General features: G+C 31.8%; 8 protein-coding genes and 1 long non-coding RNA gene across 13 annotated transcripts in view; 5 read left to right on the forward strand and 4 right to left on the reverse strand.

The window, feature by feature from the left end:
• The window catches only part of LOC111700395 (CUGBP Elav-like family member 3), a 23500-nt gene extending 14906 nt beyond the window's left edge, over positions 1-8594 (forward strand). For 3 of the 4 annotated variants that reach the window (XM_023471283.1, XM_023471280.1, XM_023471282.1), the window contains 6 exons: positions 4096-4211; positions 4467-4545; positions 4835-4963; positions 5959-6051; positions 6972-7018; positions 7361-7450. In XM_023471283.1, coding sequence (XP_023327051.1) covers positions 4096-4211; positions 4467-4545; positions 4835-4963; positions 5959-6051; positions 6972-7018; positions 7361-7441 — 545 coding nt within the window. In that variant the 3' untranslated portion in view covers positions 7442-7450. Of the gene's footprint in view, positions 1-4095; positions 4212-4466; positions 4546-4834; positions 4964-5958; positions 6052-6971; positions 7019-7360; positions 7451-8068 lie in introns of those variants that run through there. The other variant, XM_023471281.1, reaches the window with a different exon arrangement.
• A 20651-nt stretch (positions 8595-29245) lies between these two features.
• Positions 29246-34140, forward strand: LOC111700394 (heme-binding protein 2). The gene is made up of 8 exons (XM_023471279.1): positions 29246-29304; positions 29608-29688; positions 30770-30860; positions 31201-31312; positions 31494-31543; positions 32073-32158; positions 33073-33127; positions 34045-34140. The coding sequence occupies exons 2-8, from the start codon at positions 29609-29611 to the stop codon at positions 34138-34140; spliced, it is 570 nt and encodes a 189-aa protein (XP_023327047.1). The 5' UTR covers positions 29246-29304; position 29608.
• A 1368-nt stretch (positions 34141-35508) lies between these two features.
• LOC111700400 (uncharacterized) lies at positions 35509-38513 on the reverse strand. Its single transcript, XM_023471287.1, has 6 exons — positions 38416-38513; positions 38046-38250; positions 37427-37529; positions 36891-37001; positions 36456-36515; positions 35509-36145 (listed from the first exon to the last, which is right to left on the reverse strand). Exons 1-6 carry the CDS (start codon positions 38425-38427, stop codon positions 36088-36090), a joined length of 549 nt encoding a protein of 182 aa, XP_023327055.1. The 5' UTR covers positions 38428-38513; the 3' UTR covers positions 35509-36087.
• A 1925-nt stretch (positions 38514-40438) lies between these two features.
• On the reverse strand, positions 40439-43132 carry LOC111700402 (phytanoyl-CoA dioxygenase, peroxisomal). Its single transcript, XM_023471289.1, has 7 exons — positions 43026-43132; positions 42498-42645; positions 42282-42359; positions 41816-42204; positions 41380-41672; positions 41003-41087; positions 40439-40906 (listed from the first exon to the last, which is right to left on the reverse strand). Exons 1-7 carry the CDS (start codon positions 43047-43049, stop codon positions 40802-40804), a joined length of 1122 nt encoding a protein of 373 aa, XP_023327057.1. The 5' UTR covers positions 43050-43132; the 3' UTR covers positions 40439-40801.
• Positions 43133-43817: 685 nt separating this feature from the next.
• LOC111700403 (uncharacterized) lies at positions 43818-47201 on the forward strand. Of its 2 annotated transcripts, none has more exons than XR_002764987.1 (2): positions 43818-44373; positions 46982-47201. It is a non-coding gene; the product is annotated as an uncharacterized LOC111700403 (long non-coding RNA). The 2 variants fall into 2 exon arrangements; XR_002764988.1 differs by having other exon boundaries at positions 46993-47201.
• Positions 46865-54756, reverse strand: LOC111700401 (zinc finger protein 142). Its single transcript, XM_023471288.1, has 13 exons — positions 54645-54756; positions 53351-53396; positions 52791-52965; positions 52357-52433; positions 52208-52319; positions 51976-52083; positions 51445-51594; positions 51173-51277; positions 50735-50845; positions 49248-49566; positions 48959-49058; positions 47741-47905; positions 46865-47131 (listed from the first exon to the last, which is right to left on the reverse strand). Exons 1-13 carry the CDS (start codon positions 54737-54739, stop codon positions 46943-46945), a joined length of 1752 nt encoding a protein of 583 aa, XP_023327056.1. The 5' UTR covers positions 54740-54756; the 3' UTR covers positions 46865-46942.
• A 1544-nt stretch (positions 54757-56300) lies between these two features.
• Positions 56301-59939, reverse strand: LOC111700399 (uncharacterized). Its single transcript, XM_023471285.1, has 6 exons — positions 59773-59939; positions 59131-59178; positions 58664-58694; positions 57777-57850; positions 56911-56935; positions 56301-56398 (listed from the first exon to the last, which is right to left on the reverse strand). Exons 1-6 carry the CDS (start codon positions 59883-59885, stop codon positions 56309-56311), a joined length of 381 nt encoding a protein of 126 aa, XP_023327053.1. The 5' UTR covers positions 59886-59939; the 3' UTR covers positions 56301-56308.
• A 7997-nt stretch (positions 59940-67936) lies between these two features.
• LOC111700388 (protein SET) lies at positions 67937-69568 on the forward strand. Its single transcript, XM_023471273.1, has 3 exons — positions 67937-68102; positions 68773-68902; positions 69079-69568. The coding sequence occupies exons 1-3, from the start codon at positions 68019-68021 to the stop codon at positions 69165-69167; spliced, it is 303 nt and encodes a 100-aa protein (XP_023327041.1). The 5' UTR covers positions 67937-68018; the 3' UTR covers positions 69168-69568.
• Positions 68567-71012, forward strand: part of LOC111700386 (phosphatidylinositol 4,5-bisphosphate 3-kinase catalytic subunit alpha isoform) — a 44085-nt gene continuing 41639 nt past the window's right edge. The window contains exon 1 of the mRNA XM_023471272.1: positions 68567-68578. The gene's annotated coding sequence lies outside the window, so the exon portion shown is untranslated. The remainder of the gene's footprint in view (positions 68579-71012) is intronic.

Consider the following 71012-nt stretch of genomic DNA (forward strand, 5'->3'; position numbering starts at 1 on the left):
TCTGCTGCCAGGTCAAATTTCTCTCATGAGAATAATCAAGCACCGTGCTCTGCAATCTGATAACATCGATGAGAATTTTCCCAATTACTTCATGAAAACTTAAGTTAAAAACTAGTGCTTTATATTACTGAATGGTACAAAAGAGTATAAGTTAGCCATTGAGGTAAAATATTGATACGACCATTTGTTATAATTTACATCAATATTCATTCCTGAAGTGGTCTGCCTTTTATGCAGGCTTTCAAAGCTACTGGAGATATAAAGTTTTAGATATTACAACCAACATTTTTAATAGAAATATCCATTTTTCGAAAACTTTCATCCTTTTTTTTGGGATACTACACACTAGGATTTAAAAACTATCGGCGATCAGAGATCGTCTGTCAATTATTATTTGCATTCTTTGACTGTATTTAGAAGCTAAGGATAAAATAACCTGGCTTTTCTGTAGGTTTCTTTTAAAATCTATGAATACTTGGTAGAAAAGGACCTCTTGTGTTTTTCTTTCTTATCCTGGGGAAAAGTAACAATTTCTAATCTCTCCTTTATTAAGACCAGGAGACCACCCCACACACCCGTATCAAATTCAAATCTTAGACATTATATATTTTCTTTCAAGTTCATTTGTTATTCAACTTAAATTTACTATTTTTGGGAGAAAATTTGGCCACTTTAAAAATAAGCTTAATGTCAATTTAAAAAGTTTAATTGAAATCAAATATAATTTTCTTGATTTGCTGATCCCTTTATCTTTGCAATCTGATGGTGTGAATAAATTTGTCATTGCAGACTTTGGCTTTTTCATCTAACAGAATTCTATTGCTTAAAATATCATCAGGATGCAGAGATATCAGGATAAAAAAGAGTAAATTTTTCTTCCTCATAATTCTAAATCTTTTTCATATTGTAGATTGTAATTTTCCACAAATAACTTACTGCAACCTTTTTGGAAAGAAATGAGTTTTTGTCGCAAACTCTAATTTTGTAATACCTATATCTCTGGATCCCGAAGTCGTAAACCTTAGATATTTCAAACTATGAAATCTGTTAGATCACATAGCCTAACTTTGAAATATTAAAGGTTTCCATCATTAGGTTGCAAAGATATAGGAATTACAAAATTTGAGTTTGTGGCAAAAACTCAATTCCTTCAATCATTTTTCTATTTATTTATAAATGAGAATACAGACTACAGTATAAGACCGAATTTATGTAATCCACACTATTTTCCATTTTTCAACATATTTCAATTTATTTTGCGAAAAGTTGGTTTAAATCTAAAATACTTCATGATAAAACTTTTATAATAAAAACCCCTCGAAACCACAGGCATTGAATATTAATGCAGAATCCCATCTAGAATAAAAATGCTTATTTTTATGAAAAGCAATACTTCTTTAAGGACCGATATTCTTTAAAACGATGTGTTTAAAAACCTATAAACCATTTTATATTCAACTGTTGAACAGAAAAGTTTTTATTATACCTGTTTAAAATAAAAACGTTTCAGCATTTTGAAATAATTTTTGTTGTATTTATTAGTCAATCAAATTACAATTTTTTTATTTTTAAATGACAAAAAAAGATGAGTTTAACACACAATAGGGGCTGAGCCACCCCCCCCCCCTTCCACCACTGGTTACAAAATTTTAAAGATTTGTTTTTGTTTTGATAAGATGGTCTTTGTTTATTGTTTCTATGCTATAATTGTACAAATTAATTACGGAAATGGTGTTACTTGTTCTTTATATATATATATATATACTTTTTATAGAATAGAGGATTTCTGGGACGACATAAGGAAATAAATGAGGGGGGGGGTGGACTCCAAGAATTTGATTGGAAGTGAAAAGGAGAGATTGGACGTGAGAAGAAGAGGTTGGAAGTGAAAAAGAAAGGTTGGAAGTGAATAGTAGAGGTTGGAAGTGAAGAGGAGAAATTTGAAGTGAAAAAAAAGATGTTGGAAGTGAAAAAGAGAGGTCGGAAGTGAAGAGATGAGGTTGGAAGTGAAGAGGAGAGGTTTGAAGTGAAGAGGAGAGGTTTGAAGTGAAGAGAAGAGGTTGGAAGTGAAGAGGAGAGGTTGGAAGTGAAGAGGAGAGGTTGGAAGTGAAGAGAAGAGGTTGGAAGTGAAGAGGAGAGGTTGGAAGTGAAGAGGAGAGGTTGGAAGTGAAGAGGAGAGGTTGGAAGTGAAGAGGAGAGGTTGGAAGTGAAGAGAAGAGGTTGTAAGTGAAGAGGAGAGGTTGGAAGTGAAGAAAAGATGTTGGAAGTGAAGAGAAGAGGTTGAAAATGAAAAAGAGTGGTTGGAAGTGAAGAGGAGAGGTTAGAAGTGGAGAGAAGAGGTTGGAAGTGAAAAGAAGAGGTTGGAAGTGAAGAGGAGAGGTTGGAAGTGAAGAGGAGAGGTTGGAAGTGAAGAGAAGAGGTTGGAAGTGAAGAGAAGAGATTGGAAGGGAAGAGAAGAGGTTGGAAGTGAAGAGGAGAGGTTGGAAGTGAAGTTGAGAGGTTGGAAGTGAAGAGGAGAGAAGAGGGGGACGGAAAGAGAGGGGTGGGGGATGATTGAGACTCAATCCATCTTTGTCCCAGTATTGTTATTGTCTAGAAGAGACTAATTTCCTTTTCTTTCCTCACTATTCACTAGAACTGCAGTATACAGCACTATACACTTTATACATTATCCCATTATATATTTATACAATTCATCGATTCATGCTATGGAAGCTGACCTAAAGAAAATTGATCTAGAGGGTATCCGAGCCAACTATCTATCTAGTATTAACTGCCCTTCTATAATTACGTCTTAGGCCATACAACCCGGCCGAATTTACCTCACCAAAGGTATGGTAAGGCCAGAGCCCAAAACTTAAGACAGGGTATCGTTATGAAAACCAATTTTAAAACCCGGGTTTCACAAATGGGGTTAGGCCTTTTTGTGCAAATCAATATTTTGGCAATGACATATTATTTTTTTCAGTTTGTTTTTATTCTCCATTATTTTCGAATCTCTTAAATCAAAATCTACACAAATGTTAAGACCCCAAAAAGAAAACTCGGGAGTTTCGTTCAACGATACTCTTTTAAATTTCGGGCTCAGAAGAGAATTTTGTACTTAGAATACAATTCCGTATTATACAATGAACTCATTTCCGGTGGCTGTACAATTGTATATTAGTTGTTTCTGAAAAAACGCAACTGAAACTGGAAACATGAAATTGAACCCAGTATTCAAACCTTATTTGTAGTCCATAGTTATAGTTATACTCGTACATATAAGATAAGATGGAGCGATGTAAATTAATTCATTATTTTAAAACATTCATTAAAAACCCTCTCCTACTCCCAACCCAAAACCTGGGCTACTCCCCCCTCCCATCCCACTCATGTCGAAACTGTTAATTATTGTTTCGACATAAGCCTAGTTAAGTTGAATGTAAACAGACCGATAAACCATTTTTTTTAGCCACTCAAACCGAGTTCGTAGTGTATTCCAGAATAACTTTGTGTTCAGTAAATAAATTCTCTTATGGCTCAGCCTTGACCTCATCTTCCTTATTCATCCATTAATTAAGCTTTTAATCCATTAATCAATCAATAAAGCTATACATCAATAAGTTAATTGAGCTTTTAATCAAACCTTCAATTAAGCTCTCAATTAATTCATCAATTAAGATATCAATTAAACCGCACTTAAGCTCTCAATAAATCCATTAATTAAGCTCTCAATCAATCAATAAATAAAGATCTGAATCACTCAATTAATAAGCTCCCAATCGATCAAAATTAAACTCTCAACCAATCAATTAATTAAGCTATCAATAGATCAATTCTATTAAACTTTCAACCAATCCATAAATTAAGTTTCCATTAAATTAGTTTAATTAAGCTCTCCAATCAAGCCATTAATCATGCTCTTAAGCAATTGATCAATTAATCAATCAATCTACCACTCAATCAATCGATCTAGCAATATACGAAGCAATATAGTTTTACCATTTTCTTGGGAAAATTTAATTAAGAGCTTTTTCATGGGAAATCAATCAAATAGTTAAAACTTTTCAGATTCTGAAAATAAAATTCAAAACTAAGATTTCATAATTTTAGGATATCCTTGCAGTTCATTACTTCCTCAACTGTCTTCAGTTCAGCAAATACAAGGACTCCAGAGCCATCTAGGGGGACTCCCAGCACTTACACATTCCCAACTACAGAGCCTACAGGTAGATAGATACATGAATACAAGGACTCCAGAGCCATCTAGGGGGACTCCCAGCACTTACACATTCCTAACTACAGAGCCTACAGGTAAATACATATATAAACACCAGCACTTCAGAGCCATCTAGCGGGACTCTCAGCACTTAAATGTTAAAGGGGTATTTAAGAGTCCAGACTCCATAATCATCTAGTGATTCAGGTTTTTTTTGTGTAGTTCTCTAAATAGGGAACAATCCCTTTAATAAAACTTTTATAAGGATATGATTGTTACTTCCCTCCCATCTGACGTGAGACTCCTCTCTTCTATTCCTGTCACATCCAGCGGATCTGCATCAAGTAAGATTACGGACACATTTTTCATTTTACAAGTCAGAAAGTTAGATACACATTTCAAATAGTCTTTTCAAATATTTCTATACAATTGTACAACTGTACAACTGTTCAACTGTACAACTGTACAACTGTACAACTGTACAACTGTACAACTGTACAACTGGACACCTGGACAACTGGACAACTGGACAACTGGACAACTGGACAACTGGACAACTGGACAACTGGACAACTGGACAACTGGACAACTGTACAACTGTACAACTGTACAACTGCACATGTATTATTATAGATGAGGTTGGTGGTGGAAAGATAGAGTTAGTATCTAAGAACCCTGAGTCTAGGAGCCTGGAGTTAAAGACTCATGAAGGTCCTGATGGAGCAAACCTTTTTATCTATCATCTTCCACCAGAATTTACAGGAGAGAACATGTTTTTTGTGCCTATTTTTATGTTCATTTTATGTTCATTTTTATGTCCATTTCAAGCTCATGTTCATGTTCGAATGCATTTTTATGTGCAAGTTTATTTTCATGTTCATAATCACGATTATGGTCACATTCATTTCCATATTCATAATCGATTCGATGTTCATGTTCATGGTAATGTTCATGTTCATAACATGAGGCAAATTTCTTGGCCACATCCATACCAATATCATGACTGGAAAAGCAATTACAAAGAAATTTTAATCTCTAATAACGTGCACTTTGGAAATCGAGACATAACTCTGAAAACAATTACTCCATAACAGGGGCGACGAGGGGTGGCGCGCCCCCCCCGCCCCCCTCTACGCGTGCCCCCCTGAGAGGCTGATGGGGGGCATCCATGGGGGAGGCTCTTTTAATATTACATCTGCTTGCATTTCCCTTCCTCAGGTCAGGCACAGTGAGTATTCCCCTCTTTTTCCAAGAAAATTTCCAAATATTTAATTTTCCACTTTTAGCCTTTACCGATATCCAGCAAAAAATGCACTATATAGCTTCTCAACGTTTACTGCAAAAAGATCATTTTTAAACATTGAAACAATAGTTTTAAACAAAATTTCTTCATTTCTTTGCTTTTCAAATAAATGCTTTTCTTATGTAATCAGAGTCCGAATTTAATGAATTTGAACCGCGTCTCAAATCCGCCCAAACCGGTTTCAATTGAGCGCCGGCTTAAATCTTGAAACATTGAATATAATTTTAAGTGTAACCAGCCATATTTGAGCCGCGTCTCAAATTTAAACCGCTGTTCAAATTCTTTTAATTCAAATTAAATCAACGCTTTGGTGGATTTTAATAATTAAAATAATTGTTTATATTGTTATAGACGGAAATATTCAGTATTAATATCTTTTACATATTTATATAAATAACCTTCTCTATAATTGAACTTTTAAACTTTATTTTTGAAACATGTTTTAAAAAATCAGATTCGGATCTACTTGACACATTCCAGCCCTTTGGTACTGTCATATCAGCAAAAGTGTTTGTTGACAAACAGACAAACCTCTCGAAATGCTTTGGTAAGAATTTTAAGTCACAAAAAAATGTTTAAATATTTTGTTTAGTAAATCTAAGTTTAAATCCAAGAAAATCCTGTTGCAGAAAATGTATCTAAAGAAAAGTTCATTTATTTCCATGCTCTGACATTATATAGAACAGACTACACAGAAAGGACACGTGAGAGATTGCTTTTATTTGAGAATATTTTGAATTTAACTTGGACCTAAATTGAACTTCTGCATGATTAATAATTAATATTTCAAACGCTGGATGGGAATATTGCACATAAAAAACTATATTTTCATTTTGTTCCCGTAAAATATCATTGTGTTCCAACTTTGGAAAAAAAATATTTTCCGTATCCATAACAAACAAAAATCTTGCTTTAGCTATTTCTATCATCCTGATCTTGAACTTATTATTTTGATGGTCATTTTACTCTACATATAGTATAAATTTTGTTCAAACCTATATTAACTTCTATCAAAAAGATTTTAAACATTATAAAGACACCTTTTTTATTCGTACCAAATTTTCGGTAACTTTCGGTAGGTCTAACACAACGGTAGAATTTCTTCTAAAAGTTTGTAAAACGTTTTCGTCACACAACACTAAGCTTGTGGGGTAGGTCAAATATACATGATATGCCGGGTACTGTAAAAAATCAAAGTTGAAGCCAACCGACATAGATAGAGTCGGAGCGGTACTTGCCGCTGGTTACTAAGGCCGGTACAAGGGGTCGGTCCCGTTCGAATTCAAATTGAGCCTAGTCCACCGTGTCATGAAGAATAAGTAAAAAGACTGCTGCTCTCGTCCTTTCTGTGTGATCTGTGAGTCTAGAAAGTATCAAGACTGCGAGATAATTAAATTTAATTTTTCTAAATATTTAGGGTTTAATGGAACTCAACTGAAATGTGTTGAAAATAATTCATTTTTTTAGGTTTTGTATCATTTACAACCAGTGATAGTGCGCATAGTGCAATTCAGGTAGTTTTATCAAAACCTTTTTTAAAGGACCTTCAGACCTAATTGCATGATCCTTTGTAGTGTGCCATGTCCGATTCACAACGATGCCCTTTGAACCTTTATCTGATCAAAGATGAAGTATAGACAATGAAAAAAAGTAAAAGTTGTCATGATTGAACATTTTTCAAAATAGAAAACAATATTATCTTCTTTTAACACATTTTAAAACTTGAAAGGTTTTAAGTGTACACACTTGTGATGAGGATATCTCATTCAGTAAATAGAGGGTCACTTGAAATTATGTCCACAGTTCCTTTAACTTTCATATATTTTAATAATTATTTTTAATATATTTCTTTTCAGGCTATGAACGGGTTTCAAGTTGGCACTAAAAGATTAAAAGTTCAATTAAAGAGATCTAAGGACTTGGGAAAACCATATTAAATACTGAAGTAGGTAATGGATATTAAACACATGCATTTTACATCTAAAGGTTGCAATCTCTCTGGCAAAAATGAAAATTTCTTCTTTAAACTACAGCTAAACGCAAGTGCTTTATATTTCTAAAAAGTAAATAAGAGTTAAAGTTACACAACGTGAAAGGTAAATTAATGATTTATGTGTCGCATCTGTATTTCAGCGATCTCTAAAATTATGTGAAAGACATCGAAATATTATTTTATTGAAATATATGTACAGTCACGCACCTCTGCCCCTTTAGTAAAAGTAAATTCAACCTATATGAGGCATTAAGTCTGACCACGTCAACCTTGTTGCACCGGCTGTTCTTGTCCATAGAGCTGGGTACAGTACTAACTGGGACCGGAAAGGTTGACTCGGCTCGGAAATTCAAATGTACTACGGCTGCCAAAGATCAATGACAAAGGAAACTAGGGTTCAGTTTTAATTCTTTGATTTCCAACTGATTGTAGATTTTTCCGTGCAAGAGCTTAAACTGCACGGGAAGGGGGGGGGTTTAAATGTGAACAATGATAATTATGGGCCCCCCTTCCCCCCCCCCCCCCTCCGTGTACAATCTAATTTATTGATTTTCATATTATGTTTGTTTAGGATAAAAGTGACAAAATTGCATTTGCAGCGACTGAAAGAGAAAATATAGACAGCGAAATAGATTTCTCTTTTTAATATTTAATAATCATGAAAATAAGCAGAAAACATTTCTAATCTTTCATGTTGATTAAACTGACCAGAATATCGAATTAAACAGGGTATTATTATATTGAACATAGATCGGAGATGTTAAGATTCATAAATATTTTAAATATTCTTACATTTCAATGGAAATATGTAAGATAATAGAATTTAACATTTGATTTTTTGATTGTTATCTTAAACTTGATTATCTTATTTTAAGATAATACCTTTCATATTTGCCTTCTTTCTCTACTTCCATAATTACTATTCTTAATTTTGAAGGATAAACTTTTTAATTAATCTTCAAAATCTGAAGTTTTTATTTTTTTATCAATTTTTACGGTTATCAATCACCTAACATTGAAATTGAAAGATTTGTCAAAATAATGCTTAAGAACTCTTAAATTCAGACGATCTTAAAAAATAAAAAAGGTCTGTTCTTTATTCTTTTTTATTAAACCAAACCAAATCCAAATTTGGAATGTTTTTTAAAGAAAGAATTAAAGCACAAGATTAAATTTTTAACTGAATTTGAATTTATTCATTTCATTTCAGTTAAAAAAAAAATTTCAATACCAATGTTTTAAAAAAATTTGTTCAGTCAGAAGAAGTTTTCAATTTTTTCTTTTGATAATAAGTTTCGATTTGTATAAATAATTTCATCATTTCTGTTTTATAAATATTGATTCTTGTACTGATTCCAAATATTGTTTACACAACTGTCAAATATTGTACTTGTACGCCAAATATTGTACACTAATTTCTGTACATAAAATACTTTACACCAAAGAAATTTTATCATCTTATTTTATATACAATGCATATCAAATATTTAATGAAATTCAATAACAGGGAAACCGTTTTTTTTCAAAAATATTCTTGTTTTTAATCCTTTTTTACAAATTATTATCAAAAATCATGAAGGATAAAAAATGCTCGATTTTACATTTTTGTTTAATTTCTAATTCTAGCTGTAACCACAGACTAATCAAGTAATGGAAGCGTTATAATTTAACCTTTTTATCGACTCATTCTTACAATCTAGTGCCATAATGTAAAAATTAAATCGGATGTCGCCTTTCAAAGTTTCTGCTCTTTCTGTTACGTAGAAGTCGGCGTTTATATCAATACAATGATGGCGACTTTTCTATCTAAGTTTTAATTCTTAACAAGTTCTTTTTAAAAAATAAGTTTTCAGGAATGTGGTAAGTGTATCCATGCTGTTTGAAAGCTTGTTAGAAATGAAAAGTCGTCTTCATTTCATTGAAAAATCGTCTTCATTATATTGAAAAATCGTCTTCATTACATTGAAAAATCGTCTTCATTTATAGAAACATCGTCTTCATTTCATTGAAAACTCGTCTTCATTGTATTGATATAAACGACGATGACTGTATGGTTCCCAAGGAAAATGCACTTAGAACAATCAAATCTTTGTTTATGAATAAAAGTGTACCGAATATTCTGAAAGAAATATGCTCTAACAAATAAATAATTCGAAAATGTATTTTTGATATTTTTTTCTTTGAACTCCAACTAATTTTCAAATGGGCGAACAGGACACTTTCTGTAAACAAAGATTTATTGGTTCCTTGTGTACTTTCCTTGATGGTTCCTATCTTTCTAATTGTCTACAGTTATATGCTGTGATACTGTGCCACTGATTCATCAATAATTTATGAATAAATAAATGACTTAATCTATATTTAATGGAGTTTTGAGAAAACTAAACCATTGGGAGAGAGGTGCATGGGATAGGCTGGGATAGATGAATGGATAGATGATGTAGATTCATTTATATATATAGTTTGAAAAATAACTAGATGGATAGGTAGATATATAGATGGATAAAAAGAGAGATAAATGGATAGTTAGATGGATAGATAGATATATAGATAGATAGATAGATAGATATTTGATAGCTAGATAGATAGATATATGTATATAGATATATTGATAGATAGAGAGTTCGATAGAGAGAATTTAAAGAGATGGGATTGATGAAAAGACATATTTATAAAGACTGACAAAGTTTAGACATTCATAATAAATTGATTGATTGATTGATTAGTTGATAGATAGATAGATAGATAGATGGACAGATAGATATATTTACAGATACATTTAAATATTTAAGAGAACAGATGACAAGCTTTCCTCTTTTTTATTTTCACTATGGAGAGCGCATATATAAAATACATGAATAAACATACCCCCCCCCCCTCCCCCTCTCAAACACTCAGAGTTTCTATTATTTGTATCACAATTACTTGGAAACTTGGAAACAGATTACAATCAACTATCTATTCAAATTCATTCGTCAAGAGGTTTTCAATTTCTTTGTCATTTACTTTGTCCTTTTCCTTATCCTGTTTCTTTTCCTTATCCTTGTCCTTTCCTCAATCTTTATTCCTTATTCTTTTCTCTAACCTTGTACTTTTCCTTTTCCTTCTCCTTTTCTCTATCCTCTTCTCTTTCCTTGTACTTTTCCTTACCCTGTTTCTTTTACTTTTCATTGTCCTTTTCCTTATCCTTGTCCTTTTCCTTATCCTTGTCCTTTTCCTTATCCTTGTCCTTTTCCTTATCCTTGTCGTTTTCCTTGTCCTTGTCCTTTTCTTATCCTTGCCCTATTCCTTATCCTTGCCCTTTTCTTTATCCATGTCCTTTTCCTCATTATTGTCCTTTTCCTTATCCTTGTCCTATTCCTTTTCCTTTTCCTTTTTCTTGTCCTTTTCCTTGTCCGTTTCCTTGTCCTTTTCCTGTTCCTTATCCTTGTTATTTTCCTTATCCTTTTCCTTTTCTTAATCCTTGTTTTTTTCCCTTATCCTTGTCCTTTTTCCATAACCTTATCCTTGTCCTTCATGATACCTTCATGATACTGTCATAATACCTAAATGGTACCTTCATATAATACCTTCATGATACCTTCATGATACCTTCATGATACCTCCATGATACCTCCCTGTTACTTCCATGATACCTCCCTGTTACTTCCATGATACCTCCCTGTTACTTTTATGATACCTCCCTGTTACTTTCATGATACCTCCCTGTTACTTCCAGGTACCTGCATGATACCTCCCGCTGTTACCTCCATGATACATTCATGATATCTCCATGTTACCTCCATAATACCTTCATGATATTCAAGCTCTTACCTCCATAATACCTTCATGATACCTACCTCTTACCTCCATAATACCTTCATGATACCTACCTGTTACCTCCATTATACCTTTATGATACTTCCCTGTTACCTCCATTATACTATCATGTAAAGATTTATTCCCCAACGTAATATTTCATAATCTTTATAATAATCCTCCAGTGTACTTGGTTCAATATATCTTCATTTTCTTTACTCTCTCTGTCTCATCGGCTACCGTAATTACTCAACACCTCCCTCCCGTTACAGCTCTGCTAATTCCCCCCCCCCCCCCCCTCCTCTACCCCTTCAACTGTTCTTATTCCTTCCCAGGATGCCCTTGACCTCATGATTCCATGACATCATGGTTCCCTTGACCTTGGTTTCCTTGACCTTGGTTCCTTTGACCTTGGTTCCCTTGAACTTGATTCCCCTGACCTTGGTTCCCTTGACCTTGGTTTCCTTGACCTTGGTTTCTTTGCCCTTGGTTCCCTTGATCTTGGTTCCCTTAACCTTAGATTCCTTGACCTTGGTTCCCTTGACCTTGGTTCCCTTGACCGTGGTTCCTTGACCTTGGTTTCTTTGCCCTTGGTTCCCTTGATCTTGGTTCCCTTAACCTTAGATTCCTTGACCTTGGTTCCCTTGACCTTGGTTCCCTTGACCGTGGTTCCCTTGACCTTGGATTCCTTGACCTTGGTTTCTTTGCCCTTGGTTCCCTTGATCTTGGTTCCCTTGACCTTGGTTCCCTTGACCTTGGTTTCCTTGACCTTGGTTTCTTTGCCCTTGGTTTCCTTGACCTTGGTTCCCTTGCCCTTGGTTCCCTTGACCTTGGTTCCCTTGACCTTGGTTTCCTTGACCTTGGTTTCTTTGCCCTTGATGCCCTTGATTTTGTTTCCCTTGACCTTGGTTCCCTTGACCTTGGCTCCCTTGACCTTGGTTCCCTTGACCTTGGTTTCCTTGACCTTGGTTCCCTTGACCTTGGTTCCCTTGATCTTGGTTTCCTTGACCTTGGTTCCCTTGACCATGGTTCCCTGGACCTTAGTTCCCTTGACATTGGTTCCCTTGAAATTGGTTCCCTTGACTTTGATTCCCTCGACCTTGGTTTCCTTGACCTTGGTTCCCTTGCCATTGGTTTCCTTGACCTTGGTTTCCTTGACCTTGGTTCCCTTGAAATTGGTTCCCTTGACCTTGGTTTCCTTGACCTTGGTTTCCTTGACCTTGGTTCCTTTGACTTTGGTTCCTTTGACCTTGATTTCCTTGACGTTGGTTCCCTTGCCCTTGGTTTCCTGGACCTTGGTTTCCTTGACCTTGGTTTCCTTGACCTTGGTTTCCTTGACCTTGGTTTCCTTGCCCTTGGTTCCCTTGACCTTGGTTCCCTTGACCTTGGTTCACTTGACCTTGACTTCCTTGACCTTGGTTTCCTTGACCTTGGTTCCCTTGACCTTGGTTTCCTTGACCTTGGTTTCCTTGAACTTGGTTCCCTTGACCTTGGTTTCCTTGATCTTGGTTCCCTTGACCTTGGTTTTCTTGACTTTGGTTTCCTTGACCTTGGTTCCCTTGAACTTGGTTACCTTGACCTTGGTTTCCTTGACCTTGGTTCCCTTGACCTTGGTTTCCTTGACCTTGGTTTCCTTGACCTTGGTTCCCTTGACCTTGGTTCCCTTGACCTTGGTTACCTTGACCTTGACTTCCTTGACCTTGGTTCCCTTGACTTCCTTGAACTTTGATTCCGTTTAATTTTGTTTTAAAAGTAATTCCACAGAAAAGTGAATTGTAGTTTTATAATGAATTAAATTGTGTATAATTCTAGTGAACACATGCAACATAACATTCAGTTATCAGATTATTATAATATATAAACCTGACATTAATTAGCTTGAAACATGAAATCCAGCATGTATATTTTTGAGATGTCATTTAATTTAAATATCTGTAAACAATACTTCAGTTTGAACAAAACAAAAACAATATCATTGATATATTTCAATCTAAAAATATATTTTTTAGCAAAATTTGAAAAATGTTTGATAATGATAATATAACACTAGTTCAAAATAACTTTGAACTAACCAAATACATTTTAAAATTATTACAGTTTGTTTAAAACTTAGTTATATTGAAACTTAGATGGCGATAGAAAATCTTCACATTTCTGAATTGTTTTGACCTGATATGTTGAATATTTAATTGCGGTAATTCGATATTACGACCAAAATGTGAAAAGGATGATTTTCTGCTGCAAAGTGTTTGGGTGATTTCAGTATTTTTTTTTTTTGATAACTTTTTGAAAATATGCAAAAATATTAAATCTTTAAACTTGAATTTAACTGTTTCTGATATGAATTTTATGCCAGAGGAGGGGTAATGGGGGGAAATGGGGATCCAGGGGGGAAGAGGGATTATTTAAATTTTGTTCCTGGTTCTTTTCTTTCATTTTGTTTTATATTCTCTTCAAATCTAATCATTGAATAAAGGAATATGAATATGTTTTATTTTTCAAATAGTTTTAAAATGCTTTTTTATTTTTTGTTTTAAACCCGATCAAATTTTTGATAAAACCTAAGGAAATAAAACTTGTAGCTAGCATGGCAACCTTTAAACTAAATGATACAAAGTACTGGTTCTCTATCTGTAAAATGAACAGGTTCAAAGTAGATTTTTTTTACATCATCATCAGTCCTTTAGAAGAGGAAGCAAATTTTGGAACTACAGGGTTAACCACAAAGGATGAGACTGCAGAGACGACTGTATGGATGTTATTCTGTCTGTTTCCTTATATTTATGATTCCCTACATCTGCAAACTTGTTTCTTTCTTTGCTCAATCATTAAAAAAACATTTAAAGAATTGTCTTAGACAGAAGGAATAACTTAACCATTACACACACATATTCTAGGAGTTTCAGGTCGGTTTTACAGCCTTATCATTTGTGGGTAATCTTGCTCAACAGATCAGAAAATAGCCACCAAAATCACTGCAAGCATTAGGTTTATACTTTTATGGATATTGCATTTCATAAATGTCAAAGTAAACTTTTTATAAAGAGTTGTTTATTTTTAAAGAATATGTAGTTGTAGTAAGTAAGTAATTATTTATTTATACAATATAGCAAAAACAAACAAAATCAAGTGATTCAGTTGGATTTGAAAAGTCCTAGTGTCCGACTCTCTATTTCCAATATATTAGCAACATCAGACGCATCATGCGCTTAATTAGACAGAAGGAGGAGGTCAAATTTATGCAACATCACGGGTACGCCTTTGTAACCTCATAGCTCCTCTTGTTTTAATTTTTCGCAAAAACGTGAAAAAAGTAAATTTGCTTGCTACAAACTAGAAATTAAAACAGTTTTCTGCTCCATAGCTCTTCGATCAATCAGATTAATATAAATGTTTTAATCTAATGTGAAAGAATCCCAATTTCTGTGCACCCCAATGTCGTAGACCTTTGATATTTTAAACTTTAAATTCTATTAGATCAAATAATCTAAGTTTGAAATATCAAAGGTTTACAACAGCAGGCTGCAAAAAAATATAGGGATAAGACAATTTGAGCTTGTGGCAAAAACTCAATTCCTTTTGACGTAAACAAGCCGCAATTTCAAATCAAATCAAAATATTTTTATATAAGCAGAAACATAGTATTTGATAAACTAAGAATATTTACAGACACAACTACAAAACTGAGGTACACAGCACTAAAAGTAAACAAATAAATGAAAATAAGAAATGATACAAAAAGCATTCATTAAATATTATCTAACAGTTTTTAGGAAAACACTTCTTTCAAGGTAATATAAAGTTTGTCCTTTTATAAATATTGAATCCTTTCAAGTATTTATAGACTTTTCTTGTTCAACAAGTTATCGGAACCATTATTGCAATAAATCCAAAACTAAAATGAAAAATTACATTTCTTATGATTTTCTTTATATCCCCTTGGAGTGTTATAAACGCATTAAGGAGTTACGGTAATAAAAATCGCATTCGGGTTAAGTGGGGAAACTCCCACCCCCCTTCCACGTTCCACTATGTTTAACAGAATTCATCGGGAAAAAGGACTACAAAGGACTACAAAGGACAAAAAAGGGTTTCAAAGGGCTACTAAGGGCTACTAAGGGCTACAAAGGGCTACTAAGGGCTACAAAGGGCTATAAAGGGCTGCAAAGGGCTACAAAGGGCTAAAAAAGGCTGCAAAGGACTACAAAGGACTAGAAAGGGCTACAAAGAACTACAAGGGACTACAAAGGGATACAAAGGGCTACAAAGGTCTACAACTACAAAGGGCTACAAAGGGCTACAAAGGGATACAAAGGACTACAAAGGTCTACAACTACAAAGGGCTACAAAGGGGTGCAAAGGAATACAAAGGAGTACAAAGGGCTACAACCAAGGCACTACAGGGTACCAACAAACTGTAGAATAAATATAGACTTACAAAGGAGATGTGATCTTTAAGTTTTGTTAAACTTTAGAAGATGACTTCACAGGACGCCAAAGAAGTTCGGAGGACTTCAGAGAACTTTAGAGGACTTTAGAGGACTTTAGAGGACTTTAAAGGACTAAAATAACTTCAAACGAGAAATTGTTCGGTAAAATCGTGTTCTTCTTTTTACTAAAGATCCTCAATAATGTTTTTTTTTATGAAATATGTTATAGTTGTCATTCTATTCCTCCCATTGTGTTCTTCAATTTTCAACGTGAAAAGAAGAAACATTTTTTCATTTATATTTTCCTTTGTGTTCATTGTTATAACTCTTTATTTCTATTTCTCTCCCGGCATAGCAGGACTATTAGATTGAAATGTATTGAAAATAAAATGAAAAATGTTCAATTTATATATTTATAACATAAAACTATAAATCCTTGCTTGGTTTAACTTATTCTGCAAAAACTTCCCGATTAGCAAAAGGTTAAACTTCCGCAATCTTATTCGTATTCAGCAAACTTTATGCAGAAATCTTTTTGCACAAAAAGAAGAATTCAGAGAATTTTAAACAAAATTATTGTTGCTTTCAACTCATTTAACATAGTTTTTACACAGTTTAAGCGTTGAATGGTGAATGGTGTGTAATAATGTTTACAATAATTGTCAAAGCAGCTGGGCCAATCAAATTATTTTTTGGTATGGAAAGATTTATTGAAAAATGTTTGCTAGAAAAATGGCGATATTTTAACAAACTGGAAAACCATTATTGTAAAATGTAAACAGAAAAATCCCCGAAAAAATGACTTTTTAAAAAATAATCTTACCTCTCTTCCTTCTTAATTCTAAACCCATTCTCAATCACCACCCCCCCCCCTTATCCTGTCCCCCTTATCCTGTCCCCCTGTCCTGTCCAATCCTCAATATTTTTACATTTTTACATAGTTTGAAAGAGATTCTGGTTTTCAAGTTAGCAAGTTTCAAAGTTTCAAACATTATTAATGAGAAAATATGTGGTTCATTAAATTTAGGAAGAAAGTTAACAATTTATAAATTCTCAAGTCTTTAAGTTTTAAAAGTTGAATATCAGGGTTCAAATTGAAATCTGCTTTCTCATCAAAATTTTTGTTGTTCAGATCCCAATATAGACCTTTACTCCTTATCATTTAATAACCAATGATATATTCTTTGGAGAAAAAGCCCAGCAGTAGAGGTTGAACGAGCAGTTGAGATATAGCAGAGACTCTTTGCAATTTAGAAAATTAAATGAAAAATTATTAATTTATATAGATTTTATTCCCACAATGGAAACAAAAATATTAATAATACTTTTTTACCACTGAAATTACTAATTTTTTGTTTTGTTAAACTTTTTTGTGTTCAACTGCCACAAACACACATTTTCGAACAAAAATTAAAACCCGGCGGTTAGGGCACAAATTTTTAACTAAAGAATAGATTTTAGAGGTTAAATTAATTCCTAATTAGAGAAAGAGAAAAATTCCATTTCTTATTCAGAACTACGTCGTAGAGTATTGAGTCTTAACCAGCAAAATATATAAGTTAATTGTTCCTTAAAGAAAATAAGAACGTCGGAACTGAAATAAGATGTGCTGAGGACGATTCACGTCAAACTAAAGGAAATTCCACATAAGATCAAAATTTTAAACATTTTCCTTCAGAACTCCTTTAACTGAAGACCTTCTATTAAGAACAAAAAATTAGAATTTTTATGTGTCAGCGAATAATTTAGCTTTTCTCATATTTGTGGGTAAAATGAAAACTAAAGTAGTTGCATATCTTCTCCTTCTGTCTAGTTTGTATTGAATGTGGATTAAACCAGTAATATCGCAATTTTCTCCTTCTGTCTAGTTTGAACTGAAGGTAGATTAAAAAAAAAGATTTTCTGTCAGAAAAAAATAAAAATATTGGGATATTATAATAATTTTGAAAAAAAGGGTCAATAACCTTTTAATTTCACTTATATCTATAAGATTATATGCTTATTTGGAGAGCTGACTTCAGTATTCTTATATTAGGTTCGTGGCAGGCGCAGAACAATGAAAATAGGATTTTTGGAAAATTATTTCAAGTTATCAATTAGGTTTTTTGGTAAAGATATTAGTTGTAAGAAAATGATATTACGCTGGTTTCAGAGTAATATATTCACAGAACTTTGGAAAAATTAATAAACCTTTTAGATTCTCTTTCATCCTTGATACAGCAACAGATGTGAATTGGAGACCGGGGAGGGATAAGAGATGATATAAAAGCATCATAAAGAACAAATTAAATGGAAGCAGGATAAATTCTGAAACTCTGAAAAGGGTAAAATTTGTTCTGTAATTCTTGAAAAAGAACGATAGAAAATATAAATTATCAGATATATATGAAAAAGTCAAACTATATTCGCGAAAAAAATATTTTTAAATCCTTGATATTCTTTTACTATTATTTTGATTTGTATAAAAGAGAAGATGCTCACAGATAAAGCCACAATTAAAAAGTGAAATATAAGATGTGCACAAAGCATCCTGACTATTCAAAAACTCTTTAAAACTGACACAGATAGTTTTATAAATAATTTTTTAAACGCTTGGCTTAAAACATTGAAGGATTACTACATCAATGGTGACGTTGCATTGCAATAAATGAAAGGATTTATAGAAAATTAGAGTTTTAGGCAAGTGTTCAGTCCCTTGGGTTTAAAGTAAAGCTTCTTAATTGCTAGATTTGATGAAATGATATTCTCATTCATATCATATTCACAACCTTGTATATGCTGAAAATGTAGGTTGAATAATTTTATTTCTTTTAACTTTTTTATTTCTTTCTTCCTCTTTTATCGTTTTCTAAAATGGTAATTTCTGATTGAATGGGTTGTGGTAAAGATGGGTTGTGGTAAGGATGGGTTGTGGTAAGGATGGGTTGTGGTAAGGATGGGTTGTGGTAAGCATGGGTTGTGGTAAGGATGGGTTGTGGTAAGGATGGGTTGTGGTAAGGATGTGTTGTGGTAAGGCCCTAACCCAAATTTTAGCCAAAACCTCGAGTGATTAAAAAAGTACACTTTAAAAAATCACGAAGCCTCTGAAGAAGATGCCTGACCCACCTAAAGAAAACATAGGCAGATTGTAATTGGGGAACATTAAGACTAATCCTGAAGTAACTATTTGAGAGTTCTGAACATTTTAGCAAACTTTAACAAGTAAGTGTTTAATAGCCACAGCGCTCGGTCCAGATTAATGGCCGCAGCACTCGGCCAAGATATAATCCCAACCTAACCTAACCCACGATATAGATAACATGAGAAGATTGTAATTTGAACAAATTGTGTGATCGACTGTGATAGGTTACGCTGTTTACTCTTAATATATAGATGTTGTTTATTGGGGCCTATAATAGATAGATATAACTTATCATTATCCGGCTTTAAGGATTAAACCGTATTTAGCTACATATCTATCTGTCTGGATCTCTCTTTCCTTTTTTTAAACTGAGCCTCCCTTATTATTATTTTGTCCAATATCTTGGTAGCTTGGGACATCTCAGTTCTCATTTTACTTTTAACTTCTTATTTCTCAACTTTTCATTCTAGACAAGAATCTTCTACTTTTAGTTTTATATTACTTCTTAGAATAAGAATTTAGTTCTTCACCTACGAGTAATATCTTCTTGTATGAAACCCCTTCATAAATCGGGTGAGTATATGGGGGGGGGGGTTATGGAGGCTGAGCCCCCCTTGTGTAAGTAATGCCGAACCAAAGGCGTGTACTGTTGGTATATACAGTACATGAGAATCTCGTTATTTGTAAAGTCTAGGAGAGTACATTTGTTTATTGTTAATTGTTCACTTAAAAATACGTTTAATATACATGTAATATATTTACATATTTAAGTCAACACTATAAAGCCAAATTTTCGTGTAAAGAATATAATTTGATTAAAGTTTACAATAAACTACTCGTACTTCAAGTTTAATTATAATTGACGACATTGTTCTGCAATTTCCTTGACTGTAGTCATGTTGTGTGACTGTACAAAAAGAGTGTGCGTGTGTAATACCGAACTCGTCTGCAAAGCAGAGCGAATGGCTTTTTCATGCCAGACCAGCGCCATTTCATTTCCCTTTATTCCTATTCCCTGATCAACACTAAGCTTAAAATCCGTAAATAATGTTTTATACAGTTTGACGTGTCGTATTATTGCATGCATTCAAACCCAATACCAATATAAGAAGCTATTGAATGTGTTGTGCAAGATTCTAAACCTTAAAATGAAATGAATTGTGTTGTATAATATCAACCCTTAAATTAATCTAATAATTTGAATGTTGCAGGTTTGGTTGCAGGTGAATCAAGAATTAAGATAATTTGACTTCCTAGTAAATATTGTTGTAATTATGTAATATATATTAATTAGGAATAAAGTAAATATATATATTTATCTGTTTTAGGATTAGAAGCTAGAGCTCTGCAATGCAGAGAATGAGAAAGGAAATACGGGAATACCTAAACATTTAACATATTCCAGGCCAAATACAAGTACAATAGGTGGCAACATAGAAATGTACCAATTATGCATGACGTCATAAGTGTCAAATATAACAAAGACAAAAAATTTTCCCATTAGTTGACATGTTTCCCATGATTAAATAAAAAAGTGTAAAAACAGAAAATAAAGAACACAAAATTTTACTTATTTCACTGTAAGATAAGCACTTAAATATTACTATTAATAATTTTGTCGGAGACATAAAACTGTTGACACTTGTGACGTAAGAATACAGCTGTACTAAGAGTGTACACATTCTACGTTGCCATCTATTGTACTAGATAATGTATTTGTTACAGATCTTACATTTCACATTCTTATGATAGGCTAGAGAAAGAAAATTTGAAAGAAAATAATTCTTTGCCACAAACTCAAATTTTCTAATCTCTATATCTTTGCAACCAGGTGGTGAAAACCTTTGATATGCTGAACCTAGATAGTTTGATCTAGAGGAATTTATAATTTGAATTATCAAAGATCTACGCAAGGATAAAATGTTGTGAAAATCAGAGTTTGTAGAAAAGATTCAATTTCTTTAATTTTAAAAAGTTATTTTAAACTTATTTTCTATTAAATAATGACCCAAACATGTGTTTTGATTAAGGGGAAGGTGAAAACCTTCTTTAATTATCTCTCCGAAAATCTATGATTTTTTAAATGCGGTTTGTGATTAATAATGCCAACAATCTGTCAGATTTCACCCGCTTAAAGGAGATCATATTCATTAAATACGCAACCAATCTAAAACGATTATATCCCACAGAAGCCTGAGAATCTCAGGTTTGCTCCTATTATAATTTTTCAATCTTTATTTTGCATTTTTAATAGATATAATTGACAGTATAACTACATATAGACATAGTCCGTATTACGTCACCAGAACTTCAGCTGATGGCAGTGCAGTATCATTGTCACGTGATACAGACGGAAATCATGTGACCAGTATACTGCACTGCCATTGGCTGAAGATCTAATGATGTAATACGGACTGTACGGACTATATGTAATTATGCTATCAAATATATCTATTAAAAATGCAAAATAAAAAAATTATATTAGGAGCAAATCTGAGATTATCGTCGAGGTTGAGGATTTGTTGAATATGATCTATTTAATACTACAACTTTTATACAAAATTGCATATATATGAATTTTCGTATAAATTTGACACAATTTTATATCAATTTCTCGAGACAGGAAAATCTGGTAGATGTCTTATATGTATCGTTTAATGCCTGGGATTCTTAGGTTTCATTCTATACCCCATTTTATTTTTCCTTTACAGTCCTTTTAAAGGTTAAAAAAACGATACATAGATTACTCCAATAGAGGGTTTAAAGTGAAGTACCAGTGTGAATCGGAAATTCCATTCTTTTAAAAGGAAATCAGGTCTTTACAGACCCTTTTCAGACTATTAGTGTTGCCTACAAAGGATCGACGGACATGAATAGTCTTTTGATGGCATATTAAGTGCTATTGGGCAATTTCCTTACAATCATCTCTGAAGTTTCGTCATTTGTGGGTAACCAGCTGTAATTGAAAATACTTTTTATGCCCCTACCCAGGGTTAACAAATGATATTTACAAAATAACTAAATATTTACCAAATCTGATATCGGTATTTCTATTCAGTTTTCATATTGGAAATATCGGAATATCTACAGTATTTGTAATTCATATAATAATATTCATATCTCCAGTTACTTAAAGGATTTTAAATAAATGAAAATACACCTATTTTTAGAATTATTCCTACACTTAACCACTGCAAAACTATTAATCTACAAAACGTGGGGCCGGGGCTGTCATAAGTTTGGATTTTACGTAACTTTTACGTTGGGAACCACTAGATTGGAAGATAATAAACAAAATATTGAAGATTAAGGATACAGATAGGATAAAATGAAGACGACATTTTGAAAAGACTGAAGGAATATTGTCAAGTTAGAATAAAAGAGAGAACGGGATATAAAATCATCTTTAGAATCATTCAATGATCCGATTCAACCTTTTGATAATCTATTTGGTTTAGTCGTTCTTAAAACATAATTATTGTTAACTTCCTTGATTTCAAACTGAACCTTTACTTTTTGCAAAACCTTCTAAGTTTAAGTTAAAGTTTAATAGAAATAATAGAAATAATGAAATACTACAGTGAAACCCTTAATAATGAATACATCGAAAGAATTTATCAAATGTCGTCTTGACAATTTTTCAATGAGTTTTATTCTATAGTACGTAAATTTCAGTATTTGCGAAAATAGATAAATAGCCATGAATATGCGGGAACAGTTTTAAAGAATTCCATACAATCATTTAATTTAAAAACTAAATATCTGCAACATTCCATTATCAGAAAGTGAAGAATACGACATTTGATGAATTCTTTCGATGTATTCGTTACTAAGGGCTTCACTGTATTTACTCTAGTTTTCATTCAATAATTCTATTTTGGTACCCGTCACATTAATCTTACTAGAACGGGGTCATTCATTTGGCGTACAGTCCCGTTTTGCCTCATATATGTCTGTATTTGTACTACACTGCTTGCCCTGGCTAGTTGAAATTCGGCCCGGTACGTCAAATGAAGTGGAATGTACCGTGCCGTAGTATAACAAAATTGAAATTTATACTTTAAAATACAAGAATTGCAAGAAAGATGATATTTTCTGCTATAAAAAGAAATATTTTACAAAGAAAGCTAAACATATTCTGTTATAATGGTTCTTATGGGATATTTCCATGATGCGTGAAGGAACTTAGTTTTTGTAAAAAACTTTAATTTTCTTATCCCTATACATTTGCAACCTGATGGTTGAAATGCATGTTCGTAGCCCAATTTTTCTTCAAGGTCAGCTCATTGAAAAAAAATTAGATCTATAACTATAATAGTTTTGGTGCTAGGGCGTGTTGAAAAATGTCAAAAAAAAGGTCAAAAAACTGTTGAAAATATTTTTTTTACCACATGTTTCTATATCCAGTTTTCAAGGGCTTTATAAAAATATAGTTATTAGATCTGTAGCTTTAGTCATAAAAAAGTGATGGGCTATTTTAGATTTTTTTTACAATGACTGGACTATTTTCCGTCCTGTACCCTAACCTATGCATAAAATAAAATTTACAAAAAATCCTTTAAATTTCTATTGATTAAAAGTCCAAAAATTTCACGGGATGTGTCAAAAATGAGAGTGCTATAGGGCAAAAAATTAGAGGGGGCGCCAAACGCCTCCCCCCTTAACCTGTGCTAAAAGTTGTACTTAAAGTTGTACTTTTGTAACTTTTTAAAAATATGTTTTTTGATATTTTTTCCAACTTGCTTCTCATTTCTTTTTAAAAACCTCCCTAGATTCCTAATAAATAAAGTTAGTGGTCTACATTTTGGTGTTAGGTTAGATCCCCAGCGCAGCTTCCCCAGCCACAACTTCCCCAACAGCAACTTCCCAACAACCAATTACCCCAACAACAATTTCCCCAATCACTAATTTCCCCCACAGTAACTTCCCCAACACCAATTTCCCCATGCAGTAAAACAGCATCTTCCCCAACAACTATTTCCCCATGCAGTAAAATATCAAATATTTCCGTTTTTAACATTATTCCAATGAACAAATGCGCAATTTTAAAATAAAAAAATTGCAACTTTTAAAATATAAAAAAAATCAGTTGGATTAGAGTCGATAATGTTGGCAGTTTATACACTGTCCTCGAAGAAGAGAAATGTTCTGGTGGATCCCAATAAGTATGAGTACAACCTACAATCAATGTCAAGGGACCAATCTAAATCATTCTGGAACTGTGAGGAGAAAAGATAACACTGTGCAGCAACAGCCGTTGTGATGGAGTCTGATAACATTATCATAGCACTTTCTAACAACCATAAGAAATTAAGAGTTTTACTGCATGGGGAAATTGGTCTTGGGGAAGTTGCTGTTTGGGAAAATTAGTGACTGGGGAAGTTAGGGTTGGAGAAAATATGTGGTATCACTTGGTTCAGCCGATTTAACGTTAATTGGGACAAAACAAACAAAGTATTTTAGGGGCGTGAGGGTGGTGAAGTAGGACCACAAAAAATTGCAAATATAGAGACATCTAGCAAAATATTTGCAATTACAGGGTGTCCCACGAACATGGCAGTTGATAAATAGTTCCATATAATGTATTAAAATATTAAATGTTTTTTGCAGTTTTTTTCGTTAAAAAAATCTTTTGCTTAAATATATTTCACTTTAAAATCAATTTTACTGTAACATGACTCCCATATTATATTTTTATTTTTGTCTTTGGTATCAAACAACTTAACAAATTATGGAAGAAGACATTCTGAAATATTCACCCTGTATAATGTATGCAAAACTTTACTATAATTATGGCAATCAAAAGCTAAAATTTGTTGAAAACTGTTTGATTAAAATAAAAATAACATAGGTATATATATTAAAATAAATGAAATTGTTAAATACAGTGGTAGGCGATTTTCTCAATACAGTGAAGACGACATAAAATTTGAATTTTTATTCATGTCAAGCTGTCAAACAGCATTGATACACATAAACATAGAAGTCAAGAGACGCTATCAAAAAGCTTCTCTTTAACAACGAACTTGTAAGCTTGAAGTTTGAAAATATCTTGTTAACAATTAAAACTTAAATAAAAAGTCGTCTTCATTGTATTGATATAATCGCCTACCACTGTATATGAAACATAATTAATAATAAAAAATTGTAAGTAAATGTTTAATCAAGAAATATTTCTACTTATGGATATATGAATATATATATATATGTGCATAATAATCCCTCTCTGTAGAAGATGTATTGACGAACCAATAGTTTTGGCAGAAGATGGCTTAAACTCAAGCCAAAAATCCTAGTCATATGAAAGTAGGGTTTCACAGGGGGGGGGGGGTGTTGATTTAAATGAAAATTGTGTAGTTTTATTTTCAAGAGCAATTATTTTAAATTACAAAGAAAACAATAAGATTTAATCTCATTGCTTTCAAGAAGGGGGGGGGGGAATAAAGGAGAAAGGTTAGTTTTTATAGAAATTTTTCAAAACTAATTAGTTTGCATGGTTTTGGCATGCGGAATGTTTTTGACATGGTAATGGTTGGAAAAAGGGGGGGGGGTAGGCCTAGCTTTAACTACTTGTAATAGTTTATTTTCATGTTGGTTTAATTAAACTTATACATAGTTTGCATTGTATGTGGTGCTTAATAATTTATATTTGGATAAATACCAAGAATTCTAGCTGGATAAATACCAAGAATTCTAGCTAGATAAATACAAAGAATTCTAGCTAGATAAATACCAAGAATACTAGTTGTATAAATACCAAGAATTCTAGCAGGATAAATACCAAGAATTCTAGAATGGATAAATACTAAGAATTCTAGTTGGATAAATACCAAGAATACTAGTTGTATAAATACTAAGAATTCTAGCTGGATAAATACCAAGAATTTTAGCTAGATAATTACCAAGAATACTAGCTGGATAAATACCAAGAATTCTAGCTGGATAAATACCAAGAATTCTAGCTGGATAAATACCAAGAATTTTAGCTGGATAAGTACTGAGAATTCTAGCTGGATAAATACCAAGAGTTCTACCTGGATAAATACTAAGAATTCTTGGAGAAGAATAAAATTACTACTATAGTAATAATAATTTTAATAAGATTATAGGCACAACTTTGCAACATCGTAGCTCCTCTAGTTTAAATTTTACGACAAGTATGAGAAGAGAAAATTTAATTGGTTTCATATTTAAAGTTCAATACGAGGAAGCTCTTCAATAAGGGCAGGTCCTTGTGAACTGTACAGAAGGAGAAAGTAAAATATCACTGGTAAAATTTTGCGACCTCGTAGCTCCTCTAGTTTTGAATCTAAGAAGAAGTAGGAGAATAGTTTGAGATAAAGCGCAATAAAGTCTAGATATAAGAAGTATATAAATACCAGAAATGTTGATCAAATTCTTCCTTATTCTATTCAGCATTTATTTATAAACTTCTTAACATTGTATTATTAAATCATCAGAAAATTACTGTGAGAAATCCATTTATTTTGACATTTCAATTTATATAAAGATAATTATAGAAAGGTGAGTATGTATCTGACAGCTTTATAATAAACATATTAATAAGTCTATAAATATCAAATTAGGGTTATTATTGTCAAGGGCGTATACAGAAATAAATCTAGAGGGGGGGGGGGCAAAATATGCACGAAGTGCAACATTTTTTTTACCCCCACCTAAGAGCTTCTACGGGGGAGGGCAAAATTTGAACCGTAAATTCAAAACATTTGGCTTCTTGGTTACTTTAAAGGTACACATACACTATACAGTCCAATTACCATGCAAGGACTACTTTATCTCTCCATCAAACAAAACTAGCAGAAAAAAAACAGCAAATCAATGTTTTTAATACTCTTCACTCTTCAGTTTCAGATTTGAAAAGTGTGATAGTTTGGCTACGCTCAATTTTATACAACCGAAGATAAATAATTTACTTTATTAACTAACTAAATTTAAAAACTAAATTTAAGAGATCAAAATATATCAAGGTGACGTGGCAGAATTATATAGTTCCTCTTGCCGCGTCTGAGTATCCGGCTTCTCTCCTCAGATCGTCTTCCGCCACAATAGCTCTGTGTTCTAGGGTCTAGGAAGGGGCACTGCCTCCTTGCCCCCCCTGTACACGCCCTTGATTATTGTATTTATGAACAGAAGGGAAAAGTTTGATTTTCAGGATTTAGCCCCCCAGCCCACTGGAATGTCAAAAATGTGTAAGCCCGCCCCCCCCCTTTAAAAATTCATGTATATATACGCCCTTAATTGTCTGCAGACGATAGGAAGTAAAATCTTTTAAAAAGATTTTTTTGGTTAAATGAATGAGTCATAATTAAGTGTCACATTATTAAACACTGCTCAGACTATAGCGTGGGCAGGATAGTCTGAACAAATCTATTTAACCCTATTAAACACTGCTCAGACTATAGCGTGGGCAGGATAATCTGAACAAATCTATTTAACCCTATTCCGATTGCGATAACCAAGAAGTGTTGGTCTGAGGCTGTTCAATATTTTTGGACTTTCTAATTAATACATGCCCCTCACTTTAGGCTGGAAGCAGGGCTTTTATACCTACTGCCTGAGTCTTCAGGCATATTGGATGAGTGCCATATGGTACCAGACTATATTTACATATAGAGCTACTACCAGACTATATTTACATATAGAGCTACTACCAGACTATATTTACATATAGAGCTACTACCAGACTATATTTACATATAGAGCTACTACCGTTCATTGGATTTCAACATTTTATAACTCTTTGGAAAGCCTTAAACAAAAGCAAGAAGATTGCACAATTTCTGCAAAGAAATTTTGCGTAGATTTTTGCACACACGCCTTAAAGAAAATTTTCACAATTTTACACATTTGGGGTTTGAAAATTTTACAAATATTTTTGAATATTTGAATCAGCTGGGTCGCGAACTTTTTGGTTTTTTTGCTAACTTTTTTGCAAATTTGTATTTTTTCTCCAGCTTATTGAAATAGAATCAAAGGACTTTCCAAAAATGTATCAATTGTTTTATAATTGTATATGATAAGAAGGAAATAGAGAGGGGGGTCACTGTGCCCCCTTCCCCCATCTTTTTTGGGTCATTCAGACGTCAGTCGGATTTAGGTATAGGGGTAAAAGTAATCTAGTAATGAATTAATTAAAAATATTTTATTACATTTGAAATTAATATTTTCAAAGTATTTATCAACAAGTTCTTTAAGTATTTAACTTATTCTAAGAATTCAAATTCAGTTTAATATTATAAAATTTTTATTAAAGAATTTACATCTTGAAGTCCTTAGATTTTTTATTTCATTTCCTTAAAAAAAGGATAGTTCCAGATAATTAACTACACATTCTTGGATATTGGGGCCGGAAAACATTTATTTTCAAAAACAAGATATTAAAAAGGTTTTAATTTTACAACATTTTAGAATTATGTTGGGATTAAATAATAATACTTATTATTTTATGAATGGTTTAAAAAATTATAACTTCAAAAATCGATGAAAAAAGTTTTTACATTTAAAATGAAACATCTTGGCACGTATAAAAACATGAAAAAATTATATAAATATATATTTATAAAATAACATGTGAATAAAGAGAAAAGCGGATGTTTGGAACAATTGAAAAATATAACACAATTAAATTATTTGAATTATCATTGGTTGCTGAAGGGAAGGGGCCCAGCTAGGGCTTGCTACCGTGACCATTAGAGAGGGAGAAGGCTTAACCGCTTCAATACCCCTTCATAATCACACTTGTTGAACGAATCACTTCAATACCCCTTCATAATCACACTTGGTGCACGAATCACTTCAATACCCCTTCATAATCACACTTGTTGAACGAATCACTTCAATACCCCTTCTTTATCTCACTTGTTCAACGAATCACTTCAAAGTGCTCAAAATTTCATATTTTTTAAAGTAAGTGTAATAATAGTTGTATATTTTGCATTTTCATATTTTTTATTTTGATACTGTTATTCTTCATTTCAATGTGCAATTACAAAAGTTTACAATTAGAATATAAGATTTACATTAACTTAACTTGTTATCTTATTCCATTTAACACTGTTATGAATATTGTTGTAATAAACAAAATGCGGCTCGGATAGACAAAGTACTGATGTGGTTGGAAAATCCCTCCTCCCCTCGTTCAGGCCTGAATGAGCCAAAAAATAATCAACTTATACAATCTATGGTAATACAGCGTTTATATAAACACGGTTATTTAACGTGTACACTACCTCCCAAATTCATTACTTTTAAAGGATTTTTTTAATAAAAAAAAACAACAAAAACCTTAAAAATTCTTTAATTGGTTTTAATTAAATATTTTTCTTTTTAAAAGAAAAACTATATCTATTGTTTTGTCATTTCCCGGCGTGCGTCCTTATATAGCCCAGTGGTTTCTAGCGTTCAATTGCAGTCTTTTAACAGACCTGGTGAATACAGGTTAGGATTGTTGTTAACCATTGTTAACCATTTCTAATTTTCTATTTTATCATTATTTCAAGATCATCATAGCTTTGTAGGTATTCAAAGTTGTATCATTCATATTAAGATTATTTGGTTTACTACTATTTAAATATAATGATCATTATCAGTATCATTATTATTATTATTACTATTGTTATTGGTATTATTATTGCCATTATTATTATTATCATTATTATACTTAGTAGTAGTGGTATTATTAATATTATTATTATTTAGGATGTTGTTTGGAAGTGTACTCCTTATATTATTATTATTTAGGATGTTGTTTGGAAGTGTACTCCTTATAAGTGTGAGCCTAAGCGCTGCGGCTCCACAGGGCCCCGTCAATAATTTCTTCAAGTACTATATTTTAAATTTTTATAATTTAATTCCAATAATAATTTTGTTAAAGGAATTAAGTCTTTGTCACAAACTCAAATTTGCTAACCTCTATTTATTTGCAACCTAATGGTGTGAACCATTGATATTTTAAACTCAAATAATTTGATCTGATAGAATTTATACAGTGAAACCCTTCATAACGAATACATCGGAAGAATTTATCAAATGTCGTCTTGACAATTTTTCAATGAGTTTTATACTACATTACGTAAATTTCAGTTTTTGCGAAAATAAATAAATAGCCATGAATATGCGGGAACAGTTTTAAAGAGTTCCATATAATCATTCAATTAAAAAACTAAATATCTGCAACATTCCATTATCAGAAAGTGAAGAATACGACATTTGATGAATTCTTCAATGTATTCGTTATTAAGGGTTTCACAGTAGTAAGAAAAATTGAGACATTTGGTTGCACAAATATAGAGATTAGAAAATCAGAGTTTGTGTCAAAGACTTCATTCCTTTGAAGGCCTTATATCATGCAGTTTAGCCACTCAATTCTTTTATCTTATCAAGATTTGCTGGTGTGATTATGTGATATCTTAACTCCTCTACTTTTTACACGCACAAGCAACTTGTTTTGTTAAATACAGGGTGTCCTACGAAACATGACAGTTGGTGAATAATTTTGAATATCTTCTTCCATAAACTATATTTTATGCTTATTTATTTTCAGTTTATTTAGTTTTAAAGAAACCTTTTACTCAAATATATTTTACTTTAAAATCAATTTTACTAAAAGTAAAATATGACTGCCATGAAATATTTTTTATTATTCTCTTTGGTTTCAGCCCACTTAACAAATTATGGAGAGACATTTTAAAATATTCACCATCTGTCATGTTTCGTGGGACACCCTGTATAAAAGCAAGAATTAAACTTAAACTTTAGTTTATAAATATTGTGTAATTTTAAATAAATTCAGTGTCATTTCTAGGTTTTAAAAAGTAACACCTTGATGTTAGATATATTATTTACATATTAAACTTCTTATTTAACAAAATAAGCTTTTTTAAATTTAGATTTGAATATTTAGGGGTGTTGGAAATCTGTTAGGATTTAATGAGAGGGCAGGGGAGGTGGATAATTACAAGAATGCACCGTATTCAGTTACTGCTAAATTTCAAGTATGGATTCAATCAAATTAAAAAAGATTATATCTAAAAACACATTGAAAATTAAAAGGAACTTAATTTTGAAGAAAAATGAATACTCTAAAATTGTGAATGTTTTTGGAAACACTTTATCTTTACTAAATACACCACTATTAGAAACTTGAAACCAAATTAAAAATAAGAAAAAAGATTATTTATTACAAAATTACGGGTAATACCTCAAGTAAAATCATTTAAGTTTGAAAACCGGCAAGATTTTAATCAGAAATGAGCCTAGACGTTGTTGCAATGTACACGCGCACAATATGTTTTTAAATGCCCCGTTAAGTTATTTAGGATAATTTTGGTCTAGGGGTACGAGGAGAGACTGTATCCTGGACAGAACTGGGTTTGCTCCAAGGGAGATGGAGAAGATAGCATGTTCATGAATATGTTCAGATATATTTCAGGAGATAATGATAGAGGTAAGTTGTTCTTGTTCTTGTTCTTGTTCTTGCTTTTGTTCTTGCTTTTGTTCTTGTTCTTGTTCTAATTCTTATTTAAAGAAATCTAACAAAATATGTCGTCTTTATGGTTCCGGTCTCAGAGGACATTTTAAACAATTTTCTACAGAATATACAAAAATTTAAAATATTATATTTTTAGAACAGAAAATAGAGATGACTGTCCCAGTTATGACAAAATTTCAGCCCAAGGTACCACATATAATAAATAATAATGATAATGATAATGATAATAATAAGGTCGGTTTACAAATTATAAAATAAATTAGAGTTTCAGGTCGGTTTACAAATTATAAAATAAATTAGAGTTTCAGGTCGGTTTACAAATTATAAATGCCACAAGATTAGCTTAACCTACCAGAGCATCGAAAAGTTGTCACTAATTTATAATTTATAATTTGTAAAGTAGATTAATTTCATCAATGTCAGTAACAAGTTAACTACAAAGAAATTGAGTCTCTGCCACAGACTCAAATTTTCTTATCTCATACTTTTTGCATTCTGATGGTGTAAACCTTTGATTTTTTTAAACTTAGATTTTTTGATCTAATAGAATTCATAGTTTGAAATATCTAAGGTTTACAACATTGAGTTGCAAAGATATAGGGATTAGAAAATCAGAGTTTGTAGCAAAGACTTAATTCTGTTGCCTGAGTTTAAATCTTAAATTTAAAAATAAGTAAATCATAAAATATATTTATTGATACTTTGTTTTCTGCAGAGTTCTCCACCTACCCCTACTGATCCTAGAGTGAGAATTGTATCAATACCTACTTCATCATACCTTGTCAAAACTATCGATGCAGGGTAGGGCTTTTCATATAATACCTGGAACTGTAGGCGTAATTTCAAGTAACCCTCCATTTGAAAATCATGCCAGCTGCCCATCTCACAATTGAAACATCATCTAAACCATCATTTGATTAATAATATAGAAGATAACGTCGGGTTTCTACCTAGAAAATTGTTTAATTCTGATAATTTCTCCATTATTTGTGAAGCAAGAAATGCGCAAGTCACTTTTGTAAAGTACGGCCGTAAATTTAAAAGATCAGCTTAGAAAACAACAATTACATGGATAAATATTTCATACTTGATCAGAAAAAGCTTTAAATGGTAACATACTGTAACGTACTGGTAACATACTGTAACGTACTGGTAACATGTAACGTACTGGTAACATGCTGTAACGTACTGGTAACATACTGTAACGTACTGGTAACGTACTGTAACGTACTGGTAACATACTGTAACGTACTGGTAACATACTGTAACGTACTGGTAACGTAATGTGAATCGGATAATCCACACAATACCAATATCAACAGATGGTAACAGAAGCTAATTATTCTCCTCTAACTCTGATTTTTTAAATCTTCTCTCTTTGAAATCTGACGATGAAGGCCTTTAAAATTTTAGAATTTAAACTTTGTTGGGTTTAATAATAAATAACCAAACTTAAAAAATCAAAGGTTGCAAAATTATAAATATTAGAATGGTAAAGTTTATAGTAAATAATCAGTTATTTTACAGTTAAACCTTAATAAATAAGCCATACATCGAAAGTATTCTTCGTATTCTTCACTTTCTGATAATGGAATGTTGCAGATATTTAGTTTTTTAATTATATGATTATATGGAGCTATTTAAAACGGTTCCTGCATATTCCTGGCAATCAATGAATCAAGGTTTTAAACTGATGATAAAAACTCATTTTTTAGATTCCCAGATTGGACTGAAGAGAGCAAAAAGTTCAGGGCTGAGTTAACTGGACAGGTTAGAAAAATAAATGTATAAATGTCCCGGGCTAAAACTTTTGAATTATTGATATCCAGATCAATGCTTGAACTCTCCTTTTTGTTAATCTGCAGATTAATATAATCTTTAGTTTGATACTCAACCAATCATAGCGCCGCTTGGTGCACAATCAATGTGAACTCTATTGGTTGGAACCCCAGCAAGGATATCCAAACGAGAGGGTTACCAAGAAAATTAAAAGTGTCCACAGTGGATGTTATGATAAGGATATTTGGATTAAGGTTATTCAATTCTAAAGTTTTCAGTCACGGCCATATAGACCAATTCACGCACCCCTGACCCTTTAGTAAAAGTAAATTCAACCTAAAATCTGACTGCGTCAACCTAGTTGCATCGGCTAGTCCTGTTAAGTGTCTGCTTTATTCATGTCTGGGCGATACAGTACAAACTGGGACCGGAAAGGTTGTCCCGGCTCGGAAATTCAAATGTACTACGGCTGCCCGTGAATAAAAAGGATCTGAGTTGTTATTCTAAACTTCATGGTATCCTGTAAACCTGACAATTGAAAGACGGTTCAAAGATCCTGTATGATTTTTGATAGCTAAAGTGAGACCCATAAACCTGTGGAATGAGAAGAGGAAAATTAAGCAATTTTATTGTTTGAAGGCAAATAGGTTAACTAGTCAACTGAATTGGATCTGTGTTAACTCCGTAATTACCGTGAATTATGTTCAATGGACTTCAGTTAGTAATTACTTTTGCCTAAAAGTCTTCTTCTTATTCTACAGTTTTCTGGGTCTAACTGTAAATAATGCGAACTTATATTTGATGTGTACACTGATCTTTTGAGTCGTACAAAACTTTGTTATTAAATTGCCATCAAGGCGTCTCTCAATTATGTGTTTTAAATGTTTATTAAATAAATATTTTTTCAGGATGGAGTTGATTTGTCCACCTACTACACAATGGGATACGACTCGCCATTTAAACTTTTCAACAGGAGAAACGAAGTTATGTTCCGAAAATTGTAAAAAAAATATAATATAATGGAATTGTCATCATTGTAAAATAAAGCTTTAATTTTGTTGTACGACTTTTTTGAAACTTTACTATAACAGAAGAGAATCGTTCTTCTAAACAAGATTGAAGTATATTCGGGAAAAAAGAAATTCATTATAGCTCAGATTAAAAAAAATTGCAGTTTAAAATCAAAAAAATATTCGAAATCTGAAAGTTTTGTTTAAATGAGTGAAATATACAAATGATTTATGTTAATTAAAAAATATAACCAACCAAATATACAACCAATTTTTAGCCAAAAAAATAGCCATTTTTAAACCAAAAATACAACTATTTTTTTTTCAAAAATAGAACCATTTTTCAACTAAAAATATAACCAAAAATGCAATTATTTTAATAATTGAAACTTAATAATCAAGCGCTTTAATAATGATAAGAATCAATTTTTATTATTGCGTAAATGTGATTTCTCTGAAGCGTATTAAATCAAAGCCATAAAATGCTTTATTAATAATCAGAAAATGTCCTAGTCGTAAATGCAAAGGTATCAAATAAATACCTTTGCGCTGGAATTCTGAATGATAAATCGACTTTTTCTCAGGCCACAGTTGCCGTTGAAAAGTAAGACTGATACCAATGAATAGCTAATAGGCAATTTAGTTTACCATGAAAGTACCCAAATAAATGAACGGTCCCTTTGATAAAGGAAACTTCGCAATTTACGAAGAATCAGTGTCAAGTGAGATGTATCCCTTTCCTCTCATTTTAGTGGACAAGAGTGGGCATAGTGTATGAAAAAGAAAACTTACTTATGCACAGGATGCAACAAGTATTCATGTAAAGTCTTTGCATACATTGACAAGGCAGATAAAACCTATTTTTGGTCGAATATGGTTATATTTTTGGTATGTCATGTTTTAATAGTTATATTTTTAGTCAAAAATAGTTATATTTTTAGTCAAAAATAGTTATATTTTTAGTCAAAAAGTTATATATTTGGCCAAAAAATAGTTATATTTTGGTTGAAAAAAAATTGTCGAAAATATGGTTATATTTTTGGTAAAAAAAATTATTATTTTTGGTTAAAGGTTATATTTGTATTTAAAAATGGTTATATTTTTAGCTAAAAATGTTTTTTGTCAAAAAAAAATTTATGTGCGGTCAAAAAAATTTATATTTTTGGCTTAATTAAAAATGGGTATAATTTTGGTCTAAAAAAGTTATATTTTTGGTCTAAAATGGTTAAATTTTTGGTCGTTATATTTTTGTCAGTTATGTTTTTGGAGGTTATATTATTTTAGCGTTAAATTTCCCCGCAAATCAATTTAATGACGCCTTAACTCCTTGGTTCTTTGGAATTAAAAAAAACATATCACTCGTTATACATTTATTTTCATATCATTGAACATCATTCAAATATACAATTCTTACTACATTCATTGCAAATAATATATCCTATACAGTGTAAATAATGTTTTTTAAATTTATGCCAAATCAGAATAAGTAAGCTGATTTTCGGATTTATGGAAGATAAGAATAAGTCAGCTGAATTTAAAATTTATGCAAGATCAGAAGAAGTCAGCTGATTTCATAATTTATGTAAGATCAGAATAAGTCAGCTGATTTCATAATTTATGCAAGATCAGAATAAGTCAGCTGATTTAATAATTTATGCAAGATCAGAATAAGTCAGCTGATTTTATAATTTATGCAAGATCAGAATAAGTCAGCTGATTTTATAATTTATGCAAGATCAGAATAAGTCAGCTGATTTTATAATTTATGCAAAATCAGAATAAGTCAGCTGATTTTATAATTTCTGCAAAATCAGAATAAGTCAGCTGATTTTATGATTTCTGCAAAATCAGAATAAGTCAGCTGATTTTATAATTTATGCAAGAACAGAATAAGTCAGCTGATTCAGTAAATTATGTCAGATTATGCTGATTTTCGATTTTTTAGTCTCTTGGTTGGCATCTGTATCCGTTCCCAGCCCTTCGGCAGATTCCATTCCGTCTTCAAACATTGTGTTTTATTCTTTTCTTTAAAAAAATAGGTTTTGGTGATTTTTGATTAATTTGACTTTAATCCACATCCTGGACCCATCCTGTAAAAATGGATTCGGATTTTAAATCAGAAAATGTTTACAATTTTTTCTTATGACGGGGGAATTTCTGACTCATTTTTACAGTTTATTTAAAGAAATAACGGATCTGGTGCGCATAGCTAACCCCAAGTTCGTTCTTAGATCATTAAAAGAAAATATATTGTAAAATTGTAAAATCATTAAATGAAAATGTATTGTAAAATTGAAAAAACTTTGTTCCTTGGGCAATTCTGTTGACAGAAACGTAAGCTTTCAGGAAGAACAGTCACAGGAACACACCTAGTTTAATCAAATTTAAGATTTTAAGAAAAAGATAAAATTTAACTGGTTTGTGAAGTAAAAAAGTAGTAAAATACAGTAAACATTCTTATTTACAGATAAGTGTCGTAAATCCTATTTAGATTAAAAGAATTAAGAATATATAAAATATTTCTTTTTCAAAAATTAAAGTTGTGAACACAACCTAGGGGAACAGCTATTTAAATGTGAAAGATAAAGAGGTTTTAAGCTTGAGAAGTTTTTGATTTTAAGAAATTTTACATTTTTTCTGAAGTAAGCAATGCTGAAGGCACTTTTGCAGAGACATCAATAAAATAAAATAATCAGTTTTATAACATTAAATTGTATTTGAAAATAAAAAAATGTTTTTTTAACCTGTATCCTTGGCCTGATCTTTGACAAAAACCATTTCTTCTTGGACAGTTCTCTTCACAAAACCTTAAACTTTCAGGTCTATCCCCTCCCAAACTTGATCTTCGAACACATCTAAACAACCAGAAGATAAAATCTTCCAAATATATTTTTTGTAATTGCCATTTAGCTATAATTGTTCTGAACAAATCTAAATATATGTCAAGCTGATATTTAAAATTCTTAGAAACGATATAATTTTCATAGAAAGCTGAATTGAGTTTTGGCCCTTAACGCTGGTTTTCTAACCCCTATATCGTTGTAACCCTGTAATTGGAATTTAATATTTCAAACTATAATTTCTGTTAGATAAAACGGTCTAAGTTTGCAATATCAAAGGTTTACACAATTAAATTAAGATATAGGGATTATTGGACTATCTAAAGTAAAAAAGTCGGCTTCCTATCCCAGAGTTTTATGGTTCTCACTGTATTATTTCAAAAAAAGGAAGAAGGCAATTAAAAAGAAAGTTCAGATGGATAGTGGTTACATTAGTTTACCTGTATTGACCGGAGCGGAGAAGACACACACCGCGGAGACATGAACGCTCGCATCGTGTAAACGAGAGACCTCCGCCCAGCAGAGCAGTCAGCACATCCAAACCTAGATTTAGGCATGAAAATCTTGCAATAATAGGTACAGCGTGAGAGCCACACAACTGTGAAAAAGGAAGACGACATTGAGGTCATCTTATATGTATTTGATGTTTTGCCAGGATTGGGTTTGAAGTTAATATTTTTGATGTAATATGGGTGTGCACACTACACAATTGGTTATTGGACTGTTTAAAATCATAACTTGAGTCTTTCAGAAATCTTACCATTCCACAGTTGTATGGTTCCCATTGCAAAAGGCTAATTAAATGCCTCTAAACAAAAAGGTTAATTTTGGATCTAAAAATGCTAAATAGATTTGTACAGGGACGTATAAAGGACCTTGTCTTTTTTTTTTGGGGGGGGGGTCTTTGGAGAAGCAGACCCTTTTGAGGCTAAAACTCAAAACCTTCATGGTAAACATTAACACTCATTTTCTGGGACCCTTACCTGGTCCCTGTATTATACACTGGCCCCATGGCTAAAGAACACAGCTATACAATAAATACTTAGATTAAAAATTTACCTAAATCTCTTTCTTTTTGTAGAAGGAAAGGATCCGGAATAGGATTGTAAAAATTCCTCTGGTGAGAGATCTCATCTCCCGTCACACCGGAAGAGAAAAAATCTTCCAAATTAGAAATGGTTTCCTCTTCACGTGGTTCGGCCACATTTTCCCGCCAAATTAATTTATTAGTTGCTACTGCACTGCTGAGTACAAGGAATACAATCTAAAAGTACAATAATAATTTTTGTCGAAATATAAATCTGTATTTAATAAATAAAATATTTTACAGTAAAACAAATAAAACTGTAGAAAAGGAAGACGACATTTACGCAACCTTATGCGTATTTAATCATTAAATGTAGTGATAGTAAAATTATTGAATACTTACAAAAGGTTTCATTATACAAGTTTCTTCTTCTCAAAGTGGTTGTAAACTTATGGTTGATCTAGTAATACTAAGAATAGGCTGGCAAGTTTGGTTGACCGCTGGTTTCATTTGACCGCTATTTCTCTCCATACCCCTTCCCTCACTTTGCGCTATGTACCTCGTAAAAGTTACATCCCCCCCCCCACCCATTATACCGCACACACCTATATTCTCTACTTTCACTAATGATTAACCCCCCTCCCCGCTCTCCCTCCTCCCCAACCTGTTGAAATTAACCCTTTCCAACCGAGGGAGAAAGGCATGTTCGTGTCCAGTATTAAGGGAAAGCCAATTTTGGCTTTTGAAAGTACAGTATTGGAACACCAATATTGTAATGTAGACTAAAAAATATTTTTTTATTTAATAATTTTTGAAATTATGGCTTTCCTTTTACTATTTTTAGGACTTTTAGATTCCAATTATGACTGAATATAGTCCAACAAACATGAGGCACAGCAATTGTGCAGTGTAAACAGGCCCATTTCACTTAATAGTTGATTTTTAACTTACCAGTAAAGCTAATTGCTTTGTAACATCATCAATCAAATACACTTCAGTTTTGGCTAATGTCCTATTCTACCGTTTCCTGGTTATCACTGTATATATATTTATATATATATTTATATATTTGCCTCTCGGTAAGAAAGGGTTTTAAAATCTAACATATGATTATAAATATACTTTGCTAGTCTGTTCGTATCCAAAAAACGTCAAAACGGCTAAACTGATCGGACCTAAAATTTGTGTCGGACTTTACATGTCCCTAGGGAAAGTTTATTGATGATCAAAATATCCAAAATTTGCCTCCAACAAAATTTGACTTAAAATTTTGAAAATGTTTACAAATAAAATAGAAGATGGGCGCGAAGCGCCTGAAAGCCCAGTGTTTATAATTATATATCAGAATGTTGGAGAGTACTGCGAAAAGCAGCTAAGCTTAGTAAAGAAGATTAAAAGAATTCAGTCTAACCCACAAACTCCGATTAATCACTCTATTATTGAAACCCAATGTCCATATAAATAATCAAAGTTTGAAATATCAAAGATTAACCCTGCTAGGTTTCACAGATATAGGGATTAGAATATTTTAGTTTTTAATAAAGACTCAATCCTTTTTCTAATATCTATTGATCAATCAATGCAAAACCAATGGGCACAATCTCATGAGCAGTTGATGTCAACTGGACACTAGCTCATACTCTATCAATGCCAAACCAATGGGCACGATCTCATGAGCCATTGATGTCAACTGGACACTAGCTCATACTCTATCCATTCCAAACCAATGGGCACGATCTCATGAGCCATTGATGTCAACTGGACACTAGCTCATACTCTATCAATTCCAAACTAATGGGCACGATCTCGTCAGCTATCAATTCAACACGGACACTAGCTATTAATCGATCAATGACAAACCAATGGGCACGATCTCATAAGCTATCGATGTCAACCGGACACTAGCTTGTAAGCTATCAATGCCAAACCAATGGGTATGATCTCAGCTTGTATGTTTCAACGAGAACCAAATTACTCTCTCGCAGTAATCAAAGCGGAGTCTCTATATCAACTGAGTATATTTCTAGATCTTAGATTAAAGTTAGGTTTTAACAGCGTAATTACAAGTTGTGCGTGCAATCAAATATGGGTTTGACCGAGTTATATATATATGCATATCTAGGTTAGGTTAATCGCAATCCATAAATTGTGTATTTACCAATGAGAGCGTATTTAACTCTACGAAAATCGGACAATGTACAACGTAATTTGTCCAGATTACTATGGGGCCTCTGTATTTATTAAAAACAGAACCATTTCACATAAGTATTGCTATAAAGTCGTCTTTCTATTTCAGAGTTTTCTGGTTATCAGTGTACCATGATATCTGAACAAGGAACAATCCCTTTAATTTTTTGTTGTTGTTCAGTACTGTCGTCATATATAAACAAATAAACATATTTCAAAGCAAAAAAAACTCAAGAAGTATATTTAAACGTTTATTTTTATGGTTTTTATAAGAAATATTTCATTAAATTGCTATATCATATAATGATGGAATATTAAATAGATAAATAAATACGTATATATGAAAAACATTTAGTAAGAGATTCAATGTTTATTTGAAGAGTTTTGATCAAAGGTCAAAACCTTTGTGATGGAAACCTGGGGATCGAGCAATACATCTTCAATTGATGCAAATATACAGATTAATCTTATTCCTCTGTGTTATCCCGTGGTGATTGTACCCTGATGCAGGGATATCGAAAAGTTACCAGAGAGGATATCGAGCTCTACAGTTGTGGATGAGTGCCATTGCATTCAAAATTTTTGACTTTAGATTATTCTTCTAGAGATGAGCTTCAGCCTTACTTCCTCTGACGTCTCTAGATCTGAACTCCCAAAGATCAACAAAATCCATGACAACTCCTTTCCGGGCTGCAATTTCTTCAACCTGAAAAAAAGTATTTTTAAATGAAATCATAAAAAAAGATTTATTTTTATTTTTTGACTTTTGTACATATTGAATAAATCTGTAGACAAATTTTACCTCTTGTGCAATATTCTCCTGGCTTGTTCCTTTCACATCAATATATTCTATATTGCTGGTGGAGTAATGACAGCTGATTGCTTTCCTACAGAAGATTATTTGTTTTTGTCAGGAAATTGATTTGTAATGTTTTTCACATAAAAATCCTTTAAGCTAACTGTCAAAATCTCAATTGCCCCTTCCCTAAAATTGGATAATCTCTTGATTTTCTAATCCCATATATATCTTTTTAACCTAATGTCGTAAACCCAAGATATTTCAAACTATGAACTCTGTTAAATCAAAAAATCTCAGTTTGAAATATCAAAAGTTTACACAACAAGGTTGCAAAGATATTTGAGTTTATGACAAAGACCTAATTGAATTTGAATTATTACCTGAAATTATTTGAAGTGTTGGTCCCTGATCCGTGGATGATCAAGGGATGAAAGAACACCGTATCTCCCTTCTCCATGTGCAGATGAACTCTAGGATTGTTTTCTGCTCCCCGGATACCATGATACATCTTGTTAACCCCCTGCTCCCAGTCTGGGTAATCATGTTGTTCTAAACCTCCTTTATGAGTCCCAGGCTGTACAACCAGACAACCGTTAGTATCATCAATATGTTCCATTGCGGTCCAAGCAGCTACTATACGATCAGCAGGACGGAATGGGAAGTAATGCAAGTCCTAAACATAATTTTCATTAAAAAATACTCTAAACTTTGTTATAAAGAGTGAATATATATGCTGTACGGTTACTTTAGAACAGCAAAACCTTGTGCAGGTTTAGATCATGAAACGATTGGACCCATGTACACTGTAGTACATACCTGATGAAGTGGGTGCCTAGAGGTCTTAGTTCCAACATCTGGAGGTTTGTTGATCAACATAGAGTGTACTGCACGAATATCACTACCGGTAAAACACTGTACATAGTCAAGTAACTCCGGTAGACAAACATACTTGGAGAGAACTTCGTCCCACACATAATCTTGAATTTTGTTGTAAATTCTTTCATTGGGCAACCCTTTCTTGTCCTTGAGAGACAGGTCTTTCATCAATAAAATACTTCCGGCCTCTGCCTTCTTGTTTACAAGATCGAGAAACCGTTTCCGGCATTCATCAATCAATTCATCAGGGATAAGGTTTGGAATTACAAGGAATCCATTTTCTTCATAGAATTCTCTTTGTCTTTGGGTGAGCTTACCAGAGGTTTCATCTAAATAAAAATACTGATTACTTTTCATTATTTTAGAATCAAAATTAAATATTTTAATAATCGAAATAAATAAGTACCTAGAGTGAATCTAAAGTTAGTTTTCTGCTTTCTGGGTCTTACCGGAGTATAAGTATTCGGTGCAGTAGCAGGAGCACCTAAAAACATTACTATTACTGTAAGTATTTTTTTTCCCAAATTTGTTTTCAATTTATCATTCAACTAAAACTGATTAAAGTATATTATTAAGCTAAAGCTGATCAAAATGAATCATTTAACTAGAGCTAATTAAGTACCTCCAAAGCTAGTTTGTTGAGACTGTTTACCAATGAGTTGATAGAAATCCCCACCCGCAGGTTTAGGATTGCCAAACATAAAGGTCTCCTTGGGACTCGAAGCAATTCCTTGCGGAACACCGCAACCGAAAGAATATCCAAATTGGCTCTGAAAAAAATATTAATTACTAAAAATCTCTGGTGTAACTTTTAAATATACATAAAAATAATGAAATATAAAATTGTATTTGACGTGTATTAAAGGTATAACTCCACGTAAAGATGGCAATTCCTGATTCACAACGGTACCCTTGAAACCGTTATTTGATAAAAAATGTTTAACATATTCTTTATGTTTTTCTACAATAGAAATGCGCAAGTCACTTTTGAAACCACAATTAATAATAATCCGTTTTCAAAATTATAAACATGGATATTTCATTTACACTTGATCAGTCAACGCTTTTATGAATCAGACATTGTTATTTTTGCATAAAAGCTCACTTCAAATTACGCTCACAGTCCCATAAATAGTAAAATGTCAATTACCTTTGTTTCTAAGCTTACTGACATCTTTGATCTGAATGAGTAACTGAAGGTGAAAGCATTTGCTTGATGTTATATACCGGGATATACAGGGAGAGATAAGAACAAATAGAAATCCCAGGTTCAGAATAATCAAGTAAATAAGAAGAGGAAATCACGTAGAAGTCTCTATTGACATTTATTGAAATTCAAATAAACTTTTTTAATTTAATATTTGTTCTTGAAATAGGTCGATTATATGATATCAACTACAAAATAAGAACAATACATAGAACTTGTAATGGCCAATAGAAAAGTTCGTTTTTAACCTTTGTGACAGAAACAATATCAAGAACTGACGAGGGTCAATCCAGACAGAAATATATTTTCAATAAATGTGGAACTAACATCTACTTTTTTACTCTATAGAGGTTTGGTCCATCACCATCACCGAATTTTAAAAAAATTTAAAAATGTTTTGACCTTAAAAACGTTCCACAACTAGGTTTTCCTATAGACATTTGCTTTTCTAACCGTCGTATGCCAAATTTTAACCATAAACGAAGATATTTAAAAAAGAACAAAAACAATCTTCTTAGCTTAATTTTTACCTTATATTTATATTCCCTTAGGGTAATAGTTTTATAAAAGCAAACTTTTACAGAATGTTTTTTAAAGGGACTGTACAGGAAAAAATGAAAGGGGGTATAGACTGAAAGGTAATCACTTTAGCTCTTGATCGCAACACATGAAAGTTATATCTGATGTTTCTGTCTCGAGAAATTGATATAAAACTTTGTCAAATTTATACGAAAATTCATATATATATGTACAAATTTAAACAATTTTTTTATCTATAAGATATAAGAATAAAAATTATAAAATTATAATTGGAGCAAACCAAAGCAAGGATTAGCCTCCTCTGGGATATCTTCGTTTTCAGATTCGTTGTGTATTTACTGCAAGATCTCTGTCTATAGATGATCAGTCAAAGGTTTGAAGAGTACCTTTGTAAATTGAGGATGTCCCTCTTAAAATGGAGGGTCACTTGAGATTAAACTCCTTCATACTTTTTAGTAAAAAAAGTAAGCCTGACTTGCGCTTAATTTTTAAGAAAAGGTTAGAAAAATTATTGCTATTGCCCATCAAACCATATAGCAAAATCTGCCAAAAATTAAATAAAAATCCACAAAAATCATTTCTAAAAGAATGAATTAAGAAACTAGGATTAAAACAATTGAAAGGTGAAGACTCTCCACAAAATTTTTCTTATTCCTACACCAGTGCAGCAACAGTGCGAAAACCTTCAAAGTATTTATACTTTGACTATTCCTTTCAGCAGAATTTTCAGCAGAAAGACACATACATAAAGGTTGTTACTTTTTTTCTAGTTTTTTTAGTTAAAAGTTAAGGTTTTTGTCTTTAAAGTTTTTGTTTGTTTTTTTGCATATATTTCTCTTCGGGTTAATATTTTCAAAAAAAGCAAACTTTTTAAAAAAAAACACAAATAAGTTTGTAAAATGTCTTTGATATTTGTGAAACGTTAAAACCGAACTAAGCTATGGCTCATCAGTACCTCTTAAACCAAAGGAATTGAGTCTTTGGAACAAAATCAAATATTAAAACCTCAATATCTTTAGTACACGATGTTGTAAACCTTTGATATTTCAAACTCAGAAAACTTAATCTAACAGAATTCATAGTTTGAAATATCTAAGGTATGCAACATTTGGTTCCAAAAATATAGTGATTAGAAAATCAGAGTTTGTGGCAAAGACTCAATTCCTTTGAACATATCTTACAAAATCAAATAATGATAACAATAATAATCAGTTTTTATAAATTTCTATGTAATATGTACTTTTGGAAACCATTTTTCATGAGCTTCCCAGATTTCCTATTCAGTTCCAAACCTCTCCAGTCTCCAGTCTCCGCTATAAACAGTTCTGAGCCTGCGCTATTAAGCAATTGAGTTGAGTCTTTGCCACAAACTATAAGTTTGAAATATCAAAGGTTTCCACCATCAAATTGTAAATAAATAGGGATTAGAACATTTGAGTTTGTGGCAAAGACTCAATTCCTTTATTCAAAACTTTGAAGGTTCTTACCCAACTGAACAAATACTGAGTTGATTTTGTTGAAATCTTTAATTTTTTGATATTTTGTAATTCTATTTAACTTTTTTTCTTTAAAAGATTGATTTAAATCTTAATAATATTTTTTAGAAAAGGTATATCTTATGTCTCAAAAATTATGATAGATTAAAAAAAAATTCAGTTCAGAATTTGATTTTTGAAAATGTATTTATCGCGTTTTAGCATAAAAGAATTTGAATTTTACCTCAAACTTTTGAATCCCTATATCTTTGTAACCTGATAGTTTAAGCTTTTGACATTTCATACTTTGACTAGCTGATCTATCAGAATTCATACATTGACTAGCTGATCTATCAGAATTCATACATTGACTAGCTGATCTATCAGAACTCATACATTGACTAACTGATCTATCAGAATTCATACATTGACTAGCTGATCTATCAGAATTCATACATTGACTAGCTGATCTATCAGAATTCATACATTGACTAGCTGATCTATCAGAATTCATAGTTTGAAATATCTAAGGTCTATAACAAGGGTTGGCAAAGATATAGGGATTAGAAAATAAGACTAAAACTCAATTTCTCTGATGTATCGTGGAGGCTTGGTATAGTTAAATTTGCACGGGTCAAACAGTGCAGAAAAATTTTCCATTTTTGCAGTTTCTTACGATATGTATTTTATAACAGAATATCTTTAGGAATTCTGAGATTAAAGTTCAATAATTATGCAAGATGAATCCAGGTCGGATTCTTTTATCTAATAGTTTGCAATACACTCTCAAACTTAAGTACTAAGTACATTTAAACAATAGAATTCACCTTGGGAACAGGATTATATAAGGAACTTTCTATGTGAGGAGGGGCATGCCCAATTCACAACGGTACACTTGAACCATTTATCTGTTTAAAAATGTGGAAGATATCATATTCTTTTAAAGCTTAAATTGTATTTAATTCTGATAACTTTCTCTGTATCTTTTCACTTTATAGAGAAATCACGATCAAAAATAACAATTTTTGAAATAAAATAATGGATATCTGAAATACCGTCTAAAGTATCTTGAAATACCGTCTTTAGTCCCTTGAAATACTGTACATACCCTTGAAATGCCGTCTATAGTCCCTTGAAATACCGTCTATAGTCCCTTGAAATACCGTCTATAGTTCCTTGAAATACCGTCTATAGTTCCTTGAAATACCGTCTATAGCCCCTTAAAATACCGTTTATAGTCCCTTGAAATACCGCCTATAGTCCCTTGAAATACCGCCTATAGTCCCTTGAAATACCGTCTTTAGTCCCTTGAAATACCGTCTTTGGTCCCTTGAAATACCGTCTATAGTATCTTTAAGAGGGTTCAGATATCAAAGCATTGTTAACAAAAACTTTAATTCAAGATTTCCTAAACCCGATAGAAATAGTAAAAAAAAACACCTGGTTTTCAAACAATACTACACTTACAACAGTGATAGTCTTATTGTGAGCAAGGTTATATAATAAGGTTTGCTACTCTAGATGCTCTCTAATGTACGGAAAATGTCGTCTCCTAAGACAGATAGATAAAAACCTCATATACCGTCACTAATTGTAATACCATATATTATAAATTGTATACAGCGTACTTTTTATACACACTTTTGAAATGTTTCAAAAAGCTTAATTCTAAATGCGTATTATCTTTCTAAAAAGCACAGTAATGATGGAATTCGTTAAAAAAGTATTAATTTTTAAAAATACGGTTTTATTTTTCTTATTATTCACTATTACAGAAAAATAATTAAAATAATCTAATTTTTTAAATTATCAATTAAATAAAATTTAAATCATAAGTTTGACCATTTACTCTGTAACATGCCTTTTCATCTTGTGTAATTTCAGTTTATATTTAGCAGTAGCAGCATATCCACACATATCACAGGGATAGCGAACCCCTTCATGGATGCTCTTCTTGTGACTCTTCAAGATCTGTAAAGTTGTCGCCTGGTAGCTGCATTCATTACAGGGATGCCGGATACCATCGTGGTTCGACTGAAACAAACAATCATCTGTTTTTGTATTTGTATATCGTGTGTTTATTCTAAATATAAAAACGATTACATTGTATTGTCTAATATTTTAGTGGAACCCCCAAAACTATAGATGGGAAGACAATATGTAAGGAATTTAATGAATTTGAGCCGCGTCTCAAATCCCCTAAGACCAGGTTTCAATTGAGCGCCAGCTTGAATCTTGAAACATTGATTACGATTTTAAGTGGAACCAACCATATTTGAGCCGCGGCTTAAATCTAAGCCGCAGCTCAAATCCTTTAAATTAGGCCTCTGGTAAAGCAAATAGTTTACCAGTAGGTTGAAATTTAACTTAATCAGGGATGGGTCTGTTTCGTCTATTTGAATATACTGTGATGAATAATTCCTGTGTTTCATCTTCATTGAACTTTTTTAACTCAGAACTTGAATTTAACAGTTGTCTTCCTTTTCTACATTGTATAATCCATATACATTTTCAATCTGATAGTGGAAATTTCAAAGGTCTACGAGATCAGGTTGCTAGGGTTGTGAACTACTCATGAGAGGTTAGAAGTAAAAAGTTATTTTTAGAAATATCTACATTTTTATTAAATATTTTATTACAAACCTGAATGTGTGTTTTTAAACTAAATCTAATGGTTGTTGAATATTCACACTGATCACAAAAGTACTTGACGCCCAGGTGTTTGATCTGTTTGTGCTTTCCCAAAGCACTGGAACTCGTTGTAGTAAACTCACAACTATCACAGGAATACCGTGCACCCTCATGGACCTTAAAGGAATTGTTTACGATTTTTAAATGAAGATTACTTTAGAGTTTCGCCATAAACAAAATGTTTTTCTTGCAATACTTAAAACTGTTTGATATTTTGGTAAACTCACATGACAAAGTCAGGTTTTGAGTTTTACCGAAAATTCACCCCTATATTATTTATGGAAGAAATTCAAAATATAAGATTAGCTGATTCCAAAACAATAGGAAGAGTATCTCAAATGGAAAATGGAATTAGAAAAAAGAGAATATCGTCTTATATTTAAGATTTGCAGCAAAACTTGTTTAATCAATTCCCTGTAAAATATTTTTTCATTTTACAAGGAAATTGAATATTTAATATTTTTCTCTCCGTAGCATATTTTTAGTGAAATGTTGGATATAATGATTGAAATTACTGTTATCACCCTAAATTAAATACAGAATGAAGAAATTACCAAACTTTATGCAAAGTAAAATTTCTTTTTCACAAAATTCTATTTCACAATCATTAAATTCCTTGTCGTTAAATCTAAAATGGTTTCCCATTACCTAGTCTTGAAAACATTTTTCTCTCGTGGTCAATATTTGTATTTTTAATTATTTTTAATTTAAGGATTAAAAATATATTAATAAGAAATTATTTATCAGAATTGCCACCCCACCTCTCCCCACTGGAACCCCTAGTATGGTCTAGAAAACAAGAAAGAATAAAATAAAATTGACTTTTCTCCTTAAAATCTAATTTGCTCATCTTTATATCTTTGCAACCTGAAGTCCTGTGGCCGAATTTAAAGAATTTGAGCGGCGGTTTAAATTTAAGCCGGTGTTTAAATATGGTTGGTTCCACTTAAAATTGTAATCAAATGTTTCAAGATTTAAACCGGCGCTTAATTTAAACCGGGTTTTGGCGGATTTAAACCGCGGCTTAAATTCTTTAAATTCCATCTCAGATCTTTTAAATCTATGAATTCCACTAGATCATATTGTCATTATGTTGATATAAAAAATAGAAAATTAAAGTTTGTGGTGAGTGATCACTTTCTTAAATAAAGCTAAATAAGTTAAATGTACCTTCTTTTTATGTGCATGTAGACTTGTTAGAAATGATCCAACATAAGCACACTGATCACATAGATACTTAGCACCTTCATGTTTCCCAGACACATGGATTCTTTAAACATAATAATAATTATAATAATGATGATAAAGATAATAATTATGATAATGATAATGATAATGATAATGATAATGATAATGATAATAATAATGAATAATAATAATAATACTGATAATAATGATAATGATGATAACAATAATAACAAAGATATAAAAATCATCAGAATTATCATCTTTTTGTTACCTAAGGCTTGGAAGTAGATTTGTAGTGTATTCACAGTGCGGACACGAAAACCCACCGTGCTCGCTTATTTTGTGTCTTTTTACCATTGAAAACTTGCGCGCAGAAAAGGTACATTTGTCACAATTAAAAATGCTTTTTTCATGTTTCATACTTCTGTGCTGCTTTAGTTTGAGCCTGCTAGGTGCTACATATTCACATTTATCACAAGGAAGAATAGGAACAGGTTTATTATGTACTTTATGTACATGTTCTTGTAGTATAGAGTACAGCTGGGCAGTGTAGGGACATCTTTCACAGGTGTAGGGTTGAGCAGTAGAAACTAGAATATAACTATCAATAATTACTAAAATAATAATAATAATGCTGAATCTTTTTCTTCTTCTATTCAACAGTTAAATAAAGGTTTAAAAAATAAATACACATGTACAGTGTACACCTCAGGTTGCTTTGTGTACTGTAAAACTGAGAACTATATAAAACACATATTAAAAACAACTTAATGTTTAGACGGATAAAATGACGAACAGATCAATAAATCATTAAGAAAATGCATTTCATATTTTTTACAGTGTCTCAATAAACGGGGAATCAGGGTCTACAGACTCGTTTGTTATCGGATTTTAAAAATTGAGATCATTTTTAAAATCTACGTCAAATTTCTAATCAGGAGTTTAATTTTTAGGCTTGTAGATCTAAACATAACAATTTTATAGACTCCTAAAGTTTCCAACTGGAGTGAGTAAATTTGGTAAAAGATAATCTCCGTTTGCACAATTTTGTATTCAATGTTAGGTTACAGTTTATTACAGTTTAGTTTACAGTTAATAACAATATTATTCAAGATGTCCACCATTAGCAGCAAGACAATTTTGGGCTCTTTATCTAACTTAAAAAATAGTCTTTTCGGAGACAGCAGGGTCCAGGATAGCTATTTTAGGAGCCGATTAGATCTACAGGCCTTTATATTGCGCTTAACAAATCGGAAATTCTACGTAGATATTAAAAAAGGACAGATAAGTCTGTAGACTTTGATACAAAATTGTGAGATTATTTAATTTTTACCAAAATTACTCACTCCAGTTGGAACCTTTAGGAGCCTATAAAATTGTCATTTTTAGATCAATAAGATTAAAATTAACCTCATTGAATCAAGAATTGTACATAGATTTTAAAAATTTGTCTCAATCTTTAAATCCTATTACAAACGAGTCTGTAGACCACTGTTCTCCGTTTTTTAGACACCCTGAATATAAAGTGGGGAAAGGAAGACGACTTTAAGACTCAAATCATGATATTAAATAGTTCAATGAATGTGAAACACATAATTTGTGCACAGTTTACTGCATAAACCCATTTCACTTTATATGAAGATTTTGAGCTACTAAGAAACTATTTGTTTTATAAAAACATCAAATACACAAAAGTTGCTTAAATGTCGTCTTTATATTGTACAGTTGTATGAGTCGCACCCTATTTGAGATTATAACCTGTTTTCTTTAAATCCGGATGTTTCCTTTCCATGTGTCTCTGCAAACTATATCTTCTGTCGGACGTAAACTCACATTGTTCACATGAGAACCTTTTCAAATCCTCCTCCACTATAATACACACATCAAACCAAGGTTATAATGCAAGGAAAGTTATTTGGGCGGAAAAGTAAACACAAGACGGATGTCACAGCCTCACATGGGATCCATTTTCACATCAAAAATCAATGAAATATTCTGGTCATAGGAAACTATTATGTGAATTTTAAAATTAAATGTTTTTTATCGTCCTCGGATACCAGACGAACACTGATGCATTTATTCTTGTTTACAAATTCCGCCCAGAGAGAACTGGTTTCAATATGTATACGCGACCGCAATTAACTTTCCTTGCATCAAACGAAATAGTTTTTTATTAGAAAAAATGTCTAGGTTTACCTGCCACATGGTCTGGATGCTCTGTAAACTTGTGTTTTCTCAAAGTGTGCATTTTTTTCGTCGAAAATTCACAGATATTACAAGGGTACAGCGTCGGTTCAGGATCTATGTATAGATTTTGTGAGATTTGAAATATTTTTCATATTTTACTAAAATGAAAGCATTTAATATTGTAAAGCAATTTTATTTTTGATTTGTTAAAAAAATTTAAAATTTAATATTATTAATTAAATTTTATAAACGCATGTAATGAATTATCACCAAATTTTCACCATTTTGATTTTGTTGCATCTGCACAGCTGTTTCTTCTAATTCTTGAACAGCAATACAGTCCATTAAGTCCTGTTCGTCAGGCATACACCCTTGGTATAGTTCTGTTCCGGTTAACTTATTTGATTCAGCCGCATTCAAATCTCCAGAATCTAAAAAGAAATCTCATTTAATTCATTGTTTGCTAAACACCTTCGTGATACAATTTGAATATAAGGATTAAATTAGTTTTTATAGAATTACTGGTAGAACCTGGCAACTTATCTCGTTTTAAGATATACTTATTTGGTTCCGTAAAAACATGTTAATTTATATATCTCTTCAGAAAAAAAGACTGTGTTTGAAATATGTAAAATTTTAAATTTTTAAATTAAAATAAATAAACTTTAATTTCAGATTGTCTTGCATTATTTAAAAACTAACTCTAGAATAATATTGATTCCGAGGTTCAGGTTCAGGTTTAAGACAGTAGAGTTCTTACTAAAACCATGATTTACATTACATTCTTGGAACCTTAGATTTGCATATTTAACCTGGTCCAGTGTCAGGATGTTTCCGGTCAAGATGTCTTGATAAACTAAACTTCCGGTCTGTGGAGAAGGTACAAAAATTGCACGTGTATTTGCTTCCATTCAATCCACCTTGAAAAGTTACAACACAAGATAAAAAATAAAAATGTTTATAAAAACAGTTTCCATAAATTCAATATTCTTTTTAAAATGTTTAATAATTTGTCTACTAAAGATAAAATGTTCTATTTTTTACCTTTTTTTAAAGGCGCATTTATCGTGTGTTTAAGAAATTTCTTTTGGTCTCTGATTTCTGAGTTTTCATCAAAATTGTTCTCAGTTCTGTTTATAGTTTTATGGTAATCATTCTAAATATTATATTGCAAAATCATAATAGTTGTATACCGAATTTTTATCTTCTAGCTTCGTTTTCTTTTCTGTTTCAGGTGTGCGTGTGCTTCCCCCAGCAGAGAGAAATTGCTCTTTAATAAAAAATAAAATCACAATTGTTTCATTAAACAAAGAAATGCTATTTAATTTTAAACTTGCAAATTTTACAACTTATATACTTTTAAACCAAAAAAAATTGTTTTCCCAACAAAAACCAGTTTGAAAATGAAACATTTTCTTCTATTATTTGTGTACATAATTGTCCAAGTATATTGACATACATGTTAATCTCAAAAACTGACGAGGATCAACCCAGACCGATATATATTTTCAATAAATGTGGAACTAACATTTACTTTTTTACTCTACAGAGGTTTGGTCCATCCCCATCACCGAATTATACTTTGTACATATTGATTAAAAAATATGTACACTGTGTGACTATGTACCTGTTATGGGTCTTGATTGGCTAAATTCCCCAATACCCAACTGATCCACTATCCTTGAAACCGGTTTTGCGAAAGCTGCATCCATACTGTACAGTAGGGATACCATGTTCTCCACTTCTTCTGGGGTATTTTCAGGTAAAATGAGGATACAATAATCATCCTCTAAATCAACATCCTAGGCGCAGTAAGTAGTTTAAATATCATATTAAACTTACAACAAAGTTTAATTTAAAGAGATACGTCTTTAAACTTTAATCGAGTAACAATAAAGAAGATTTTTCATTTTAAAACTTTCTTAAGGACCAAAGTACTTCTATTACTGTATTTAAAGCGGAGTCTATGCTAACTAATGTGTATTTACAAAATATCTTACATGTTAAGTTCTTATATGTATTTACAATATGTGCGCAGATATATATCATCGTAGTTAAGCTAAAAACAATATGTAGCTAGTCACAATACAAGTTTTGCGTATTTAAGGATTAGCGCAGTTAGATTTACAGACAATGTACAACGGAATTTATCTAGGTATGTTCAAACTGTATTTATTACAAACCAACCTTAAGAATAGTTCTAAGAAATGAGCTGGACCCGGCCAAAACCAGTCTGAAAATATATAATGAAATAGAAATAAATTAAAAATATAGAAAACCGAGGAGATTTATAATTTTGTCAATCAACTAACAATTGCTTATTTAATCAAAATTGCCGATATATTATTTAATACAAACCTGGTGCAAGTGGTAATATAGGCTTTATTGGACTTTGCATAGTAATTCTAAGTGACCCTACATTAAAAAAAGGCATGCCTGGTTTACAGTGGTGCCTTTGAAAACGTAATCTGATCGATATGTGTGGAAGAAAACATTGTTTGTCTAGCTTGAAAATTGTCTTATTCTGCGGAAATCACAATTTGATTCTGAGGAACCGCAAATGAAAATAATCATTTAAAAAAATTAAAAATGGATATCTAATCTATATTTGAATATTGTTAAGTTTAAGTATCATTGTTTAAAAAATTTCTATATACAATGTGTGTCACTAAACTAAAATTTAAAAATGCAAAATTGTAATATTTTTATTTTTGGGTTCTTGGGTATCATATTCGAGAACAAAGTGTGCAGAGTGTGAGAATTCAACTTTACATGAAATAAAAATAATATGTTTAGTCCAACAAACTTTAATTTTATCAAACATAACATTTTTTATAAAATATAAGACTCAATCCCACTTTACTAGCAATTCTTGAAACCAAGGCACTAAACACTTGCCACAAACTCTAACTTTATAATTCCCTATATCTTTGTAAGCTATAATTGTATAAAACCTGTACTAAATCAAGTTAAGAATTGTTGATCTAAAAGAAGAGTTCATAGTTTGAAATTTCAAAGTCTACGTTGTCAGGTTTTAAAAATGTAAGGATTAGAAAATTAGAAATTAGTAAATTAGAAAAAGTGTTCAGCTCCTTATTAAACATTGATTTTTTACTATTTTTATAAAAATAATTCTTGCCCATTTTTTCATCTTGATATCTACCAACATGTCACTTTCGTAACCAGTATCCCGTAATAAAGAAACTGAGTTTTTGCCACGAATTCTGATTGTCTGTAGTCCCTATATCTTCGCAACCTGATTTCTGAGACTTGAAAAATTTTAGACTATGAAAATTCTAAAAGATCAAATAGTTAAAGTTTGAAATATAAAAGGTTTACACCAATTCAAGGTGCAATTATAACGGGGATTTGTAGATTTGAGTTTGTGGCAAAAAACTCAGTTCCTTTGCAAACATGAGTTACGCAGTTGAGCAATAGAAAGGAGAAATTTTCTCACAGTTAATGGTTCTTTAAAAAATACCTGTGAAGAAAAAAATGCCTATTGGAGCAAACTATTTTAACATCAAATCCTCCAAAATCTTGAAAATTAAGCTGGTTTTTGCTGAACAATTTCATATTTCTAAAAATACTTCACTTTTGTGTATTGCAATGTTAGGTTAGAGGTTTCACTGTTTTATGGATTTAAGTGTGAGTTAAAAATTCATATTTTCGGGGCAAAACAACTTTTATGTGAAATAATAAATGCCAATGAAGCACCAGCTGATAACGTAATTGCTCCGGGCGGTGTACAGCAATTTGAAATTAAAGACTCCGATGAAATGTCGTCTTTTACAGTTGAAATAATAGATTGTCTGTATAAAGATAACACCAACACCAAGGGCGTATATGGGGGGGGGAGGGGAAGAAGAGGGGCAGTGCTTCCCCTAGGCCTGTAAAGGGGGAAGCGTAGCCCCCCCTAGAACTAAGAGCTATCACACTTTTAAAATCTGAAACTAAAGAGTGAAGAACATAGAACATGGTACTTGTGAGGTCATTGACCTTTAAAGTATCCGCAGCCAAATGTATTGAATTTACAAGTCAAATTTTGCCGCCCCCCCCCCTTCCCTCGGAGCTCCTAGGAGGGAAAAAAAATTTGCGCTTCTCGCATATTTCACTCCCCCTCCCCTTAGATTTATTTCTGTCTACACCCTTGCCAACAACCTACCATTGTATCCTAGTATCAGTGTGTAATCTACATTAAAGTGCTAGTTTAATTGGATTTGGAAATTATATCTCTTATGAATAAATATGTGCACATACAATATAATTCAAATCTCATTCTATATTGGTGTCTCTGTAATCTACATCCTAACTCAACTCTTATTCTATATATAAATTTGGCTTGTCTGTCTGGGTGTCTATTTGTTTGTTTGTATCCAATAAACGTCAAAACGGCTGAACCGATCGGGCCCAAATTTTTGTGGGACATCTAGGGACCCCAGGGAAGGTTTATGAATGATCAAAATTTCAAATATTTGTCTCCATCAAAATTCGATCTTCATAAAAATTTTGAAAATTTTGAAAATCCACGAAATTTTTTGTGAAAATCCGCGAATTCTTTTTGTTTTGTTTTACGATGTACACAAAGAGAACATGTTCACAATTAATTTAGAAGATGAGCACGAAGCGCCCTCTAAGGCTAGTATTCTATAAATTAATATGCTGCACACTGAATCTATACAATTTACACGCAAAACTATTTAGATCGTTACAATAAGTTTTAACTTTATATAGAACCCATTATTTATTAAATGTGGATTTTTTGTATTCAACTTTTAAAATATTTAATGATATAAATTCTTTTCATTTTTAATTGATTTTAAAAGAGAGATCAAAATTAAAAATATAACTGAAAATATTCCAATACAAACATGATGGATGCACTTCGATGTAGTTAGTTTTAGTTCTAAAGAATTACGTAAAACAGAAATTGTGTAGAAAATCCGAAAATTTGAATTTTTGGGGTGCAAGGATTTAAACAATCCAGGGTCACTGTTAATTAAACTAAATGCATTTAAATCACCATTAAAACACAATATGCGTTAGAAATATTAATTATCATCTTTATTTTAATTTTCTTTTAAAATAATTTTCTCTTGATCTCGAATCACAATCCAATTTTAATTTCTTTTACTAATTTTTTCTTCAATTGTCATTTCCTCTTTCTTTCTTGTTCCCTGATCCTTGGGAACTGATTAATCGATCATGGGCTTTCTTCTCCGCATCATTCCATTTCTTAATCAAATCAATAATTGATCAATTGATTAAAAATCACTTTTAACAAACAAAACAATTGTTTTTTTCCAATATTTATCCAATATGTATCCAATATATATCCAATATATATCCAATATATATCCAATATATATCCAATATATATCCAATATATATCCAATATATATCCAATATATATCCAATTTATATCCAATTCATATCCCATATATATCCAATATTTATCCAATATATATCAAATTTATATCCAATTCTATGGTTTATGAGCAATTAACATCTCAGTTTTATATATATTTTATCATGTTTAAAAACTTTTAAATTTTATTGATTTTATTTTCAGACGATTAACTGACATTTATTTTCTTTGCAATTGCTTTTTCTTATTTCTTGCAATTTTTTTATTATTACATATATAGATCAGGAGAGAATGTAAATCAGGAAGAAATGTGGACAATTGAGAAGAGGGGGGGGGGGGGGGGGAAAAAGAATGGCCCCCCATGCTTTCTTTGTATTACCTGTCTCTGCTCTTCTGTTATGTAACTAAAAAAAATAATATCAAATAAAATAGGAAATTATCTCAAATATAATTTAAGTTGTTAATTGTCACTGTTAAATTATTATTTACACCCCTAATAAATAAATACAGGGAATATTAGTTCCAAAACTAACATTTGGTCCATTTCTAACACTCAGTGTTAGAAATGGGCCAAGTGTTAGTTTTGGAACTAATATCCCCTGAAATAAAGTGGAACTCAAAAGATAGAATGCAAAAGGAATAATTTTAGGTTTGCTTCTCCAACTTATACTGATTTCATGAAAAAAAACTTGCAAGGAGCCCAACCAAAAGTTGGGGCAAATCGGTTAAGGGGATCCTGAGTTACAATCGGACATACAAACAAACAAACAGAAATAACTACTATCTAATTATAAATTTGGCTTGTCTGGGTGTCTGTTTGTTTGTTTGTTTGTATCCAATAAACGTCAAAACGGCTGAACCGATCGGGCCCAAATTTTTTGATATATATATATATGTATAAGCTTGTAAGCGATGATATCAATACAATGGTGATTACTCTTTTTAAGTATTCATTTCTAATGAGCTTTTTTAATTTAAAGTTTACATGTAAAAGTTTAGGAGCTTGATATAATCAAAATTTAAACCGAAAGTCGTCTTCATTGTATTGAGAATATCACCTACCACTGTAAATTGCGTTTTTTTAAGACCTTAAGTAATTCCAAGATTTAAATCTCAATGAAATATGTAATTTCTCGATCCGTCCCTTCCCCAACCCCTAGTTAAGAGTTAAACGAGTTGTACCTCTATAAACCAGATTTCTCTTTAACTAAACAAAAGCTAAAAAAATAGGTTTAAAAATATTACTTGATACAAACACCATGAAGAACATTACATGTGAACCCGGTCTGGCAATGTGAATCCTTCTGGCAACCAGGAGGCTAGAAATACAGGTAGAGAGTAAAATCCAAATAGTTTAGCAAGTACAAAAGGTGACAAGAAGATTATAAAAAATGCATTACGTGATTGGTAGCAAATGTGACACGGTTCAAACCTGTGCTTTTTTTGTTTCGATGACATAAGATAAAACAATCCCACCTAGGAAGGTCAGGGATTATTAATTCTCTACTAAATTCGTACTGGTCCGGCTTTATCCTCGTATTGTACTGGGAATAATTCTGTCCGATGATTGGCTACATTTCAATATTTGATTTAAAGTACGTCATTTAAAAGTGATTTTCACCCTATTATAATGCAATATGCATAGGGCTTACATCGTTCTAGTTTTAAGTGAAAACAGTAAATAATAAGAAAGAAACAAACCATTTAACTGTACTAGGTGTCTACCCAACTTCACTAGTTTAGTCTAAATTTGTCACTATTCTCGAATATTTTGTCTGACTCTGAAAAATTTCAGCAGTGATTAGAGACGTAAAATACCGCTGTACGGAGTTACTTTTCTAATGCCACAAATTGTACTTGATTAGAGATTATTAAATAAATAGTTTTTATTTTTGTTGTTTTGATCTTATGTTTATGTAAAACTGTTGCACGATATAGCCACTTCAAAGCATTTTAAAAGCTAAAAACTTAAAACTTAAATAACAAAAAAAAATTCAAATAGAATATGGAAAAACATACTTTTTTTTAATTCTAGGCATGCACTTTTAAGAAAATAACGTTAAAGTTCTAACAAATTAAAGAATACCAAAATGGAAAATATTTAAATACATTTTGGACACTTTTCTTCTTACCAATAGACTAACTTCAACACATTTGTTTTTCCTGAAGAAAAAATAATAATCACTATTGTCATTATTTTTATTATTATTATTATTATTAATATTATTATCATTATTGTTAATATTATTATTACTATGTTCAGAAATACCATTATAGATAATATTATCTAATTAATTTGCTGTTAAGAAACCGTTCAATAACATATTTTTTTTGAACAAAAATAGGAAAATAGTAAATATGATTTTCAGGATTTGAAAACAAATATGGTGGCCACCCGAATAAAATAGTTGAACGACCCCACAAAATTCAATGAATACGAAAAGTAGGCAAACTTAGTCTATGTTATTGTTAAACTTATGTAGTTTAACTTAGTCTATGTAGTTCAACGAGTTCTAGCAATTCCTTTAATCCGGTTCACATCATAAATATTAAAGACATTAAAGAGATATTATCTATTTTCCTAATTTATATTATTTACCTGCAAAATTGTCCAGTTTCACATGTTGATTGTCCTTCACCCTGGCAACTGTAATTAAACAAATATAAAATGTCTATGAGGATAAACATGATTTATTATATACTAAATTGACCCTTTGTACAAGAGAACACCTTAACATGACGTGGTCCAATAGGACAACCTCACATGACGTGGTCCAAGAGGTCACCTTAACATAAGTGGTCCAAGAGGACACCTTAACTTAAGTGGTCAAAGAGGACACCTTAACATGAATGGACCAGGAGGACACCTTAACATAAGTGGTCCAGGAGGTCACCTTAACATAAGTGTTCCAAGAGGGCACTTTATTTTAAGTGGTCCAAGAAGACACCTTAACATGAGTGGTTCAAAAGGACACCTTAACGTGAGTGCTCCAAGAGGACACAGCTTAACATGAATGGTCCAAGAAGACACCTTAAAATGAGTGGTTCAAGAGGACACCTTAACATGAATGGTCCAAGAAGACACCTTGACATGAGTGGTCCAAGAAGACACCTTAACATGACAAAGGAGGCCCCTAAACATGAATTGTCCAAGAGGACCCATTAGCATCAATGGATCGTCCAATACGTTTTAGTTCCTAAAAACTGGAAAATCCAAATCTTCTAATTTTAGGCGCTTTACCTTCCGGAATTATCTGTTCCTCCATCATCATCTTCATTATCAGTAATTTTAATGTCTTGAGCTTTCACATAAACTGTCAGCGTTAATCCAAGTAAGATTAAAAAATATTTCATTTTAGTTGTATGGCATAAAAAGGTGTTCTCTGTCCATATACAAGCCTGTAACTGAATATTGATTTATTAGGGAGCGGATATAAATGTTGAGAAATCTGTAAACTCTTGTAAAATTAAATGAAATAAATAATAATAGTCCATTAAAACTGAGATAAATAAGGATCTCTTTTTTCTTCATTTTTAGTATTTGAGTTTAGTTCGAGTAATAATAAAAGTCGTTGAAAATGCTCAACAACTTATTAGACAGACCCTAAATATTTCTGAGCTAGCTAGCTAAGCCAAAACATACTATTTTTGACCTCATTTTTGCAAAAATCTTTGATAAAACTGGAAAAAAATTTAATGTATTGGGACCATTCATGAATTAATAATTATACTGTGATGCATTTTGTGCTTTGTTCGGTATAAGACTTGAACTAGCAGAGACAACAATTTTGTAGATTATTTTGATATTCTCGCACATAAATATTTTAACATTTTCGCTGAAAATTTTAATCTTGCCTCCTGCTAGAATTATTGTTATACAAATCATCATTCTTTGTTCTATCATGTCTGATATAAGATTGGAGGAATATTTAAAAATGCATGAAAATTATTTTAAATTAAAAACCCAAGTTGCATTCATTTTTTTGTACGAAATGTGACATTACTGTTACGTTTTTGTGACCTCGTAGCTCCTCTAATTTTGATTTATGCACACATATAAGATAAATAAATTTATTCGGTTCAAAGCATTTATATTCTGCTCAATAGCTGTTCAAGAAAATGTTTATCTAATGCAATTTTCTTAAGTTTTACGTGCCTAAGTAATCCGCGACAAATTATAAAATTCACAAAATCTTGTTTTCTGTTTGTCAAAGGTCTTAATTTTTTTAGGAACAAATAGTATTTATGTTTATAGGTTTCAGATTGTAAAATTTTATCTTTAAATCATTTTTGTTGAGGGGAGGACTAATCTTCAGCAGGATTCGACATTTTCTAAAATAAATTTGTATCATTAGAAACTTAGTTTTAATTATCTAAATTATTTTCTTCTGAATTAAGTTAAAAACAGTTCATATACTTCAAAGAAGAAAGCAAACTAATTATATTATTTAAGGTTTAATCTATCGTTAAATTATTGATGACTTTATAGTGGGAGGACTGCTACAAATATGAAGGAGGGAGGGTTGAGGGGGGGGGGGGTAAACCCCCCAGGCTGCAGGGAGAGGCGCCGTGATAAATAGAAAGCTTAAAATATTGTTATACGGCTCTCTAAACAGCTCCATGGTGATTCAGATACCACTAAATCCATTAAAAGGACTGTGCACCGAATTTAATGAATTTAAGCCACGTCACAAATCCTCCAAAAACCTGCTTTAATTTAGCGCCGGCTTAAATCTTGAAAAATTAAAAACAATTTAAATTGGACCAACCATATTTGAGCCGTGGCTCAAATTCTTTAAATTCGGCCTCTTGTGTCGTAATTTTAAGCGACTCTCTATATATAGAGTAGCAAGTCCTATTCAGAACGGTACACTTCAAAAATATCAACAATGAATGAGTTATCCATGATTATCTCTTAAAAAATTTGATATTTTCAATTGTGGTTTCCCTACAGAAATGACTTGCGAATTTTTAAGGGCATGTTTAAAGGGCACACTATTGTACATGTTTAAAGGGCACACTATTGTACATGTTTAAAGGGCACACTCTTGTACATGTTTAAAGGGCACACTATTGTACATGTTGAAAGGGCACACTATTGTACATATTTAAAGGGTACACTATTGTACATGTTTAAAGGATACACTATTGCACATGTTTAAAGGGCACACTATTGTACATGTTTAAAGGGCACACTATTGTACATATTTAAAGGTCACACTATTGTACATGTTTAAAGGATACACTTTTGTACATGTTTAATGGGCACACTATTGTACATGTTTAAAGGGTAAACTATTGTAGATGTTTAAAGGAAACACTTTTGTACATGTTTAAAGGGCACACTATTGTACATGTTTAATGGAAACACTGTTGTACATGTTTAAAGGGCACACTATTTTACATGTTTAAAGGGCACACTATTGTACATGCTTAAAGGGCACACTATTGTAAATGCTTAAGGGCACACTATTGTACATGTTTAAAGGGCACACTATTGTACATGTTTAAAGGATACACTTTTGTACATGTTTAATGGGCACAATATTGTACATGTTTAAAGGGTAAACTATTGTAGATGTTTAAAGGATACACTTTTGTACATGTTTAAAGGGCACACTATTGTACATGTTTAATGGGCACACTATTGTACATGTTTAATGGGCACACTGTTGTACATGTTTAAAAGGCACACTATTGTACATGTTTAAAGGGTACACTTTTGTACATGTTTAAAGGGCAAACTATTGTACATGTTTAAAGGGCACTCTATTGTACATGTTTAAAGGGTACACTATTGTACATGTTTAAAGGGTACACTCTTGTACATGTTTAAAGGGCACACTATTGTGCATGTTTAAAGGGCACACTATTGTACATGTTTAAACGGCACACTATTGTACATGTTTAAAGGGCACACTATTGTACATGTTTAAAGGGCACACTATTTTACATGTTTAATGGGCACACTATTGTACATGTTTAAAGGGCACACTATTGTACATATTTAAAGGGTACACTATTGGACATGTTTAAAGGGCACACTATTGAACATGTTGAAAGGGCACACTATTGTACATGTTGAAAGGGCACACTATTGTACATGTTTAAAGGGCACACTATTGTACATGTTTAAAGGGCACACTATTGTAAATGCTTAAGGGAGGGCACACTATTGTACATGTTTAAAGGGCACACTATTGTACATGTTTAAAGGGTACACTTTTGTACATGCTTAAAGGGCACACTATTGTAAATGCTTAAGGGCACACTATTGTACATGTTTAAAGGGCACACTATTGTACATGTTAAAGGGGCACACTATTGTAAATGAAGGGTCCCTGGAAATAACAACGACAGTCCCTTTCAAGAGAGAGAGAGAGAGGGAGGAAGAAAGAGAGGGAAGGGGCGAGAGATTGAGGAAGGGAGAAAGACAGAAAGAAAGAGAGTGAGTGAGTGAGGAAAGAGAAATGAAAGCTCAATAGAAAGCTAAAGATTTTAGAATCAATGTTCTCTCTCTCAAACAGACAAATTATCATACACACACTATAACCCACTCATATATACACACTCACTCTAACATACACTCACTTATAATCCCTCCCCCCCCCACACCTCTTACACTCAACTAATAGAATAAACATACAAACGTTCAAAACAACAAAAAATAGAAGAAAGAAAGAAAGTTTTTTACACATTTGTTCATATATTAGGGGGAAAAAAAGAGAAAATTGTCATTAGAAATTCCCTCTGTTTTGAAAAATTAAAGAATATTAAAAACTCTAGTTACTTTGTTACCATTTTACTTTTGAATGAGTTCCTCTGGGAAGTGTTCTTGGCTTAAAGGGAGTGTTCGCGAAAAATAAAAGTGGGTTGCGTCTATAATGAGAAAATTGTTAAACTACTCATACTGAAGAACGCAGCGTCCACACAAATTCAGAAAGTTGAAACATTCAACTCGGACCGTAAAAAATGAATTTAATTTCAAACAAATAATTCAGATATTTTAACCATTAATCATCGATAATTTTTCGACGCATTCGTTTATAGTTGATATTCTATAATATTTAATTATTTTTTATGATCTAATAGTTACTTTTGAAAACATTTATTCCTGTTTAGAGGATTTTTGACAATAAAGACGACATTTTCATATTTCCCAGGAATGTTCGAAAATCCAGCGACAGCGAAATGTTTTTTTTAAAATCACAAATATTATTAAATATTAACTATATATGAATACGTCGAAAAATAATAGATGGCTATTGTTTGCAATATTTGCATAATTTGTTTGGATTAAAATTGATTATTTTACGATCCAAATTGAATGTTGCATGTTTATGAATTTGTATGGACGTTTCGTTCTTCAGCAAGAGTCGTTTTTAACAATTTTCTTCTTATAGACGCAACAGATAGGAGTAAGATTAGTAGCGATCAAAAGCGCTTATTTTTCGCCGTAAGCCTATACCCCCTCTTATTTAACTAGAAAAACTGATCTGCAAATTTTTTCCTCTGCCAGATGTTTTTGGGGATTTTATTAAATGTTTTTTTTGTGACATTATCAAACTGCTGTTTAGAATATGTGACAAATAGACGTTATAATAAATGAATAAAAAGAGTTTACCAGTCATGTCCCACCGGCATGTACATTTGTAATTTGAATATCCGAGCTGGGTCAACCGTTGTAGTCCTTCTTTGGTTTGTACCAACAATTTACAATTACTAAAGCGGCAGAGGAGTGTGCAGCAGATACATAGTCTGAAGAAAATGCTGGTTCTAACTTGTAGCTTGCATATATTATTATACTTTTTTTCACCTTCTGATGTAGATTTTTTTCAATAACTTTCAGGGGTTTCATGTTTGCATTGCTAACACCATGCTCAATCAATTTTTTTATTCAAAAATAAAGTTTACCTAAAATATTGTCCAGAAAATATCTTTATTATTGTAAATATAAAGATTCTGTAAACATTTGGCAGCAGGAAATATTTTGAGATTAGAAATATTTTGAGATAGGAAACATTTTGAGATAAGAAACATTTTGAGATAGGATGAGATAGGAAACATTTTGAGATAGGATGAGATAGGAAACATTTTGAGATAGGAAATATTTTGAGATAAGAAATATTTTGAGATAGGAAACATTTTGAAATAGAGAAACATTTTGAGATAGGATGAGATAGGAAACATTTTGAGATAGGATGAGATAGGAAACATTTTGAGATAGGAAATATTTTGAGATAAGAAATATTTTGAGATAGGAAACATTTTGAAATAGAAAACATTTGGCAGTAGGAAACATTTTAAGATAGGAAAAATTTTGAGATAGGAAACATTTTTAAGACGGAAACATTTTGAGATAGGAAATATTTTGAATTAGGAAATATTTTGAGATATAGGAAATATTTGAGATAGGAAAAATTTTGAAATAGGAGACATTTTGAGATAGGAAACATTTTGAGATAGGAAACATTTTGAGATAAGAAACATTTTGAGATAGGAAACATTTTGAGAAAGGAAACATTTTAAGATAAGAAACATTTTGAAATAAGAAACATTTTAAGATAGGAAACACTTTGAGATAGGAAACATTTTAAGATAAGAAACATTTTGAAATAAGGAAACATTTTAAGATAAGAAACATTTTGAAATAAGAAACATTTTAAGATAGGAAACATTTTGAGATAGGAAAAATTTTGAGAAAAGAAACATTTTGTGATAGGAAAGATTTTGAGATAGGAGACATTTTGTGATAGGAAGCATTTTGTGATAGGAGACATTTTGAGATAGGAGACATTTTGTGATAGGAAACATTTTGTGATAGGAAACATTTTGTGATAGGAAACATTTTGTGATAGGATATCATTAAATACCAAAAACAGGATAAAAAGCGTTCTAGATTTAAATTCACAATCACAGTGTAATTCAGAGGCAGGCAACTAAAAGAGAGTATTCGTCTAATTAGAACCTAAAGTTGTGTGTATGCATAAAAGAAAACCATATGTGTATCATTATTAGTAATATAGTATTAATATTGTAGTAAATAAACACAGACTCTTGTTTTTTAGGGATCGTATATACCTGGATAGATAGAGAGGACAGAGATTGTGACAGACTAAAGGAATGCTTTTATGTTAAGAACGACAATGGAGGAGTTAGGCATTTTCTTTTTTACATTATACATCAAAAAGTGTTAAATACAAATTACAAAATATGACTGTGAGCATGTTTTTTAGTTTGTAATCGTTGTATAATTGCAGTAATCAAAAAGTGTTAAAATGCAAATTACACAATGTGACTATGAGCATGTTTTGTAGTTTGTAATCGTTGTAATTGCAGTAATCAAAAAGTGTTAAATGCAAATTACAAAATCCAGCAATTCGTAATGCAAACATGAGAAAACGAATTTAATAAATAGAAAACGAACGATAATTTTAGAACGAATAAAGTAATTTTTAAAACAAATTATTAAAAAAATGGTTGTTCGTAAACAAAAAAATGAAAAAATCCGAACGCTCACATCTCTACGTATATCTGAGAAAAAAAAAATATTTTTAAAAATCTAAGCGCAGTACGTAAAATTGAAATATATCAATTTCTATGAGAAACCTATTTTCTAACCAATTTCCTTGGTATAGAATTACACAACTTCTAAAAGAGTGGTTTTCAACAATAGAGAAAATGAGTTTAATATTGTTGGACATTTCTATAGATTTGGAACCCAGCGCTGCACACAGCTCAGGTTACTAAAAGTTACTCCGCCGTTTACCCGCACTTGAGCGAAACTAAATTTTTGCTGTTAAAGCCGACCCACTCATTTTAGAAACTCAAAACTAATCTAAGGACATTCCCGTGGGTCTCCCGAGTTCCCAATTCAAAATTTGAGGCAAATTGGTCAAGGGTTTCCTGAGTTATGATCGGACAAACAAACAGAGATTACAACTTAATTTATACGTATAGATATGTACAAAAGTTTAGAAGAAAAAGAAAATACTGATGATATAGTAATAATAATAATAATAATAACAATAATAATAATAATAATAATAATAACAATAATAATAATAATAATAATAATAATAATAATAATAATAATAATAATAATAATAATAATAATAATAATAATAATAATAATAATAATAATAATAATAAAAATAATACAAAATAATTGATTTTAATATTATTTTATTATTATTGATATAAATAAGCACAACAATCATGATAAAATAATATGATTTTCGATAATACATTATTTTGTTTTTGTTTAATTGCATGAAGCAAGTTTTTCTCAGGTACATAAAAAGTTAAAAATCCGATTTTTAAGTTTTAATTTTTAATTTATCTTTTAATTTTTTGTCTTCTTTTTTAAACTTTTATTAACGAAAAATACAAATACGGTGTTATGAATAAATGTTTAAAACGTACAAATATAAATAAAGAAATGCAGGAATGCTAGAATTTATGTGAGAAATTGCTTTTTGCAATTTACATTACAGTCATGTAAGGTTTTATGAGATCAAAAATAACAAAATTCGAAATTAAAAGATTTTTTTGGAGGAAATTAATTTTTTTGGAGTTTGTTGATGATAATTAGGCATAATTATAGATCGTCTATTGCAGTTTATGGTTTACAATATATATATTTGATTTCAATAAATATTCATCAAAATCTCTCACAGTTTCAAAGGGATCAAAGGTAAAACAAAATAATAAAAAATGGATGACTTTCACGACAAAAAGATTCTTATACTACAATTATTAATTATTCTTATAATTAAAAAGCGCACGCGCAAATTGATCAATTTATGTAGAATGGATTAATTTAAGACGCACAATTATCCCTTCATAAGTTTTAGATAAGTTTCTAGTTAGACTTAACCGGAAATCGACTCAGAGGATTCTACATTTCAAGTTAAAATACCGGTCTCTGTCGTAGCTCTGTCTCTTTCGTCCGTCGATTATTAGATATATATATGCGATATATATTGTTCCGCGCAATTTTTATTGTTAACGCGATATAAACAAAAGTTTTTAAAAAAGCGTGGAAATTAATATGAAACAATTTCTACATAAAACATTTTATAATTAAATATTTTTAAAGGGAAAAGGGTTTAATTGTATAATAAGAAAAGAGATCTTGTGTACATATAGAATATCAAGTCTAGAACCCAAACACCGAACTTGGAATAAAGTCTCGAACCCCCTCTATTTTCGCCAAAAGTGTCAATTATAGATAAAAAATAGCCATTTTAAGATAAAACTTATTTTAATTTTTTGAAATAAAATACCATAAAGGTATTTTGAATATTAAAAAGGGGTAAAATGTTAACTTTAAAAATGCCTGTTGCAGCGTCCAATGAGAAGGAAGAACGGCCGGGCCGGGAGCCAATGAGAATATAGGAAATTCCTGCTTATCCCGCCATTCCTTCTACCAACTCTACACGCGTTGTTACTCTCTGTCAAGTATACGAAATAAACAGAGTTATAATGTCTGACGCTGAGGTTAAGAATAACGTTGAGGGAGAGGCCCCCACTGCCGAGGAGCTGAAGGCTGCCAAGAGGCCAGCAGAGGTATACTTTCATAAATATATGTCATTAAATATAGCTTAACTTTAAGTTCAATTTTAGCTAAAATCTAAATACAGCACTTTAACCATAGCACATTTTAAAATATTTCCTGGAAGTTCGAAGAGTTGGATTAAATAGATAAGTCCAAGTCCAAATTATCTTAACCTAAGCCTTAAACCAAATGGATATGTAAGCGTGTTGGCCATTTTCTCCCCCCCCCCGGGCCCCTATTCTACCTTAATATTTCGTTAAATTATTAACATTGACGAATTAACCATGTTTTTTTTTCTCTTTAACTGAGCTAGTGAAGTTTTTAGTTAGTAATGCAGTTAAAATAAGTAATGTGGTGCTCGGGGAGGTTGTTTGATTGTTTTTTTACTTTTAACTCAAATTTTTTTTTTGCAATTATTATTAAACGTGTTCTAAAGTGTTTCTTTTTCTTTTTAAACAATATGTATATCGGAACTTTTGATTGACTTGTACCCGGCATTATTATGTTCCTGTGTTCTGATTGGTTGAATCCTCGTGACGTCAAAACTCTATCCTCCAATAGGAGCACAGTATTACTCGGCTAGTATATGGCATAGTGGGAAACACGAGGGTAGGAAAGGCAAATCGCAAGACGACATTGTGTTTTAACAAATACGACATTTTCAAACCTTATTAATTTCAGGATTCTGAAACAGATCCCAAGAAGCAGAAGACTGAGAATGGAGATCATGAAGAGGATGGAGGTGAGGAGGAGGAGGAGGATATTGAGGATGAAGATGAGGAGGGATTAGACGATGAGGATGATGGTGAAGGTAAGATAGTTTTTCAAAATGACTTAAACTTTTTTAACTTTACCTTTTTTAAATTGATGAATTAAAGTATTTGCATGTCAGACTGATCAAATTGAATGAGAAATGCTACTCTGAAACCTCCATTTCTTTTTTACTTTTAATTTGTTAATTCTTTGTCTAAATATGTTTTTTTTCAGATGAGGGAGAAGGCGAAGAGGGAGAGGGAGAAGAGGATGAGGGCGAGGAAGATGAGGGTGAAGAGGATGAAGGAGAAGATGGAGAATAAATCTACTTCTTAACCCCTCAAAGGGGCTCTTTGGACTCAAGTGAGCAATTAACCTTCCCCCTCTCAGGGACCACTACACCTTCAGCCATTTTAGTCATCTACTATTTAGTGTGATGGTCCCTGAGGGGTTGTATCAAGGCTGCCAGCCTTCTTCACTCAGGGGGCTTTGGCACCCCTGTTTTCCCTGTGTCAAGGGGGTTATCAACCCCTAAATTCTCCTGGACTCAAAAGATCTCCTTAAACCTTAGAAAGGGTGGAAACCAGAACACGAAGAGAAACGGGATCAAAAACAAACAATCGTTGCCACACTTTCATGAATTTTGTTTTGATCTGTTTTTAACAATAAATTACACAATTTCACCCCAGAATGACGTTTCCCCTCAATATATATATTCACCCCTGTCTGACCTTACGAGCGATATGTACCTGTAGGTTTATTGAAGTCAGGGGCGCCAAGAATAATTGTTAAAATTCCTTCCTGGCGCCCCTTTGAATACATGTATCTGTGTCTTAACAGCATTTTTTGTTCAAATAAAACTAAATCCTAAATCTTGTTCTTAATTGTATTGATAAATCCTTGAAGCAACTTATTAAGGTAGTATATATAGTAATATTTAGATTGTGTCCTAATTTTTTAATTTAAGATAGTACAGGTGAACTAGGGTTTTATTTTGGGAGAATTTTAAATTATTACGAACATGCTATCAATTTCATCACGTCCGTGCACATTACCTTTAGTGGTTGCCTTATAATTTCATAGCAAACTAAAATCTACAATACTTTGAAAAGGTTAGGCACATGAAAGGGGAATGTAGGCAGCCATGAGCCACCACTATTTTCCCCTACTTTACCACCACCACCGGGCAAAACTACTTTGCCGCGTCACGCAGAAAAGCACAACTCAAACCATTTTTTTCAATTCTACCTAAGATTAATATTTTGTGTGTTGAATTCTTAAATTGTTTTAAATGAAAGTTGGTTAATAAGATTTTAAGATGGATTTAGTATAATGAGACAGTAATTGAATAATCATTAGACTTTGTGATATTTCAAGATCCAACACTCGGTAAAATTTGTCATGAATTTCATTGTAAAACAGTTTAAGAATTCAACACACAAAATATTAGTAGAGAAAAAAGCTAATATGTGGCACGGAAGGGGAAATAGTGGTAGCTCATGGCCGCCTGCCTTTCCCTGCTCGCTATGCAGACTGTGCCACAGTTATGCAGTGAACGAGCCTCCTCAATTCAGAACAGCTCTTTCAGAATCTTGGATTCATGTGTAGTAAAAAATGCAAACAATTTTATTTTAACATAGTGGCATGAGAGGTTTCTCAAAGATGAGAAGTATTTATTAATTATCCTAAATAGCTCCTGATTATGACTATTAAAGTGGTATATAAAACTTAAAGCAGCATTCTTTACGTGAAAAGAAAATATTTAAAAGAAAAAAGTTTATTTGAATTCCATTTATCTAATATAATCTTTGATGTAAGTGATACCTTGTTTTGTAGTACAAATTAAATCCAGATTATGCAATTTATTAAAAAATTTACCATTTTTCAAAAAAGGCATTGTATAAAGCAAAGATTTCAATAAAACATACTAAATTTACTCCAGAAATATTTCTCCAAATATCTTCCTTTCTGCGTAAGAAATGTTAAAAGTTTAGAATAAATCTTAAAAAGCACTTTACGAGTCCATTTATGTTTTTTAAATCATGCCAATCAATAAAGAAATCTAATCTTCAGTAAAATTCTTATGCCAATACGTCTAAAAAAATGTTAACAATTTTTTCTACACAGAAAAACCAAGATTTAAAGCGGTTCTGTATGGTGGAGGCTTT

Source organism: Eurytemora carolleeae, unplaced genomic scaffold (genome assembly GCF_000591075.1).
Source record: "Eurytemora carolleeae unplaced genomic scaffold, Eaff_2.0 scaffold352, whole genome shotgun sequence".
Lineage (NCBI taxonomy): Eukaryota > Metazoa > Arthropoda > Copepoda > Calanoida > Temoridae > Eurytemora > Eurytemora carolleeae.

What these genes read in the sequence shown, in the direction of transcription:
- LOC111700388 (XM_023471273.1), top strand. Translation starts at nt 68,019, where the DNA reads ATGTCTGACGCTGAGGTTAAGAATAACGTTGAGGGAGAGGCCCCCACT. An exon ending in CTGCCAAGAGGCCAGCAGAG is followed by an intron (nt 68,103 to 68,772) that starts GTATACTTTCAT and finishes TATTAATTTCAG; the next exon opens with GATTCTGAAACAGATCCCAA. An exon ending in CGATGAGGATGATGGTGAAG is followed by an intron (nt 68,903 to 69,078) that starts GTAAGATAGTTT and finishes GTTTTTTTTCAG; the next exon opens with ATGAGGGAGAAGGCGAAGAG.
- LOC111700394 (XM_023471279.1), top strand. Translation starts at nt 29,609, where the DNA reads ATGTTGTTTGGAAGTGTACTCCTTATAAGTGTGAGCCTAAGCGCTGCG. An exon ending in CAGTTACTGCTAAATTTCAA is followed by an intron (nt 30,861 to 31,200) that starts GTATGGATTCAA and finishes ATTTTGGTCTAG; the next exon opens with GGGTACGAGGAGAGACTGTA. An exon ending in TTCAGGAGATAATGATAGAG is followed by an intron (nt 31,313 to 31,493) that starts GTAAGTTGTTCT and finishes TTATATTTTTAG; the next exon opens with AACAGAAAATAGAGATGACT.
- LOC111700400 (XM_023471287.1), bottom strand. An exon ending in ACAAAAAGAAAGAGATTTAG is followed by an intron (nt 37,530 to 38,045) that starts GTAAATTTTTAA and finishes GCCTAAATCTAG; the next exon opens with GTTTGGATGTGCTGACTGCT. An exon ending in CTCCGCTCCGGTCAATACAG is followed by an intron (nt 37,002 to 37,426) that starts GTAAACTAATGT and finishes CTGGTTGTTTAG; the next exon opens with ATGTGTTCGAAGATCAAGTT.
- LOC111700402 (XM_023471289.1), bottom strand. Translation starts at nt 43,049, where the DNA reads ATGTCAGTAAGCTTAGAAACAAAG. An exon ending in TCAACAAACTAGCTTTGGAG is followed by an intron (nt 42,360 to 42,497) that starts GTACTTAATTAG and finishes TAATGTTTTTAG; the next exon opens with GTGCTCCTGCTACTGCACCG. An exon ending in AGGAGAATATTGCACAAGAG is followed by an intron (nt 40,907 to 41,002) that starts GTAAAATTTGTC and finishes ACTTTTTTTCAG; the next exon opens with GTTGAAGAAATTGCAGCCCG.
- LOC111700401 (XM_023471288.1), bottom strand. Translation starts at nt 54,739, where the DNA reads ATGAAATTGTTCAGCAAAAACCAGCTTAATTTTCAAGATTTTGGAGGA. An exon ending in CCAATCAAGACCCATAACAG is followed by an intron (nt 52,434 to 52,790) that starts GTACATAGTCAC and finishes TTTTTATTAAAG; the next exon opens with AGCAATTTCTCTCTGCTGGG. An exon ending in TACATGCACATAAAAAGAAG is followed by an intron (nt 47,906 to 48,958) that starts GTACATTTAACT and finishes AATTCCTTTAAG; the next exon opens with GTCCATGAGGGTGCACGGTA.
- LOC111700399 (XM_023471285.1), bottom strand. Translation starts at nt 59,885, where the DNA reads ATGAAATATTTTTTAATCTTACTTGGATTAACGCTGACAGTTTATGTG. An exon ending in GGAACAGATAATTCCGGAAG is followed by an intron (nt 59,179 to 59,772) that starts GTAAAGCGCCTA and finishes GTTTAATTACAG; the next exon opens with TTGCCAGGGTGAAGGACAAT. An exon ending in CTTCATGGTGTTTGTATCAA is followed by an intron (nt 56,936 to 57,776) that starts GTAATATTTTTA and finishes TATTTTTTTTAG; the next exon opens with TTACATAACAGAAGAGCAGA.